At 42.2% G+C, this 72,089-nt stretch overlaps 1 protein-coding gene and 1 non-coding gene across 2 annotated transcripts; both read right to left on the bottom strand.

The window, feature by feature from the left end:
* Window positions 1-1,526: 1,526 nt before the first annotated feature.
* Window positions 1,527-36,487, bottom strand: ATP6V1C1 (ATPase H+ transporting V1 subunit C1). Its single transcript, XM_070391972.1, has 13 exons — window positions 36,337-36,487; window positions 18,425-18,595; window positions 17,630-17,697; window positions 15,004-15,089; window positions 13,394-13,488; window positions 11,434-11,525; window positions 10,304-10,402; window positions 9,060-9,128; window positions 5,180-5,272; window positions 4,996-5,089; window positions 4,190-4,287; window positions 3,249-3,375; window positions 1,527-2,140 (listed from the first exon to the last, which is right to left on the bottom strand). Exons 2-13 carry the CDS (start codon window positions 18,554-18,556, stop codon window positions 2,045-2,047), a joined length of 1,149 nt encoding a protein of 382 aa, XP_070248073.1. The 5' UTR covers window positions 18,557-18,595; window positions 36,337-36,487; the 3' UTR covers window positions 1,527-2,044.
* Window positions 36,488-50,024: 13,537 nt separating this feature from the next.
* LOC138993600 (U6 spliceosomal RNA) lies at window positions 50,025-50,131 on the bottom strand. Its single transcript, XR_011468315.1, has one exon. It is a non-coding gene; the product is annotated as a U6 spliceosomal RNA (small nuclear RNA).
* Window positions 50,132-72,089: the final 21,958 nt, after the last annotated feature.

Genomic DNA, 72,089 nt, shown 5'->3' on the forward strand with positions numbered 1-72,089 from the left:
TCCAGGTTTCAAGCACTTACCAGGCACCTTTCTAAGTTCTCGATGTGCGTTTGGGAATTTGCCTCCCCAGCACAGAAGCCCTGTGAGAGGGGGATCTCTAGGCCGTGAAGGAGGGACCGAGCGTGGAGACCACAGAGCTGTTCCGAGACAGAGCTGGGCTCTGGCTCCAGAGCTACACTCAGCCACTCTGCTGGACTGCGTCCCTGAGAAAAGTCATAGCGGAAGTCCCGTAGTTTCAGACCTACGCTGGGATTTTAGACTTGATACAATTCTACCTACTCCTATCAGAATAGTATCAAAGTCTAAATCAAACCTTAAATATTGCGTAGGCCTACAAATCTTTTAATCAGCAAAACACATTGCCCATGATAGAGATTATATTCCTTTTACAGATCCTAAGACTCAAAGAATACTCGTAAGAAACAGAACCAGAATTTTATATCAACAGCAAAACTTTTCAGCTTCCTCTTATCCGAAGGAAAACTGAAAATAAAATCTGCATTCCAAACAGGTTTTCAATGAACATTAATGGATGACCTGGCAGCATGTGTCAAAATGTACGCATACACACCTTCCAATCTGCTTCCAGGATCTCTTACAGAACTACTAATAAAAGGAAACAAAGACATCTGTGCCAGAAATTTACTAAAGCAGTAGCGAAAACTAATACAAGCTGACAGCCATCCCGTCAGCTGTATTATGGCACAAACACGAGGGAAAACCACGCAGCTGGTTAAAGAATGAGGTAGCTCTAGGTACACGGACACGTAAGGATATCTTGGGTATACCAGTAAGAAAAAAGGTGACAGAGTATGTGCAGTATGCTCTTATTTTTATTTAAAAATAAACTGTATGTGCGTGTGTGCATGTATCTGTGTGTGACATATGCTGTGGAGATATGAAAAGGCCTGGAAGAATACATACATAAACTCCCTTGGGAAGAAGCAACTGGCTGGGGGTGGGAAGGTGGGGAGAGCAGGGAGGGCAGTGGAGGGAGCAGGCATCATCTCTCATGTTTTACTTTTAGAAGTCTATATAGTTTGAAGTTAACAATTAATTTTGAAATACAAAGATCTTGGAGACTAATTTTCTAGAGAAAATAGCATAGTTTATAAATGCCCTTAAAATGAAATGTAAACTTCTTTCTCCCACTTAACTAGGCGGTGAGGGCACAGGAAGGGCAGCTCTGCCACAAATCCCTCGTTTAAAAGCTCTAACGATGCTAAACTAAGTCGTGCACTAAGGCTAGCAATACTTCTATCTTCAGACTATGTCATAAATGTCAAAATAAAGGCTTTTATAATTATAGAGCTTTAAAATGTGTAAAATACTTAGACAAATGACTAAAGCTGCAGTTTTGCTATACTTTATTCAAAACTGGCCCTACTTCCTAATGATTTGAGAACTATGAGTCGTGTCCAAATGTAAATGCCCATCCTGAAAGTGGCACAGCAAGTGAGCTCTGATCCCATTCATTAAACTCTCAAGCTGAACTGTAATCTGAAGGTACGCACACCACATACACCTTTGCACAGGTAATTTTATTCTCTCCTGTGGATGTCAACAAAGCTCCGAGATTTCATTTGAAACATTGAGAAAGCACATACCTGAATATTGTCACATTTCTTTACATCACGATTCAGTAACTATTAAACAGTTATGTCTACTAAATACAGTAAGCAAAATGGCATAAATGTTTACACCATTCCCTTGTAAACAAGGCTTCTGTGCACAACAGTAACAAATGGAATTATGCATATCACAACATCGTGAGGAAAGACCTCTTTAAATAAACTATTCTGTTTATAAATAGACTCTGATTTTTTTTAGTACACATTTACAGACCTGATCAATAAAAACAAACAAGACATACATTTTTCTTTTAAAAGAAAATGCTTGGAAATGGACCACGATGGGAGAATTCACCTAGGAAAAGGGTCAGAAGCAAGCAAGGGTAATAGAGCTAAAAGCACTGCCATACTTCAGCCTGTTTCTGTGAGCGTACACCAGCACAAGGGCGGGGCTGTCTGGGAGCAGCTCGTGTTCACTTGAATTCCAGCAAGTTGCAATCGATCTTGTAGTATACATAGGGGTAGTACTCCTGCTGACTCAGGTTTAAGCCTGGGATATCCATAGGCGCCTATGGAAATCAGACAAAGTGCTCGATTATGTACTTAAAGAAAGCAAACAAAGAAGTCAAGTATTACCATGTACCGTCCATTAAACACCTCCTCTGGACTAAGTTTATGCATTTCTGCTCATTTAACTTGAGGCAGGCATTATCATCTCCATTTTGCAAATGAGGAAACCACCTCAGAAAGGTTGACTTGCCGTAGGAAACACAGCGCAGTAAGGCCCAACGTCAAGCCTGTTGTGACTCCAAAGCCTGTGTGTCTACCTGGCCCTGCCACCCCTTTCTGTGCACACTGTAAAGAATTATTTTTACATCTCAGGCTTGGAGTATTGAGTTTCCAGGATAAAAGAAAATAAAGTATTGGTTAAAAATAAGTGAAGCTTTGTTTTAAAGATATCATATATTACATATGCATGTTATAAGAATTTACTGTTAGGAAATTATGTAGCAAATATTTAGACCTATTCTATAGACAATTCCATGAAAATGCAGACGGTCATTTCTTGCACTTTCTTCTATCAAAAAAACCTTGATTTTTCATAGGTTCTAACTAATACACATGTGAGATTTACCATCCTAAAGAGGGGGGAAAAATCAAGATATTTGAAATAAAAAATATAAAAGCCCACTACAATTTTAAACAATGACAAAAAACACATATGCTTTATTTTCTATTTAAAAGATGATATAAACACATACCATTTTAGAAAAAACAATTTGCTTTACAATGCTCATCTATTAACTCATTACTTCTACCAAATAAAGTTAAAATAACTACTAATTTTCTTCTCTGCAAGAAAAGAATTATAATTTTTGTAAATAACTAGTATCACTGGTTGGTTCTGTATTTCTCCAACTATGAACATCTGGTTTAAAGCAAGATAATGATTGGTTTTTAGCATTCCCAGCTCTAACTAGCATAAAACAGGGTAAACAAGGTAAATTACTGGCTATGTTTATCAAACAATTAACTGAGAATCTCAAAAGTACTTAGAAATAACTTTTAAAAAATGGGTATCATGATATTCACTATCCCTTTTCTGTCTATCTTTTCCAATTTTTCCTGAAATTCATTCCAGTTCTTATTCTCCAAGGCTATCTAATAAGTACTTACATCAATGATAGCTGCTGCACTGCTATCTAGATGTTTATACAATTCATATAATACTTCTCTTAGTTTCTTCATTGTTTTCTTATTGGGCTGAAGTAGCATTGCTTGGAAGTTCACTGGCAAGCCATACCTTGTAAGGAAGCAAAGATATATTATGTAACACAAACACACACATAGACTTTATTGTGAAAGCAAATATTTTCATACTCTTCTTTAATCACAGCTAATGGGGAGATGGTACCTCATTTTACAAGTTCAACTAATATACATAGAAACTCAAGCCTTCTCTGGTCCTCATTGTCCACTAGGTATTTTTCTCTAAAATGAGAGCCAATTATCTATTAGGAATTACTTTAATTACTCTTTAATTTTTAAGGAAATCTATGAATAAAATAGTGATAATGTGTAAACTTAGTAAATACTTTCAAGATAAACAATGAGATTACCCACATCTACTTTGAAAATTCCAAGTAATTTTAAAATAGCATAGCTGCAGGTACGTCTATAACAATTTCTAATAGGAGTAACATGTACACAAGATAACAAGATGATTTAGATTTTATGTCGAAATATTAAATATTATAGGTTAAATGAAACAATGATTTCATATAAGTCATTAGTATACTGTGTACATGTATATATCTGAAAGATCTTCTTTTAAACAAACATTGGCTAATATTGTATAATCTACGTTTGGCTTAAATACATGAGAAGAGACTCTGAGAGCACAGCAGCAGGGAGCTCTGGTCCTAAACCCAGTGTTAAGAGACACGACTAACACACATGCAATAGCTGGGTGACCCCGACAGCCTCTCCTCACAACTGGCCCTTTGGTTCCTACAAGTCCATTTCCTATTACTGGGCTGTGTGATATAATAAAGGGGTCCAATATAAAGGCATCTATAAGCTCTTCATACCCACGTTTCTCAATTAACTTTCTTTACCTTAAAACAGACTCTACAAAAACCCTCAATGCTTTCACATGAATCCACGCAATAAATGCTTCACTGAAATTCACTTTCAGCCACCGTACAAGTGGTCCCTATAAAAGAGGAAAAAAATTACCACAAATCTGGTCTTGAAAATGGCAAGTAGGAATTAGATGAACCAATTGGCTTTATTAGATATTACTTGGTTAGGGTTAGTTTTCTCCCAAATAAGATAATATGGTTTATAAAGTTCTTAGAAATAACTTTAAATGAAATTTGCTTTGCTTTTCTCTTTCATTACAAGAGAAACACCTTTTCACTAGTCACGTCTCCCCTTCCACACAATCTTTTGGTCTTCACAATAGTCCTGTATTTGAAGATGGCAAGAAAGTGGACACCAAATCCATTCCTGTTCCCATTTTGCCTAGAACATAACAATTCTCCAATGATTTCAATAAATTGCTTCAGTAAAATATTGTGGCATTAAAAACATTTGCCTCAAGAAAAGAAAGTCTTACTGGAAAGGAAAGCTACTACTTAAATAACGCTTCCACCACAGGGGTTCCAATCAAAACGCTGCATTTAAAATTAATTTCTGATATGGATTAAATGGGAGTAATTAATTTTAGGTATGTATTTTAAGATAACTACTCACAAATCTCAGCTTTAGAGAAAACTCATTCTGCTTATTTAATAGAAAAAATACTTAAAATCAAATGTCTTAAAAACAAATGGGGGTTTTGCTTTCTTAAATCAAATAAAAGCAACATCAGGTTTTCTTCTGTTTAACAAGGCTAATGCTAAATGTTAAGAATACATACAAATTGCTTCTTCTTGTCAGTAGAAAGCCTGTTCATTTCCTCTTTGTCTGCTTTCATCTCCTCTTCATTATACTGGAAATCACGAACAATGAATCTAAACATGGGGGGATAACAAAATTGTCCACACCGCTGTATAGGTGGTTTAACAAGATACAAAAACAAACAGAGAAAATAATGATCTTACTTGTTTTCCCTGGCTTTGTGTCTGAAGTCATCAACTGCCTTCCTAAACAAGGTGACATTACAAAGGTAACTGTCTTGGTCCTCTGAGAGCACACTAGGGAAAGAAGACAAAGTCTGGTTAAAACTTACATTGACTTCTTCTCTTTAATAGTGAAGACAGGATTCAGAAACACTGGGGGAGGAGGAGGAAGAGTAGGTGTGGCAGCCCTCCCAAACCATCTCAATGCTACCCATCTGTATTGCCTCAAACACTGGGTCTTGGATGTTTTTACTCACCGTAATAGCCCTGTCTTACATTTCCTGCATCCTGACCGATGATATTACACAGTAACTCAAGGAGAGCCCCCGAACTCTGAGAACCATGCTGTTCAATCCACATCAGTGCCGGGCTGGCCGAGGCAACCGTCCAGCAGCTGGGCTGTTTCCAGTCTCCTCGCGTCCTTGCTGCATCCTCTTCTCTTCTGGAAACCTCATTCTCTCTCCAGGCCAGCCCAACCCCCGGGGCCTGGCCCACCCGCTGCACTGCCAGAACCTCTCACCTCACCTGAGAGATCCTTCCTTTTCTCCCAGCACACCCTAGATCAAAACTAACACAGATGTCTAAATAACCTCTGAAAAAACACTCTTTTATGTATCTCAGGGCTCCATGTTAGGCTTTTTAAAAATATATATATATTTTTTATTGATTTCTAAGAGGAAGGGAGAGGGAGAGAGAGAATCATTGATGGGCTGCCTCCTGCATGCCCCCACTGAGGACTGAGCCAGCAACCTGAGCATGTGCCCTGACCTGGAATCGAACCGTGACCTCCTGGTTCATAGGTCCATGTTCAACCACTGAGCCATGTGGGTCGGGCCATGTTAGCCTTTATAACGGGATGGGGGACATATGGCCAGTGGGAATCATTTGGTCTGGCCCTGCCAAGACATTAGGGGTGAGTTAATTAAATGTTTGACCAAATACTAGTATAGCTAATCTTTAAGTTGATAATTTTGTATGGCCTGTGAATGATGTTATAAATATCCAAATGGGCCTTGGCAGAAAAAAGGTCCCCCACCCCTGCTTTAGAAGATCCCAGAGAGGTCGCATGTCCACCCAGTCACAGCTCTCAGGGACGTCACTGAAAAGACCTGCCATATGCACTGCTCCCAGTCAACCTACCTGCTTCATCGTCAAGACATCTTCCCTGATTTTCTTCATAAAAGTGAACTCTGCAGCCCTAACCAGTTTGGCTCAGTGGATAGAGCATTGGCCTGCGGACTCAAGGGTCCCAGGTTCGATTCCAGTCAAGGGCATTTACCTTGGTTACGGGCACATCCCCAGTAGGGGGTGTGCAGGAGGCAGCTGATCGATGTTTCTCACTCTCTATCCCTCTCCCTTTCTCTCTGTAAAAAATCAATAAAATACATATTTTTTAAAAAGTGATCTCTGCAACCTCTGTCCCAAAACAAGAGAAGGTGTCCTGTGCACAGTGGCTAGTGCGTCTTTTTCTAGATCTTCTTAGCGAGGCTCCTGTGCCTCATCTGGAGCTCTAGCTCCTTGAATTAAAACCTCCATGAAGCTGCAATGAGTTTGTTTCTGACAACAGAGGCAGAGGTGAACCAGTGACCTGACCCTTTCAAGTTACCTTAACAAGCAAAAGCAGACAGACAAAAAGGAAAGTGGTAATTCTGAAAGCATAAATGCCAAGTACCTCTTTCCAAACTGCTTTTTTTTTTTTTTTTTACAAAAGAAGCAGAACAGCAGCCCAGCCTCCACTTTCTTGGCTGTAATACTGACATGGCATTTATACACATCCATGCACGTAACACACAATAATGGCAATATTTCAAATTGTCCAATACTGGAAGACTTTAGGTAGAATATTTTGCAAATAGCTAGATTTTATGCATTTTTAAATATATTTTTATTGATTTCAGAGAGCAAGGGAGAGGGGGAGAGAGATAGAAACATCAATGATGAGAGAGAATCATTGATTGGCTGCCTCCTGCACCACCCCCCATCCCTACTGGGGATCAAGCACCCAAACCAGGCATGTGCCCTGACCAGGAATGGAACTGTGACCTCCTGGTTCCTAGGTTGACACTCAACCACTAAACCATGAGTCTAGATTTTATGCATTTTTAAATGAATGTTTCTTTCAGGTTTGAGATAGTATTTTTTCAATCTATTCTTCTACCTCAGAATTCCACTTTCATCTTCACTCCTCCCAAGTATCATGCCAAAAAGCCACAAGTATTATTACTGCTTATAACTGAGTTAAAAATAAAGCACTTAGAACAATGACCAGCACATAGTAATTACTCCAAAATGTTAGTTATTATGATAACCAAAACACCCAGCACCAAGCCACAGAGACCTTTCCTAACCAGCGGACAGGATTCCAGACTAACCCACTAGCCTGTCTCCCCACAGGCACTGACCTTCCACCCTCGTCCCGGTGCTGGCTGCACGGCTGCTCTGCTCTTGACTACATTTAGACAGTAAGTTTTCAAGTCAGTGATTCCAAATGACTTCTGAGCTGAGAAACAGAGTAGAACAGATGTCTTCACTGGGTGAGGAAGGGCTGGGACGCTCAGGTGGTCATGAGCACTTGTAGGTCGTTCAGAAGACTGGTACTGCCTGGGCTAACCTGTTACTGCCTGACACTTTTTCTTTGAAACTACTATAGTGACTTTAAAAGATGGACATCTCCAAAGTAAGATTATTTACTTAGTGTTTTGTTTGTTTTTATTTTTTTTTTTTATTGATTTCAGAGAAGAAGGGAGAGGGATAGAGAGAGAAACATTAATGATAAGAGAGAATGATTGGTAGGCTGCCTCCTGCACGCCCCACACTGGGGATCGAGCCCACAACCCAGGCATGTGCCCTGACTGGTAATCAAACCCGTGACCTCCTGGTTCATAGGTCAATGCTCAACCACTTAGCCATGCCAGCCGGGTTCTAAAGTAATATTTTAAAGTCCTTCCTTTAGAATAAATCAGGGCTTACTTATCTAGCCTACACACCACTCCCCTGGAACCCAGGTTTGGCATATGTACAACTTGTGGGGACATACCGTGTGCATGGGGTCCTTCTTCTCCTCCTCCCCTGCCTCCCAGACAAAGTCAGCCCCTATGGCTTTAATGCCCACAGAGGTATAAGAGGTGTGATCTGTCAGGATAAAGAGCTTCTGTGGGAAACTAGTGTCAAGACACATTAGTCTTCAATTTACCATGGGAAGGGCTGGTGTGAGTGAAAGGGATAGCCCCTGTCCCTCACCATGCTCCCTCCAAAAAAATATTTCATGATGGGCACTGGTTTGTGGTTTATGTTTCAAAAAAATCAGCATCTGGCCCAGCTGGTGTGGCTCAGTGGTTAAGTGTCAGCCTATGAACCAGGAGGTTACGGTTTGATTCCTGGTCAGCGCAAATGCCCAGGTTGCGAGCTCAATCCCCAGTGTGGGGCGTGCAGAAGGCAGCCTATCAATGATTCTCTCTCATCATTGATGTTTCTATTTCTTCCTCTCCCTTCCTCTCTAAAAGCAATAAAAATATATTTGTAAAAAGAATTTTCAGAAGGTAGCAGCAGGGAAAGTGCCACATGAGACCCGGGTTCTAGTACTGGCCCTGCATGAACAGATGTGTGACTCTGGACAAACCACCTCACTTCTGTGGCCTCAAATGTCTGTACCAGTCAACATGAGCGGGCCAACCAGACTGTGCAATCCCAGGTCTAAAAGTATGACAGCTGGAGTTAATATAACTCACTGATAAGGTGAAAAGATGATTTTAAAATATAAATTTACCACAAAGGAAAGACATAAAGGCATTTCCTATCCCAACATCCAGACTGTAAAAGGAATTCCAGGAAAGAAAGGGGTTTTACAAAGACTCCGACTTACTTGCTAGACCTGGGAACGACCATCTCGGCTAGTGTCTCATACTGCTTCATCCAGTCGTTGTGGTTTAACCTGCAAGAGAGGTGCAGTCAGTACTGGGGGGAAAAGTCCTACCTCCTGCCACACCCAGGTGGAGAAAAAGGATGGGACAAACAGGAAATGTGGCTATAGTAAGTATACGTCAAACCTATTTAACAAAATATTCAAGTGTCCTACTGAGAATGAATTTCAAACACACTTGTTGAGTGAAACAGGAACTACATTACATCCAGGAACTACTGCAAAGCAGACACAGCCCAGAATGAAGTTTAGAAAGGAAGTAAGGCAAAGTACAGATTCTCAACTACTTTCAAACTTTCGGGTTGAAGTATATTACCTCATTTTTTAAAAAGAAAGAAAAAGGCTATGCATGACAAACCATGACCATTTCTTTTCAGGGCCATTAAGAAAGGCTGGAAAGAACTATATTTACTGAAAGCACCAAGTACCAGGAAGTGTTCAGTAAATAAAGGGACAGCAAACTATGCTGCCACAGCGAATTGTGCAACACCCTTCTCTAAAGAACACTGGCTTTTGGGGGTGTGGAAAGTGACAATTATGTCTGTAATTTAAAATAAAGAACTTTAGTATTTGTAGACCAAGACAGAAAATAATTCATTGTTTAAGGTGCTTAGGTTCTATGTTTCAATTACTGTATACAGAAAACTGTGAAAAGTTCTGGTTTTAAACACAAATTTTAAATAAAGATTAAATGAGACCAATCTTTTATCTGGGCAAAGGTACTTTCCTATATATTATAAAAACACAAATACACAGAAATTGATGATAAAAAATCAGTGTTGCAGTACAGCAAGGCTGAGTTACATAACTCACACACGAAATACAACTTCTGGGGCCCTTAGTTTCTGTGTCGTGTGTTTTTTAAAACTAGGTAATTAGCCTTCCTTTTCTTTTATTTGAATTTTGTTGTTGTGGTTAACCCTCACTCGAGGATATTTTTTCCATTGCTATTCTGAGAGAGGGGAAAAGAGTGAGGGAAGGGGAGAGAGAGACACACACACCGATTGGTTGCCTCCCACATGAGCTCTGGAACCTGCAACTCTTGACCAGGGAATCGAACCTAGTACCCTTCAGTGCGAGTCCCTTTACACTTGGATTTTATGGAAAACTTCAAATTAAAATGTCAGATACAAACATTTTTCTTGTATTTTAACAGATAAAAAAATCTTTTTAATAAAAAAACATACTTGGGAACTACAACCAGTAACGTGACGAGATACTCTGAATCAAGAACAAAGTCATCCTTCTTCACAATTTCTGAGAGACTTCTAGTTAGCAAACTTCCTCTGAGGAAGAAGGAAAAAATCATTAGGCTGATAATTATGGGCTCCCATAACACAAGAAAGAAACAGCAAGCTAATTATATTCACACACTATAAAGACATCTCAAGAGAGGCATTAGTCTAGTTAACATTTTTACTTTATAAGTCTTCAAAATTTAGCTATTTCTCACCTCTGCAATGAAGGAAATGGCAACATTTATCAAAATCTGTCTCTAGTGTCTGCCTTTGTGTTTGCCTTAATTATTGGAAGATGGGTCTTCTGTTGATTACATTTATAATATCTTGACTGGGAAAGTGTTACTCATTAGATATCAACTAAAGTCTATTTCATCTTAATTATGAAATTATATCATCTATACCTTGGTTTTCCTCCCTCTCCCTCAGTATCTTTTGATACCAGGTAATTTTGGTTAGTTAACCCAATAATCAACTCTTCCAATCGGTCTTCATATAGTGTCCCAGTACTGATCCTTTCATAATAAAAATGTCTTGCCTGTTTGCACCACTGACAGTAAATATATCAACCACCTTTTCCTCTGGGATATAAATACTTAACTTCAACAGTTAAGTGCTTAAAGCTACATCTGTAGTAGTCATGCTACAAGGAGATCAACCAGAAGAAGTGTATTTGATTTTAAGAAAACCTAAGGTGTAAAACACCTAAACTTGGTAAACAAAAAAAAATATCGGATTATAAAAGAATTCTCCTATAGAATTCTTTTAAGCAGACTGTGCAATTAAACTATGATTTGATTTGAAACAATTAATTTTAGACATTTTCCTACCAAATGAATAAAGCAGGGCTGAGCGCCTGAGCAGCACTCACAGGTATTATTTATGAAACAAGTATAATAAATCAATCTCACATCTGTTTTGACTAGACTCAATTAATACACTTTTCTCCATGAAATGAAAAAATACCACTTTGATTATAGAAACAGCTGGAACTTTACTAAACCGAAACAATAACTCATTCAGTGTATGCTACAGTGCTTCTCTAATTCTTAACATTCACAAATACTTGATATGCTTACGCATTCTTTCGTTCCAAATTCTGAAGATTCCCTTTCAGGTTATTATATGCAGATGCTCGAGATTTCAGGTCATTGTCGATCTGAGTCACTCCCTTTAAAAATAAAATAGGCCCAGAGAAAAAGAAGCATGGAACAGACTGTCAAATATCAGAGGGAAGGTGGGGGTGGGTGGGTGGGTGGGAAGAGATGAACCAAAGAACTTGTATGCATATATGCATAACCCATGGACACAGACAACAGGGTGGTGGAGGCCTAAGGTATGGGGTGGGGGGCAGGGGTGGCTTATAAGGTGTCAATGGGAGAAAAAAGGGACATATGTAATACTTTCAACAATAAAGATTTAATAAAAAAATAAAATAAAATCAATAAAAAATAAATAAAATAAGCAAGATTTTCCTAAATCCACCTCTACTAATATAATTAAAGTAGCTGTACTTAAACACTAACTTTAAAGAATAACAACAATTAGTTCCTAATGTAAAAATATTTTAAAAGCACATCTTCATAAGGTCATTTTTTAAATAACCTACTTTATTTTTAATAACCATGGTAATTTCCATATGAATCTTTTCTACTAAAGATGTTTTAGTCCACATGTATTTTAATTATTTACTATATTACTTCTTAAACCTAAATGGAATCTAGGCCACCAGTTTAGAGATTACTAATTAAAAGGCCTCAATTTATACGGCTGAAGGATTAATTCCCAAAGGAACTAAATTAAAGTTGCATTGTTCACAACTCTATTATTACTATTACTACACAAAATGTTTTCTCAATATACTCTGAATTGTAGTTGAATTTATTTATAAATTTTACAAAAGCTGATTTTTCAAAAAGATGACTAAAACTACTAATACTTTAGGGAGAAAACGCAAAGCAGATTTCACATTTGAGCACCTTGAGTCTGAGGCCTTTGACCACTCAGAAATTCTGACAGCATCTGAAAAACTAGTTTCAACTCAGCTCTGCCATTATTAGCTTTGTGTACTGGTAAGTCCCTTGACTTTCTCTGAGCCTGTTTCCTCATCTATATAGTATCAGGAAGAAGAACACTAAATCCTTGATAAGAATAAAAAAATAAGGCTCAGTCATAGTAAGAACACCATTTTATATTATCAAACTACTCAAGTTCATTGAATTTTATGATTTTAGTTAAAATCCTTGATAATCTATTCAGTTCCATTTAACTATAGAGCATACTATACAAGTAAAATCACAGAGGGTTAAGCAAAGTCTGTCCAAGTAGTTTAAACCATACTTTCCACCCTAGCCAGGTCATAAAAATGTTGACAAATAGCTCTTTGTCTATTTGCCTCGTTATAATTTCAGGTAAGACTTTTACATTTCTTCTCAAGCTCCAGGACTTTGCAATATAAAAGGAGCTTTTAACTCAGCGAGTTCATGGATGGGCTTCAGGCTCTGTGTACTCTCTGAAACTGTACATAGATTCATGTGGTATATGAACATAGCGTCCTTCTGGGTAGAGAAGCAATAATGACTGTCAGAAGGCGTCAGAGAACACATAAAGTTTAACGTCTAAATCAGCACTGCACATAAAACATACTTAAGTGGCCATTGCATCTACATGGCTCATAAATCCTTAATAGACTCCATTTTCCTGTTCTACAACACCTCAGTTACCCTTAAAATGTGTATAAGCGATAATTACAGAATTTTAAAGATTCTTATTTTACCATTGTTGATGCAATATTTAAATGAACTATGTGAATAAGTAAACTATACAACTTGGATACTCTACACATGAAAGTGTTATACTTATTAACATCTTTTTTATTTTTAGTAAAGTTGTAGTTAGGGTAGCTCCTGTTTGTATCAACCATCTGTAATTAAGTTGCCTTGTCAAAACCTAAAGCGTATTTCCATAGCTAAATGCTTATAAAATGAAAAGAAGCCACTATAAATCGATGTGTCCTACCTGTGTTATTTTTTATCTTACCTTGGCAATTATTTCAGAAATATTTTTCAGAGACTGTTTGATTGGATATTTAGCCATGTCCCACTGAAATCTTGTTATGTAAGTAACCAAGTCAACTGAAATAAGGAAATAAATTAATTACTGAGGAGAAGCAATAGAATTTTTTGTAGTCTGCTACACAGTAAACATTCAGATATTTGAAATTGGCATTTGGAAAATCAGTCAAGATATATCATCATTTCTGAAATGTTCTGATTAAATAAATGTGGAACATATGTTAACATCAGTTAATCAAAATTTTATGTTGCAATTTGATTGAATCTTCTATACTTACTCAAAAATATTTTAAAATACATATCTTTATTGATTTCTCAGAGGAAAGGAGAGAGAGGTAGAAACATCAATGATTAGAATCATTGATCGGCTGCCTCCTGCACGCACTACACTGAGGGTTGGGCCCACAACCTCGGTATGTGCCCTGACCAGGAATTGAACCCAAGAACCTGTAACCTATTGGTGCATAGGTCAACACTCAACCACTGAGCCACACTGGCCAGGCAAAATACTGCTACTTTTGAGAGTCTGACCACACTACTCCATAATGCTGCCTTGGCAGTCCTTTTGTGTGGCCAAGTGGCCTGCAGGGACCTAGAAATTACACTCCCTCTCCCTCAACAAGAGCCGTAAAAACAGCCTCCAGAGTCACAACCAAGTGCAAGTGTCTGGTTGAACTCTCCCTGACCCCCCACTGCCCAGGGCCTTCCCCTGTGTACCCTTTAGAGAAGCCCTCTCCAAGTTACCAAAACCCTACTCTTTTTGGTCTCAACTGACCAATCAGGACTTAGCCTGGGAATCCCAAAGCACTCCACCCACAGACCCTATTAAAGGCATGTGTCCTGATGCTCTGGCCTGTACCCTGCCTTGACCTCTCCATGGGCCCTACCTCCTCCAGGACCTGAGAGTAATAAACTTCTCTATTTCACTTTCCCTTTTGTTGAACAGTGGCTCACCATCCCTGGGGCTCTACTTAACACCCTGGGGCTCTACTTAACAAATGTTAATTTAACAAAGTCACATTAGTGACCTTATAGTAGGCAATACAGAATAGAAGGAAATACAGAATAGAAGGTTATTTTGTATTGTAATGACATAAAACTAAAGATCAACCTAATTTAAAATAAAGCAAATGCTAAAGTGGTATTTCATAACAAACAACAAATGCAGTACAAATGACAACAGTGATGTCAAAGCCACCTTTATAAAGCTACTAGTAGCCTGCACACAAATCTGCACCAGTAGCTCGCTGCCGCCCTCCTGTCGCTCTCCGCCTGCTGCCCCGCCCTCCTGTAGCTCCCCTGCTCCCTTCCCGCTCCCTCCTGCCCCCTCCTCAGCTTGCTGCCCTGCCCCCTCCTGTAGCTCTCCGCCGCCCACTTGCCCACTTATAGCTGGCTGACCCACCCTCCTGCTGATCCCTGATCCGATTGTTATGTGGTCGGTCGTTATGTAACGACCATTTGCATATTACATCTTTATTATCTAGGATTATTTCATAAAGCAAACTCTTTTTTGTTTTTGTAGCTTGGTCATTCACTTTGTACAAGTCAACATCAAATCATGAGACATTAGCTTACCTCCATTTGCCAGCAGATTCTCCTGGACTTTATCTTTACTATCCTCCAATACGTCAGCCATATATTGGGCCACTTTCTTAACCACCCTTGGGAGAAAAGAAAATCAACAATAATTTTTAGGAGAAAGACCCAAATTCCATGTTATACAATGAACACACTACATAAAGACATGAAACTGACTATATATGTTCCCATTATACATCTATACTAATAAAAGAGAAACATGCAAATTGACCATCCCTGCGCTATGCCCACCAGCCAATCAGAGTGATATGCAAATTAACCCAACAAAGATGGCTGTTAATTTGCATACACAGGCATGGAGCGAAGACTGAAGACAGCGTAGAAGGAAGCCAAGTACTGCAGAAGGGAGCGAAGCAGTAGAGAAGGGAGGGAGCGAAGTGGCAGAGAAGAGAGGGAGCCGAGGCAGCGGAGACAGAGGGAGTGAGGCAGCGGAAAAGGGAGTGAAGCCTGCCTCGGCCGGCTTCGCTCCCTTCTCTGCTTCGCTCCGGCCTCAAGAAGCCCTATTCTTGCAGGAATAGGCCCAAGGAAGCCCAGTCTTGCAGGAATCTTCCTGCAACGGGCCTCTAGTATCTATATAATATAAAACAAATGGGTCCTAACTTCTTTAAATAATGTTTTAAGGATAAAATGGACCAAAATTTTGTTTTATGCAAAACTCAACTGAATAACCACAGAGTTTCAAAGAGACTACATGAAATATATTTATTAATCTGAAAAGGTAGTGAGAAACAGTTTGTAAATAGCCACATATTATAAACTGAAAAACTGGGCAATGGATCTGCAAGGACCAAGAACAACGGAGGAGGCAGAGAGCTAGTGAGCATTCACCAATTATATGCTTTCACTTAGGATGAAAGGGAGCTGGTAGGAAACAGAATACAAGCAACAGTAATGATTCAGCAACATTTGCAAGAAGCAATCATATACAAGAAACCTCAGTGCCAAACTTCTGAGGCACCTAGATATCACCCTGTCAATTTCTTCACTTTATAAGTAAAGACATCGAATTATAAAGAGAATAATTGACTTAATCACAAAACCAGTTAGTGGTGGATTTGTGACTAGAAATGTGGTGTTTTGACTCTGCTGTCTGGTGTTCTTTCCCTTATCCAGTTGTGCCACTAGGCTCTGGATGAAATTCAAATGTATACAAGACAAAATCACTAACTTCGCATTGCTTAAAGTTGAATTGGAGAGCTACCAAAATATACAAATGACTAAATACAAAGCAATCTGTGGTAAGTGCCAGCTAAGATTACCAAGCTATAGAAAGAGAAGCATAAAGGAAAAAGGGATCACTCCCAGCTACTGTAATCAAGCATATGGCTCCTGAACTGGGTAACGAAGGAAAGGAATGGTTTTGAAAGGATGACTAGACAGGAAGAAAGTATACTCTTGCCACAGGGCAGCACATGAGTCAAGACCAGGAGAGGTAGAAAAGCAACAGGCAATCAGAGAATGATGAGCAGTCCAGACGGCCTGGAATGTCATGCTGACGAGAAGGGGATGTTATGCTGGGAAGGTAGGCTGGGCCAGACGGCAGACAGATAGCCTCTGATGTCAGACTTTAGAGAGAGGGATAACATAGTCACAACAGGGCTCGGACAATCTGATGACTGTGTGCTCAATGGCAGGAAGGGTAAATTGAAAGACAAATTCAGAAACTCCTGCACAAGAACCAATAATAGGGACCAGAAAAATTGACAGAAGGGCTAAATTTGAATGACCTCAACCTAAGGAAGTGGAACAATTTCAGAAAAAAATATAAGCCATAAATCTTCAACATGTTTAACCTGGGATTTGTACATACACTTGGCTGTGTCTCCAAAATTCACCTATTCCTTCAAAGGAGACAAACTATTATTCCCCTATAAATTAACAAGTATCTTTTAAACAGAACCATTGCTATGAACATTAAAAAATGTGCATATGTTCATGGTTGATAAAAAATATACTAAGGTTGATTATGGTGATGGCTGCACAACTCTGTGAATATACTAAGAATCAATGCATTGTACATTTTAAATAGGTGAATTGCATGACATGTAAAGTATATCTCAATAAAAATGATAACATCACACTTTGAATGGGTGTATTTTATTGTATGGAAATTACCTATATATATATAGAAGCCTAAGCGACTGTTCAACTGTTCACTATGACATGCACTGACCACCAGGGGGAAGATGCTCAATGCACAGGCATGGAAACATGGAACAGGCTGATGAACCTCAGAGGGAAGGGGGAGAGGGGAGGGGGGAAGAAATTAACCAAAAATATTATATGCATACTAGAGGCCCGGTGCACCAGTGGGGTCCCTCAGCCTGGCCTGCGGGGATCAGGCCGAAACCAGCAGTCCAACATCCCCTGAGGGGTTCCAGATTGTGAGAGGGCACAGGCCAGGCCGAGGGACCCCACCAGTGCACGAATCCATGCACCGGGCCTCTAGTATCATCATAAAGTCGATTGCAAAAAAAAGAGCCAACATTTCTAAAATCATTCCAATAAGCACAGTATCTATGTGTGATAATAAACCAAATGTCTAGCAGCCTGGTAACAGTGACTTTCATTTTGCTCTAGTCTGTGCGTATAAGTACATTACCCTTCTACAAATGCATCCAGTTTAGCCAGTTCATCCGACAAACCAACCAAGACATCCAGTGTGCCAACCTAGAGGGGCAATACAGATTTTATTACTTAGGTTTCTCTCTCTTTTTTTTTTACAAGATGGTACAACATCTTAATTTGAAGGGCCCACAAACTTAAGTTCTCCTTTTTTTATTTCATAATGTGCAAGTGTGGTTAAAAAATGTTTGCCAGACATTTCAAAACTATTACATGTACAAGATAATCCTCTAATGCAGGGGTATAAGCACTGTTTAAGACATGACAATTCTGCAGAGGCAGGCCTATGCCTCTGCTTGTCCTGCCCAGTGACGGTGGATCGTCTGAAGCCATGGTTTACAATAGCAGCTCTTATCACAGATCCGTGACTGCATTAGAGGGTCTGTAGCTGAATTTATATGCAAAACTGTGTGTAAATGAGCATGTTTTGGAAGAAATGTTCATAGTCTATAGCAGTGCCTTGAAGGAATTCATAACTCCCAAAATATATATCAAATCTTTTTATAAGATTTCTCATTACAATTTAAATTACAACTTAGAAAAGCATAAATGTTTAGGAAAAAATGTTATTTTGTTTAGGTAGCTCACTTCTAAAATCTCAATTTACTTATTATCTAAAATCTGAAGATTGGAAAAAACAAGAACAGGTTTTAAATTATGCCAATGGCCAGAGAAGGAACCTGGGTATCTCATTTCTACCAAAAGGGAAGCAGAGATACACTGTCCTCCCTTTCATGATGAACTCATACACTGCTGCAGAGTGCAGTTTTACCTTTAAGTCAGGAATGTTGAACTTTGAACTAACAGCAAGATTATTGTTCTTTGTGGTTGCCGCATGCAATTTCTCCCATGTTTGTTGACATGTTTTCTCCCCAGGAGCCGAAATAAGCCAGAACTCAGTCATGTCTGTTACCGGGTATTTCTTCCAAAATCAACAGAAACTCTGAAATACAAAGTAAAACAAAAAATAAATTTAGTATCGTTTGCTTCTAAAGCACTTCAGAGTCACAGGATAAGTGATAAATATAACCTATTTCAAAACTAATCTACCACTGACATATGATCCCAAAGTCAAAATTACTTACTTGGAAGTAAATCCACATAAATGGTAAAAGGTGATATATTTATGATAATATAAAAGAGATGATAAAGACCTAATACATTAAGTATCTAATTTTTTTTAAATTTCAAAACATCCTAAAAGGGGAATTATTTAAGAAGATAGACTACCCAAAAACCAATCACCAGTAGTTACATTCCACAAAAGTCAGAGTGTCAAATATTTTTAAGTTTCTCTTAAACTTTAAAGCATGAAATAAAATTAAAAAAACATTCAGCCCTAGCCAGTGTGGCTCATTTGGTTGGAGCGTTGTCCCGTGCACTGAAAGGTGGTGGGTTCGATTCCCAGTCAGGGCACATACCCAGGTTGCAAGTTCCATCCCCAGTTGGCAGACGTACAGGAGGCAACTCATCGATGTTTCTCTCTCACATTGATATTTCTCTCCCCCTCTCCCTCTCTCTCTCTCTCGCAAAACAATAAAAACATATCCTCAGATGAGGATTCAAAAAAAAATAGTTTAATATGCATAAATTGAATCAAAGCATTTGAACAGTAGCCACCAAATATATCTGTCATACTTGCCTTAGCAAATTCTACATGGTTAGCCAAACTGGGGTTAATTTTAATCCATATTCAACCTAAGGAATTCTCCTAAAATCCCTGGCATATACTTAGCTGCCATAAAACATTTATACATTTGCAAAGAAAAAAAGAAAAGAAAGAAAGAAAAATCTTGACAATCAGCCCTGCATTTAAAAACATGACCTTAGGGTAGGGGTGGAGGATACAACACTATTGGATCTGAGTGAGAAAGAGGCGGTGGATCTCCTTTTTCAGCAGTTCCAGTCCCATTAAGACACAACCAACCCTCATCTTCAGTCTTTCTCCCTCCCCCTTTCCCTCTCTCTCTCTCCCCCTCTCTCATACACTCACACACACACATACACACACACAAACACTAAAAGTATAGAGCCAAATGTATTCAGAATCTGAGTAGTAAAGCACACAAACCAAAAAGAACTCATAAAAACGAAAATATAATAGTACCATTATTTCTACTTTAATATGCCTTCATTACAACCACTATCAGCTTTCTACTACCACTGCTTGTTTAACCTGTCCTGAAACTTGGAGGCTATCTTAGATAGAAGATAACTATCTTACAAAGTTGTCTTGGTAACAAAATCAGATAGTGAACTTTATAAAGAACTCGATAAATTTAAATTACCTTTAAAATGTAAATTATAGTTAATCATAATGAACTTTCATAATTTCAGAAGCCCACTACAATTAAAGTAATCCTACCTAGTCATTACACAATTGAAAGTGAACTTAACATAGATGCCATTCTATATGTTTGTGTGTTTTTGAACTTCAGTTTGTAGAGCACCTGCATTATACCAGGTACTGGTCTAAAGTTTTTGTGCATTATTATCCTAGTCATCCCAACACCTCTATGAAATACATATCGCCCTACCCACTTACAGGTAAGAAACTCAGAGAAGGTAAACTGGTATAAGTTTAGACAGTAAAGAATTGTACTCTAAGTGTCTTTTCCAACAATACTGATAAAGCTGCATAAAGAGCTACAATCGAATGGCCAACAAACTAAACACAGACTTGTTAGTGATGGCTAGACCAGACAAAGCACTTGGTCTGGCCAGAAAACAGTACAACTTAACTGGCTGTCCAAGGATGGAAGCTACTCAAAGCACCAGTTCTAAGGAGGCCATCCAAAGATAAGCTGCGATTTAAAACAAAAGCAAAACCAAAATCCTCACTAGCCTACACGAGAAACTTCAAATGTTAAACTTCAAGTTATTATATAAACACTAGAGGCCCAGTGCACGAGATTCATGCAAGAGTCCCTCAGCCCAGCCTGTGCCCTCTGGCAGTCCAGGAGCCCTCCTTAGCCCTCGGGGGATATCCCTCCACCACCACTGCGCTCGCCAGCCTTGAGCTGACCCGGCTTCTGGCTGAGCGGTGCTCGCCCGGTGGGAGCGCACTGACCACCAGGGGACAGCTCCTGCGTTAAGCATCTTCCCCCCTGGTGGTCAGTGCACATCATAGGAACCAGCTGTTCTGCTGTTCGGTTGATTTGCATGTTACCCTTTTATTATATAGGGTAAGTCTATCCATATTCTTTTCCAACCTGACTTTTTCACTCAAACTATTTTTAGAATTATTCATGGTGATTCATATAGACATAGTTCATTAATTTTAAATGCTATATGGTATTTTTTAAGCAAACTAAAATTTATCCATTTTCCTCTGAAAGATAGTGATATTGTTTTACTTTTTGGCTATTATAAACAAGTCTGCAGTGCACAACTTTGTACTTCATGTCTCTGTTTTGTAAGTTTCTCCAGGACAGAGAGGAGTAAAACAGCTGAATTGAAGGGTATGATAATGTGGTAGAATTTTCTCAAAAATGAAGGCTTGCTTTGACCAACAAAACACATGGAAGCCACACTAGTATAAGTTCAGGGCCCAGGCCATGAGAGACCTTGAAACTTCAACTTATGTTTACTGGATGGCTGCCCTTGGACCACCATGAAGGAGGCCAGTCTAGCCTATTGTGAGACAAGAGGCCACATGGCAGAGGAACAGCACTGTAGCTGACAACCAGCATAAACTGGCAAATATGTGAGTGAGGCCATCTTGAAGCTTTCAGCCCAGCCAGTGTCCCAGCTGAATGCAGGCCCATCGATGAGCACAGATGAAACAAACAGAAGAACCACCGAGACAACCCACAGAACCAGGAGAAATAAGAAATCACTGTGTCAGGCACTAAATTTTGGGGTGGTTTGTTATGTTTCATGAGATAACTGACAAAGACCAACATCAATTCTATTGGGTATTGCCAAACTGTTCTCCAAAGCAATTACCAACATACATTCCCATACAATGGTATACACTGTTCTTAACTATATGCTTACAGAAAGCACAAAAGCATGCATAAAAGGGGCTTTTTAGTTGTTTATATAAGACATTATTTCTTTAAAAAATATTTGGGGTAAATATGACAAAATGTAATACCTGTTAAAACTGGGTAGTGGGTACATGGATGTCTATTAATCTAAAATATTTCAACTTTTCCTGTATACTTGAAATATTTCAAAATTAAATACTTAAAATCTGTTATAAGAATTAATTTATGATAAATTAAAATAATACTTAGCAAATTTATAAAAAAATACAAGTTTCATGAAACTTCAAATGGAATAGCCAGAGAATAGTCTAGTTACCAGATTAATCCTCCAAGCACAACTTATCTGTGTTTTTTAACTTTTCTGTTTTAACCCTAGCAGATATGCTTTCTAAACTGTTTATATCCTCTTATAACCAAGTGTAATATATTGAACACAAACCTTTTTGATGTTTCAGAATTTTTTTAAGAAATATTTTCGAGCCCTGGCCAGCGTTGGTCAGTGGGTTGGGCGTCATCCCATGCACCAAAAGGCTGCCAGTTCGATTCCTGGTCAGGGCACATGCCTGGGTTGTGGGCTCGATCCCCAGTAGGGGGCATGCTGATCAGTGTTTCTTTTTTTCTCTCTATTCCCGTCCTCTCTCTCTCTAAAACAAAATTTTTAATTTAATTTAAAAATTAAATTCCTAGTGAAATGGTGTGGGTCTATCACCTGCTTTCCTGTCATCCCCTTTGTGCTCTCCTGCAACCTCCAGGCCACCTCACATCAGCTGCTCCAATACTTGTTACCTTTTCACTTTCCTCTGTCCTCTTTGGCCTTGGCTATCACCTTATCTCTGGTCTCCTGAATCTAATACTCTTGCACTTCACCAAAACACCAATTATAGGACTACCTTGGCCTTTTAAATTCTCAGTTGAATTCAATACAACTTTAAATTGATTTTAATAATCCCAATCTTCTAAGTCAGTGGTCGGCAAACTCATTAGTCAACAGAGCCAAATATCAACAGTACGATTGAAATTTCTTTTGAGAGCCAAATTTTTTCAACTTAAACTATATAGGTAGGTACATTGTTATTAACTTGATTAGGGTACTCCTAAGGCTTAGGAAGAGCCACACTCAAGGGGCCAAAGAGCTGCATGTGGCTCGCGAGCCGCGGTTTGCCGACCACTGTTCTAAGTGATAGTAGTTTTGGAAAATTGAGGTTTTATTGTAATTATTTATACAAGTGATTCTGCTAAACAAAGTATAGTTGATCACATATTTTTATACCTCCTTTCTCCCCCAAAATGGCAAGTTTTGATAAAGTCAATTGTTAAGTCCTTACTGATTTTACTGTTAAATTATCTAAACTGCAGCTTCTTAAAAGACTGTAATAATATAAGCTATTACTGTAGATGTCACTATCATACCATTAAGAATTCTAGGAAATCTTTTTCATCTAATAGGTTTTCAAAGGACTTCAAGAAATTAGAACCTCCTGGTTCATAGGTCAACCCTCAACCACAGAGCCACACTGGCCAGGCACATGCCCTGGTTTCGGGCTCCATACCTGGGGGGGGGGGGGGGGGGGGGGGGGCGTGTAAGTGGCAGCCAATCAATGATTCTCTCTCATTATTAATGTTTCTATCTCTCTCTCCTTTCCTCTCTGAAATCAATAAAAATATATTTTTGAAAATTATTCTCATAATTGATGTTTCTCTCTCCCTCTATGAATATTTTTAAATACTTAAATTTTTAAAAAATAAATTAGAAAAAGGATTCCATTTTCTCATCTATAAATACCTGCTCTATCCTACTTCACTGAGCTTTTATCAAGATCAAATAAAATGATTATCACGATAATTCTAAAAGAAACGAGTCCAAAAATGTTTAGGAAAATTATAGAATGTTCTCTAGTTCCATCTTTTAACTGAAGCTTTCTCTAGAGCCTGTTTGGAGATGAGGAGGCAAAGACCTCTTCCGTGCTTAATACTGTGTTATATACACTTCTCATTCATTATCTTAATGCTCACCTCATCCCTATACACTACTAGATAGTAATACTCAGAGAGGTTAGTCATTTACCAAGGTCACACAACTAGCAAATGGGGTTCAAATCTCGTTGTACTGCACTATTAAGACCATGTTATTTCTATTGTGTCATGCTAGGAGAAGAGAATGTGCTGCACCTAAGCCTACCTAAGCTCTCCTATTGGAAGAGTGATCCACACATAGCCTTAAACCCTTTCACCTCATATTTGATTCCAGGTCAGAAAACCCTGCAGGCCCAGTGAATTCTGCTACTAAATAAAGGGACCTGAGCTTCCCTTCCCTTTTGTTTTCATTCCTAAAACAGCAGCACCCAACCTTCAAAACTATCCTATCTCCTAGAACAGTGATTCCTCCAAATAGAAAAGCATTTTTTTTTTTTTAAATTAGAGATTCAAGAGACCTGGCGCTCAAGAGCACAAACTTTGGAGTCTCATAGTTAAAACCCTCACTCTCTCCTCTTACTAGTTTCCACATCTGTGAAGTGGAATATTACAAATCTCCTCCCAGAGCTGTTGGAAGGAATGAATAAAATGATGCATCTAGATCTTCCCCTTTCCATTCAACCTCCCTTCCTGGGGGTGACTGTATTTGCTCCTGCCCCAACCCGTTCTAATTCCAAAGCCTGTTCCCAGTATTCCAGATGGAAAAGATATTGTTTACTTAATATCTTACAAATGTCACTATTATGCATTTATCATACTATCCTCCCTCTTTTTTAATAACATACTTTTCCACTCCACCATACTGGGAAATCCTGAAGGGCCAAAATCATATCGTCCCTGAAGCCCTGAACACCAGCATACACAATTAATAAAGAGTTGTCTTATGAATAAATGAAGTGTAATTATAACTGACTCTGGATTAATCAAAACATCTAATTAGGGGGAAAAATAAGGACCAAGAAAAATATGTAATCATTTTTTATTTAGAGGCTTTCAGAAAACAAATCCTAATTTTAGTTTATAAATTAAAAATTGGTTAAGTTGCAGATTACTAAGCCTTTGTCTTTTGTTATTTTAAGGGTGAATCCAATCAAAATATAAAAGAGAGGGCTTGAGGAAAACAAACTTATCTGTGCTTTAGCAAAGCCATGGCTTCAGTCCTTTTATCTCCTAGTCCCGTGGTCGGCAAACTGCGGCTCTCGAGCCACATGCGGCTCTTTGGCCCCTTGAGTGTGGCTCTTCCTAAGCCTTAGAAGTACCTAATTAAGTTAATAACAATGTTACCTACCTATATAGTTTAAGTTTTAAAAATGTGGCTCTCAAAAGAAATTTCAATCGTTGTACTGTTGATATTTGGCTCTGTTGACTAATGAGTTTGCAGAAACACTGTCCTAGTCAAAGCAAACTGTAAAAAGAACCTGATGGGAAGGACAAGCTACTTCAATACCTAAGGATAAATGTAAGAACTGCCCATGAGGACAGCATCAGTAAGTCTTTTTGCAAAATCCCTGTTTTCTCTGTCTTTAAACAATGTTCACTTTTATCCTGTCTATGCAAGTCACATAAGAAAACTCTTCTTGAAATTTAAGAACAATTTAAGCTCAGTTCCAAACAAAAGTTTTCGTTGCTGATGAATGTATATGCTTTTTTTGGTCAGAAAATTAAATCCATGTTGCTAAACACATTTCCCTTCTCTCGGCTGCATGTAAGCAGAGTGAAAATTGGTGTCCATCTCACCAAGAACCTGGACTTCTGTTTTTATTCCTAATTATTTCCTTTTGTTTCAGCTTGTATTTTGGAAGACAGGAACAAATGCAGCAAATCATACTAAAGAGGAAATTATTAAAAAGGCATACTAATTAAATGCTGGAGTTCCTCAAGACTCAAATCTAGGTCTAAGTTCCTCTGTTATATGCATGTATGGATGTGTACGTAGTTCTTCTCTCTACAATCAAAGGAAATTTCAGTCTAGATTAGTGGTTCTCAACCTTCCTAATGCCACGACCCTTTAATACAGTTCCTCATGTTGTGGTGACCCCCTATTTCATTGTTACAAATTGAACATAATTAAAACATAGTGATTAATCACAAAAACAATATGTAATTATATATGTGTTTTCCGATGGTCTTAGCCAGGCGACCCCTCTGAAAGGGTTGTTCGACCCCCAAAGGGGTTGCGACCCACAGGTTGAGAACCGCTGGTCTAGATACTGAACACTCTCCCAAATTTATATCTCCAGCCCAGGCCCCTCCACTGCTTCTAGAGCTGTACCTAGCAAGTCCCCACAACTGCTTACAGAATACCTTCACTGGGGTGTCTCAAAAGCACCTAAAACCCAACATTTCTCATCAAACTCATAATCTCGTCCCCCAAACCTGGTCATACTCCAGTGTTTCCTGAGTCAGTCCAGGCGACAACTAGAACTGTCAAATGTCATCAAGAAAGCAGCCAATACTTCCCGGGCACTTGCTGTCTACTAGCACCAGTCAAAACACTTTACAGGTACTAAGTCACTTAGTATTTTTAAAACAACCCTATCAGATGGGTAGTAGTTGCAAATGAAGAAACCAAGGCACAGACCACATAATATGTATTCATGTCATATGTCACAAGAACATATATGCTAAAGATAAATGTTTTATATGCTCTCATAGCACCTTCCCGAGGGGCACTGTTTATTAATGTCTCTCTTTCAAATAAACTGCCCATTAGGGTAAGTGGAAACACTGATAGATTTTGCTCACAACTGTATCTGCAGTACCTGGCACAGAAAGCTGGTATGCAGAACCTCAAAAAGTTTATGCTGAATATTCTCGAATGAATAAATAATTGTAAGGGTTAAATGAGATAATATAAAGTACCTGGCTTATAATTGTATCTTCACTTAAAAGTGTCAAAAATCAACTTTACTGAAATATAATTTATATACAATAAAATATACTCATTATAAGAGTAGTTTCACGAGTTACTGACAAACACATATATCTGTATAACTAGCACTAAAACCAAATTTAAGAACATTTCTGTCATCCCAAAGCCTTCCCTCATACCCAGTCCCAATCAGTCCCTACCCCATGCCATCCCGGGCAGATGCTAATCCGCTTTGTGTCACACTATGGATGACTTCTGTTCTGCCTGATCTAGAATTTCATTGCAAATTCATGGACGCATACATTATGTACTCTTTTGTCCCTGGCTTCTTTCGCTCAGCATGTCTGACCTTTGTCCATGCTGAGTGTATCAGCAGTTCATTCTGTTTATTGCTTAGTATTCCATTACATAAATGTACTAGTTTGCTTATCTATTCATCTGTTGATGGAAATTTGGACTGTTACTGGTTTGGGGCCATTAACAACAAGGGTGCTATGAACATTCCTCTACGAAATTTTGTAAAAATATTTTTTCATTTCTTTCGGATAAACATCTTAAAATGAAATTTCTGAGTTGACTGATTAGCATATATTTAACTTTATAAGACGCTGCCAAACTGTTTTCCAAAATAGTTATAACATTTTATATTCCATTAGCTAGGTATACAAGTTCCAGTTGTTCCACATGCTTACCAACACTGAGTTCTGTGGAGTTTTCAATTCTGATGTCTAATATATCAGTTTATTTTATAATACAGAGTGGGGCAAAAGGAAGTTTACAGTTGTGAGTACCTGAAACAGTTGTTTATTACTGCATTATTATGTATTATTGCGTTGTTCTCCATATGAACTGTAAACCTACTTTGCCCAACCCTGAATATACTTTCTGAGCATAAGAAAAATGTGCCTACCCCAAGGTCACAAGGATTTATCTTGCTTGGATTTATCTTGCTTGGATTCTTTGAGCTTCTTGAATTTGTGTTTATAGTTTTCATCAAATTTGGAAATATTTCATCCATTATTTTCTTCAAAATTTTTTCTGCTTCCCTTTCACTTCTTTTGAGATAGAAATTACATGTTAAACTACCTGCTATTGTCCCACAGGTCAATGAGCTTCTATTCATTTTTTAGCTATTTTGTTCTCTGTGCTTCAGTTTGGATACTCTTGATATATCTTTTGTTTGCTGACCGTTTCTTTAGAATAATCTGCTATTCATCTCATGAAGTGAATTTTTCCCACTTTAGATGTATTTTTCAGCTTTATAAGTTCCACATTTTTACACTTTCCTTTCCTTTCCTTACTATGTTCATGTTTTCTGTTAAATCACTAAGCATATTTATAATTTATAATGTTATTAGTGTTGATCACTGGATTTTATCTTTTTTTTTTTTTTTTTTTTTTTTAGAAAGAAGGCAAGGGGGGAAAGTGAGGGAGAGAGAAGGAGAGAGAAACATTGATCAGATCGAACCCACAATCTAGGTAAGTGCCCTGACTGGGAATCAAACCCACAACCTTTCAGTGTATGGATGATGCTCCTACCACTGAGCCACACTGGCCAGGGCTTGTCTTCCTTTTTAAAGAATGTTGTATTTTGTTCTGACAAGTAGTCAAGACACTTGAGCATCAGCATGATCCATTCAAAGCTTGTTTTTAAACTGTTCAGATGTGTCTAGGGTGGCACTCTAGGACTACTCTAGCTCTGCTACCAAGAGCTGAGCTTCTGGGGATCCTACTGAATGCACCAGGTATTTAAGAAAGCATCCCAATGCCTCTCGGCCCCAGGAGCTCTGGAAATTATTCAGCTTAAAGCTCTCTAGGATTTTTGCTGGCCCCTGTGCAGAGATACCTGGACAGGTTTCTGTCTACCTCCCTCCTCCCTACCAATCTGATCTGCAAATTCCAGCCAGACAAGCCTCCCCCAACTCCAGTCTCCTCAACTCAGTACGACAACATGCTTTGCTTGGTTTCCCCTTCCCAAACCAGGGTCAAGAGAGTGGCTCCAGGCAGAAAGATGGAGGGATTATAGAGCTCGCTTCACCTGTTTCCTCTCAGTTCCTATACTACCTGTTATCCAAGATCTGGAAGCAGTTTTTTCATATATTTCATTGTTTTCTAGTTGTTTATGGAAAGAAAATATGTTGCCAGTTATTTCATTGTGGCCAAACATTAAAGTCTTATCTAGTTTTGTTGTATGAATTGTTGAGTTTTTGGTTTTGCTATCTAATTGCTGTTTGTTTCTATGTAAGGATTCAGCCACAACCTCCCAGCCTCTCTCAGTTCCATCTTTTAACATTTAACAAAAAACAGGAGTAACAACAACAGGACATGAAAAATGTAACACGTCTAGGCTGAAAGACTATAGTAATACTGTGTCTGTGAAGAATGAAGCACACCAATGAACATGTACTGCTTTGGTAATAAGGACGAAAAAATGTTCATTTTCGTTAAATATAAAAAGAACAGTTGCAGCTTGAACAAATATCCTGCACATGCACACATGTATCATTAATGTGCAAATGTATGGCAAGGTATCATAACTAATTGAATATAAATTCATTTAAAAGTGTTAATAAAGATTTAACTTGCCATCATTAATATATTCTTAATTTAAAATGTTATCACATGAGACCCCCCCCAAAAATGTTGTGATTAAAAAGGGAGGACAGCCCTAGCTGGTTTGGCTCAGTGGATAGAGCATCGGCCTGTGGGCTGAAGGGTCCCGGTTTGATTCCGGTCAAGGGCACATGCTTGGGTTGTGCTGGATCCCCAGTAGGTAGTAGGGGGTGTGTAGGAGGCAGCAGATCAATGATTCTCTCTCATCATCAATGTTTCTATCTCTGTCTCCTTCTCTCTTCCTCTCTGAAATCAATAAAAATATATTTTTTTTAAAAAAGGGAGGACAATTTCTGAAAGGCAGTTTGTCAATATTTATCGATAGCCAAATTATGTGTATACATATTAGCCCAACTTTAAGGAAACAAGGATATGTATAGGTATAAACATTAAATTTTTAAAGACTGTTAAATATTACCTCCTGGAAATGGATTAAAAATGTTTATTTACAATCTTTCTGTATATTTCTATTTCTTAATTTTTAAATAAATTACATGTAAACACACAAAAAAACAACAACAAAATACTTTTTAAAAAGTATTCTAACCTCACACTTGAAAACACTGAAAAGTTTAGAGACCACTCATTAAATGTTGTGGCAACAAAGAACTCCGGTGATAATACCAAAGAGGACAAAGCTGGTTAGCAGTAGCTATCTATGTCTGAAGCATGAGATCAAAGCTAGTTAACAGCCTATCTCACCAGGAATTACAGCCAGAGAAAACCCACAAGCGAACTTCAGGGAGCACACTGTTAATGCCAGAGAACTGCACTGAGACTATGAAGACTTGGAATCGAATCTCAGTTCTGTGTATCACTGTCTGCATAATTTTCATTTGAAAAATGAAAGGATTGGATTATGATATCCAGGATCTTCTTCTGTTCCTTTATACCATGAATCTATATTGGTTGAGATTTAAAACTTTTTTTTTCTATTTTCTTGTTATGTCCCTCAGGTCATTCAGATGATTGGTCCAGTTTCAGAACCACTGTAGTAAAACAGGCATTTCTGTGGTTATATAGTGATTAGTGAATGTTACAAGAAGTAGCAAATATTCTTTAATAAGATGACTGAAAGTCATATCACCATTACCAAGAATCACGCACTACTGTTAACCCTGTATTACAGAAATGATTTTTGTGCTATGGGGTTTAGAAACTTTATATATATCAACCGCCTTATTGCATGCTGTCTGTGGAAGCTTACAAACTTTAAAAAAGTGAAAGCAATCTATAATAATAAAAGCGTAATATGCTAATTAGACCGGATAGCTGAACGACCTTCCGGACGTCCTTCCCGACAAAGCTACGGTGGTGGGAGCTGAGGCAGAGGTGGTTGGGGCAGGCAGGCAGGCAGTCAAACAGTTAGGGGCGATCAGGCAGGCAGAGGGGTTAGGGGCCGTGGTCGGCAAACCGAGGCTCACAAGCCACATGCGGCTCTTTGGCCCCTTCTGTGTGGCTGTTCCACAAAATACCACATGCGGGCGCACACGTACAGAGCAAATGAAACTTCGTGGCCCATGCGCAGAAGTCGGTATTTTGTGGAAGAGCTGGTATTTTGTGGAAGAGCCACACTGAAGGGCCAAAGAGCCACATGTGGCTCAGGAGCCGCAGTTTGCTGATCACTGGGTTAGGGGCAATCCGGTCGTAGGCAGAGTGGTTAGGGGCGATCAGGCAGGCGAGCGGTTAGGAGCCAGCAGTCCCGGATTGCGAGAGGGTGCAGGTCAGGCTGAGGAACCCCCTCTACCCGCCCTCTCCCCCCCCCCCCCCCGCATGAATTTCATGCACCAGGCCTCTAGTATAATACATGAAATTGAGTACAGGGCAAAACAAAATCTGGTTAAACTCTTTTTTTACTCAAAAAATGCACAATTTTATTTATGGAGGACAGAATACAGGGGATTTTAAATGGCAGAAAATTTCTTGGAAGGCCAGAATAATTGGTAGGCATGGCAAAGGAGGGCACTGTACACCTATTACTGAAGTCATCATAGGAACCTTCTGAGTTCCCAGACACTTCCTCTCTGCCTCGGGCAACTCAGCAGTGACCCAGAGAGCAAACAATGCCTTCCATGCCAGGGGGTTCCCTGAGTCTACACTCACGGCTCCCAACATGTTACTTCCTTTTTTTACTGGTAATGGCAATCACTTATTGAATATGTACTATATAATAAGCACTTTATTACGCCAAGCAATTTTGTGCTTAATTCTTTCAAAGATGTTATCACCACCCCTACTTGCAAAGGAGAGAACAGTGAATGAAATTACTTGCCCAAGGTCACACTGCTAGCAACTGCATACATTTTACATGCTAGTTTATTAAAATACTACTCTTAACTTCTATATCCTCAACATCTAGGAGACTGCCTATCACTAACAAGCACTCAGGTATCTGTCCAACAAATATGATGGCACCACATATAGGGCTTTACAACCAAATGGTACCTCAATCATGAGGGTCAATATCAGCAATGAGTGGGTAAGGGCTAAATAAGGGTCTATCCAAATGCCAATAGCACCCACAGAAAAACACTAAACTATAGGCTGATTCATAAAAATAATAATCTTTCATGGTAAAGTTAACCCACCTGTTAATGAGCTTAATTTACAAGTAACTTCATATTCACTGATAGTTGCCTTAAAATACCTTAAAAGGTACATCAGTCTCATTTTATATAACACCATTTTTGCTGTTGTTAATCCTCACCAGAGGGTATTTTTTTTTCATTGATTTTTAGAGAGTGAAAGGAAGGGGGGTGGGGGAGGAGATGAGGGAGAAGGAAACAGGGAGAGGGAGAGAGACATCAATGTGAGAGAGGCACATCGATTGGTTGATTGATTGCCTCCCACAGCCACCCCAACTGGAGCCCGGGACTGAACCTGCAACCCAGTTACATGCCCTTGACCTGAAACAAACCCGAGATCCTTTGTTGAGCAGGATCTGGTCTCTAACCACCGAACACACCTGCAGGACTTAGCTGGCATTTTATTTTCAAACTAGAGGCCCAGTACACGAATTCGTGTACCAGTGGGGTCAGGCCAAAATGGCTCTGCGACATCCCCGGAGGGGTCCCAGTTGAGAGAGTGCAGGCCAGGCCAAGGGACCCCACCAGTGCACGGGACCAGGGAGGGACACGGGAGGTTGGCTAGCCAGGGAGGGCCTGCGGGAAGGCTCCAGGGCTTGTCCACCCGTCTCACTAAGTCCTGATCAGCTGGACCCCAGCAGCAAGCTAACCTACCAGTCAGAGCGTCTGCCCCTTGGTGGTCAGTGCACGTCATAGCGAGCAATTGAGCGACCTTAGCATATCATTAGCATATAACGCTTTGATTGGTTGAACAGCCGACTGGTCAACCAGACACTTAGCATATTAAGCTTTCATTATATAGGATACACATGCATCTCATTTCCTTTTATTTTTTTATTTTTTTTAAAATATATTTTATTGATTTTTTACAGAGAGGAAGGGAGAGAGATAGAGAGTTAGAAACATCGATCAGCTGCCTCCTGCACATCTCCTACTGGGGATGTGCCCGCAACCCAGGTACATGCCCTTGACCAGAATTGAACCTGGGACCCTTCAGTCCGCAGGCCGACGCTCTATCCACTGAGCCAAACCGGTTTCGGCTCCTTTTATTTTTTAATATATTTTTATTGATTTCAGAGAGGAAGGGATAGACAGAAACATCAATGATGAGAGAGAATTATTGATCAGCTGCCTCCTGCATGCCCCCTACTGAGGATTGAGCCTGCAACCTGGGCACGTGCCCTTGACAGGAATTGAACCTGGGACCTTTCAGTCCACAGGCCAACACTATCCATTGAGCCAAACCGGCTAGGGCGCATCTCATTTTAAATATAGAGCTAATGTTCCATTTTATATTCTCTGATGGAACCAAAGCACCTCTCCTCCAATGCCCACCTGCCTCCTTTCAGCAGATTTGCACAATGACATAGCATAGGAAGCAGACTTGCCTCTGGAAAATCATTTTGCTTCATTATCAAGAACAGAGTTTGAAATTTCTAGTCCCAAGGTCTACAGGAAATTTTAGATTGCCCTGGTTCATTGCCTGAGCTATCTTTCCAAGGGCATTATACTAATGGTTTGTACTATGTCTTAAAAGCATCATTGAAATGGGAATTTAATATGAATTAGCTTACAACTAAAATTGTATAAAAATCCACATGCAAAGAGTGAAAGAGATTTACTATTGCAGACAGATCAGAATATAGACAAGAACAAAACTTAACTAGGAATACTTAGTTACAAAACCTAGTTCCGCCTGAACAGACTTAAGTTCAAAAGACTGACTGTTTAGGGGCTGATGGACTATAAGGAGAGCCTTTTGCAAAGGTTTATTCTGGTATTCCAGTTTTGCTCTTTGGCCAATGGATTATTTCACAAGTTGGGGGCGGGGGGGTGTCAGAGAATGAGATTTCTGAAGCCACAAGTTTCTTTTTAGTTCTAAAAACAAATTTATATGAGGCTCCTAATATGCCAAAAAATAAAAATGAGCATATCCGGCACAGTTTTAAAAGCAGAATTACTTTAATCACCTAGCTCTCAGCATGTACTTTAGTCAGACCCCAAGTACCGTTTTTTTAGATTTTATCTAGGCTAGTCCCTGCAAGACATACCGAAAGAGAAAAAGATCTGGGAATTCTGAGACACCCTGAGGCTCAGTCTTCAGCAAAATGTGAGACTTGCTTATTGACAAAATAACCCTGACTGACAACCTGAGCACTTTCAGCTTGCTGTTTGTTATCACCTCCAACTGAACTGTAAGCTGAATAGCTTTACTCAAGCTTACAGAAAACAGCTTTTAACCAGCTGCCAATCCCCTGGAGCTATCCTACCAGAAAAAGTTCACCCAAAGTTCTGAACCAAAGATTACAGTGCAGTTTCAAGAAACTCACCCTTCTCTCTAGATGGCATTGTGGTAAGTACTGTGTAGGTAGTCAGCAGGAACAATAGGCCGGCTACTGTGGAAGTTATGCTAGACTTGGACTAATCACTATATCTGTTTCTTAGTTCCAAAGTCCAAGATAGGTTCCTATTTATACAGTGAATAGCATTTTCATCTACTTCCCTCAAAGACCTGTGAGAATAAACATGAAAGGTAACTGAGTCCTCCCCGTGACTGACTACTGTTCCATAGAAGATATTCTGGAAGATAACATTACCAAAGGATATATTTGGACAGCCTAAACAGATTTTTGCAAAGGAGTCAACCACAAAACGATCCAGCGCCCCCCCCCCCCGCCCCCCCCCCGCACCGTACTTCAGGGCTGCTTAGGGGTACAAGTAGTTATAACAACCCACAGTGAAGAATGCAAATAGAATCATCCTTTCCCTCCCCGAATCTTAGCCCCTAAATCTCTAAAAGTTTATACAGCAGTCTCCTTAACTACCTTTTGGAAGAGATAAGGTGTCTGGCCTTCCAGTCTTTCAGAGGAGGCTCTTCACTTCCTGCAGGGAAGTTTCAACTGCTTTGCCATCTCTTGGTGAAATTACAACGCCCTTCTGAGATGATCTCTCTTCATTCACTTTTGCATCCTCCACATTCTCAACAAAATTTTCTTTTCAAATCCATGTCGACTCACTTCACTGCCTATAACCTTCGCTGGCTTCCCTCTGCTTTTGGGAATAAAAGCCTTGCTGGGCCTGACCGCCGGCTTCCCCCACCTGCCTGCCTTACATGGCTCCCTCCAGATTCAGCCATGCTAGTCCTCCTACCACTTCTCACAAGCTTTATTCTTCCTCACATCTCAGGGCATTAACATTTGCTGTCCCCTCAGCCGGGAATGTTCCCACTTACGCCTTAAACGCCTTAACATCCTTGTCTGATGTTCAGTTCAAAAGTCATGGCCTCCAAAAAGCCTTCTTTGAACCTTCTATAAAGGCTATGTCCTTTACACACTCTTACACATCACCCTCTGTTATTCCCTCAAAGCAAATTTCAGATTCACATGGTCATTTATTAAAAGCATGTCCTCTGCTTGACTGTAAGCCCTATGAGACCCTGTGTGTTTTCTAAATCCTAGGACTAACACAGTGCCTGGTATATATAGCTGAGCATGTATTAGTTGAATGAATAAGTAAAGAAAGCATTGAAAAGTCTGCGTTACCTGACCCCCAACTTTACTTCCCACTTCTCCGCAATTCCAATCCACCCAACTGGGCTTTGGACGCTCCTAGATTCTAGGACCTAGAAGCACCCCTTCCCTCATCTTCAGGTCTTCAAATCCTGTGGCTTTCCCTGCCTAGCAAGTTCCCCACATGTCTCTCCACCTGTTCGAATCCCACGGGCTCGCCAGAACCTACCTCCAGTCACCTCTCCTCCGGGATATTTCGTGGTAGTGCCCGTCCATTCATTCGCCTGTCCCTGCTCCACCAGGCCCCAGCACTCAGCACTCTTTCTTCTAATTGCACGGAATCTCAACGCGCCATGTCCGTGACTTACCTCTCCCACACGGGTGCCAGCTCCTCAGGCTGCCCTGTTCACACCCCACTAAGGACCGCGCGCTCACTGAGGTCTTTCCCCCCCGGACACACCCCGTTTTTCCTCGGAAGAGAATATGCGCTTCCCCCAACGCCTGTTTCCCAGGTGATTCAATGTGCCTTATGTGACTCTCCCCTCCAGCTCCTTTCCAGGAGTCTCTTGCCCACCCTTCCCCCACCCTAATGAATGGTTTGAATTCTCTGGATTCTTGCTCTCCCCATGCCTGCAAGGACCCCGAGTCCTCGGTGAGGGCCCCCTGCCTACAGCGAGCGGCTCGCAACCCCTTCAAACTGCCATCAAACCACCCCCCACCCTTCACGCCCCTACACCCAGCGAGGGCTCTTTCGCTCGCCGTGACCTCACACACACCACCCTGGGTCCTCCTCTGGGCCACTCACCTTCATCCCCCTCAACCAAGGGGGCGTGGGTACCCTGGGACATCCCCTCCCTCCTCCAAGGGGAAATGTCCCAGGCCCGCAGCGTTTCTCCTTTTCGCCTCTGCCATTGAGTACCCCCCTCGCGTCCTTTCTTTTCCCCTCCTTCCTCTTCTTAAGGGGCAGAGCCTGGGCGTAAGGTGACGAAGAACCGGTGCCGAGGAACCAGTCACAGCCACCCAAGCCAGCGCCAAAGCCACAGCCCCGGGCCCCGCGCCCGCCCCCATCCATCCCAGCCGGCCACCGCCAGCTCCGGCCCGGCCGGGACGCCCACCCCGGGTCGCCATCGCTCACTGACCCAGGCAGGTGTCCAACGAGGACGTGGCGGCAGGAACAGGTGCGGAGGCGGACGGCCTGGCAGACGTTAAGGGCTCAGCGCTCCATCCCTTCCCGGACCTAAGCTCGGGCCTCACGGCTTCCAGGACCCCAGCGCCCGAGGAGCGAGTCACGTGCCAGCCGGGGCAGTCAGCTGACCGCGGCGCGCGCCGCCTCGCCCCCGCGCGCGCTCCTGCGCAGCCGCAGCTCCGGCCCGACCTCCGAAGGGGGCGAGGCTGGGAGACCCGGGAGAGGGGCGGGCCGATCTCCGAAGGGGGCGGGGCTGGGGGACCCGGGAGAGAGGGACGGGCCGATCTCCAAAGGGGGCGGGGCTGGGAGGCCGGGGAGAGACCGGGGGTACGGCCCTGCTCCGCCGGGGTGGAGTCTCCCGCTCAGCCCGGTGCGGGCGGAGTCGCGTTCGTCCCCCGCGAGTGTCAGCGCCACCATTGCTCATGCCTAACGTGATCCCACGTCTTCAGGTTTCTGCGGGTCGGTCCCGGTCTCCCCCTCTGCACGGCCTTCTCCCCTCGGGGCTTGGCTCGGGCAGCCCCGTTTTCTGAGTCATAGCCTTACGGGTTCATTGCAGCTGGTTCACATTTTCCTGCCCGTCCACTTGACGTTAATTCCATAAATGTTCACCGCGCCTTTACTGTGCACTAGGAATTGAGCTCTTTTTTTTTTTTTTTTTTTTTTTTTTAGGATGAGGTACCGGAGCGATTCGCTCCTTGAGCATGTTACCTAGTAATGTTATCTAGTTCACGCGTTTGTATGGTGCGTGGTAAACGTAACTAGTTGAAACCACTTGGGAAGGGGAAACCAAGGAAGGTGTGGGGACAAAGGCACGGACGGGAGGAAACATGACCTTTGCGGGGCGGACAACCCTTTGAGACGAGTATTAGTATTTACCCCATTTACATGTGCGCAAACTGAGACAGGTGATTATGTAATTGGGCCCGGGGGTGAGTGGCAGAACTGAGTTCTGACCCCAGGCTGTCTGGCTCAACCTCTGGAGCAGAAAGCCTCTTCTGATCTGTCTCTTAGACGCCCTCCTTTCATACCCTGCATGCTCATGCACTCACGGCATGTCGCTCACTTCACCTGCATTCGTCCTGACCTTACAAAGCCCACCTTTTCCTCCGAGTCTTACATAGGCATTGTACGTAGTACATCGTAAGCATTTAACCACATAGATTTCACAACTAAAGCGCGGGCGGGGTTTCCAAACATTTTATGATGGAGGGGAAGGAAAGAGGTTATCTGGGTAATTAAACTGTCAGTTCTTTTCTTCTGTTCCCTAAACTAATAGAAATTATCATCTTTGTCATTATCTTCTTGGAAATGTTATGAAACCTGGGCAGCAGCAAATGTTCATAGACATAGAAAAACACTTTTTAAAAGTAGTTCTGCCCTCCGACTTTCATTTCAAGATGTTGTCACCTTTATTATTAGTCAAATTTGCTCAATGGTTGCCCGTGAACAAAATCTATTTAATTTTCATCTTATTTACACAAATATCCTAAAATAGCACAGTAAGTTAGCATTCAGTACTTATAATGAACCAATCAGTTAACCAAAAAAAGCAAAAACATGCAAAAAAAAAAAAAAAAGCCCTAGTATTTAATAATTCTAAACATCTCTTTCATCTCCTATTTTATTGTTACACCTAATTTCTCAATTTGTAAACATCATTCCAAAAAATTGATTTACTGAAGGGAGAATGTGTTTAAAAATTATCAACAAAAATAATGAACACCCATTTTAAGCACCCTTTGAATATTACTATTTTATTGAGTGTGTTTATTTATGTGACTACTGTAGGAAAATAATTATTCATGGATCTGTCACATTTCTGTATATCTTATGAGTAGAGACACTAACTCCCTTCTTTCCAAACTATCTTTTCAAGGATGTTTGTATAGCAAACAGCATTGGAAGAGAAATAACATTCCCTCTGAAGAACTGAATAGCCACACTTACTGTATAGCCTAAAAGATTTGGGTTCTCTAAGCTCAGTTACTCTCCTGTAATGACTGTGTGTCCCCTCATCCATCTGGGCCCATCTGTGTCGCATTGTGGGAATTAGGGGCATGGGGAACTGATGCAGATATGCCTGTGCTCATACCGCTTGCTGTGCTGTGTGTAAAAATCCCGCCTCTGACCCAGGGATCTTGTGCCAGCTGCCAGTATCCATGACACTGTGACATGCCAGGCTAACTTATAGGGCAAAATCTTAGGCCTTCCTCAGTTCTCGAAAGTGTGGGTGACAGTGATGGAATACATCAAAGACAGGGCCTTCTGGAAGAGAAAGGATGAGGATCTCATGGGCCAATAATGGAATTTTCAAGAAGTCCATAGAAATTGATAGTGAGCCAAATTGTATTGAAACAGGAATTTTAGGGGAATGTAGGCAGGCTTAGGGAATTTTTAGAATGGAAAAACACAGGGCTATAGATTGGGAGAAGGTACATCTCCATAACACAAGGAAGCCAGGTGCAGTTACATCTCCATAAGACAAGGGAGTGGCAACAGGTACAGCTCCATAACACAAGTAAGCCAGATGCAGGGAGCAGCAACAGTTGTATTTACATAAGACAAGGGAGCTGGAAGTAGCCAAAAAGGTCTATATTTACAAAATAAAGAAGAAGGAAGAAAGCCAGAAAGAAAAGAACAATGCGAGAGGAGGGCATCACACGTCCCATGTGGTGTTTGACCTTTGAGTCCAGGAGTTACTATAGTAACCAGTCTAAGGGAATAGTGACCAATCAGAGGGGATATCAAGGCACCAGGATCTGCAGCCTTTATAAGCCATAGGGAAGAACTCAGTGGGACCCTTTTCCCCCCTCCCCACGTGGGAATCCATTCTGTGGGACTCTTTCCCTCTCTCCACGTGGGAGTCTGTCCTTGTTCTTCAATAAATTTCCACCTTTACTCTACTACCCTCTGTCCATGGATTCATTCTTTGACTCCGGTGGACAAAGAATCCGGGTTCCAGTCCAAAAATTCCATTTCAGTATGGTCCCTTGGAATCATAAATTGTATGGCCTGCTGAACAATAAATTGCCCTCTGCTTTATTGCCTGTTAATGCAGAAGAATTGGGGAAGTTGTTGCAGGCCATGTTGTTTCAAAGACTCAAAATGGGGCCATGGTTGCTATGCTACTAAAGTCCCTCCTCCAGACAGAGGCACTTCCTCAGCATATTGGCAATCAGCCTCAGGTTTGCCCCTTATAATGACTAGTATTGGTATTTGTCCTGCGTAGGCAGAAGGTCCCACCCTCTACTGAACAATAATTACAGGGATCATACGGATAATGACCACTTGGTTGAGTACATTACTTGCCAAGTCTCCCTACGGTGGCCCGTGTGGGCCAAAGTGGAGACATAAGTCTCTGTAATTTATAAAAATGCCTTGTCCCTCATGTATAACTCTTCTAGATGAAAGGTCTGGGTGAGAGTAGGGAATGATTGGGGAAATGTAAAGGTATAGCAGCTGATCAATGATTCTCTCTCATCATATACTGTAGCTACTGGAATGGGACAGACTGATTTTGTGATGGTAAAGGGAGAACAACAACCCACACCTGGGAAAGTAACACCTTAGACCTCAGCTGGAGTCGGGGAGGAAGGACCTCCAGTGTCTTTGTCTTTCAGAATCATCCCTGGAGGCTTTTTTTCAGGAAGGAAAACATCTTAGAGTGATTCTCCGAAACTGTTGAGCACCTTCTGTTTAATTCACTGTTGGGTCCACCATCCCCGGCCAGATGGCTCTGAGAACGAGTGGAGGTTTGATTGCCATTCCCTTTAACCTTAAAGGATGTCTATCTGAATAGCAAGGGATGGCCCCAGCTCCTAATCCTCCCCCACAAAATACCTGTCAACACCTCTGGATGCCTTCCCCAACCCCATTCCTATAGCCATTGCTCAGCCATTCCATGGGGTGGATAAATGCCACCTTCCTGGTGACATGGACAAAGAGCAATCTGACCGCCCTCGGGCAACTCCTCCATAAACAAGGACTGAACTCGATTATTCAAAAGCTGCCTGAAAACTATAAGATTTAACAGCTGGTGAAGAGGCCATGTTGGGGCTATTGTTAACCTATGCCCACTGAATGGTATAGTTCTGACTTGGGGGCCCCAACAGTTGTAAGTAATACTTTCTTTTCACGGTTACCATGTGCACCCCCAAAACTATATTGCTTGCATGGAAGCCAGGCATTATCTTGACTCGCTTTTAAAAGCATGGTATCTTGAACCTTAGGGAGTGATCATAAGATACCTTCAAGAATTTAAGGAAACACAACTAGTAAAGAACATAGCCCTTGAATGACTGTCGGGATTTCTCCAAAATGAAGCTTCCTTTGATTATGCAGTTATTATGCACAATCAGCAACCAGTTGTAGCCACAATGGAGGTCAATTAGAAAAAGCAGCGCAAAAATTGTCCGAGTTTAGTTGAAGTGATGACACCAACTCAACCCTGGAAGGCATTTACGTCAGCCTCAACTTATTGGCCAGAGAAATATTATAACACTAGAGGCCCAGTGTACAAAATTCATGCACAGGGTGTGGAGGGGTGTCCCTCAACCCGGCCTGTACCCTCTCCAATCTGGGACCCCTCAAGGGATGTCCGACTGCTGGTTTAGGCCCGATCCCACAGGGGGATCGGCCGTTGGACATCCCTCTCACAATCCAGGACTGCTGGCTCCTAACTGCTCGTCTGCCTGCCTGCCTGATTGCCCCTAACCGCTTCTGCCTGCCAGCCTGATCGCTCCCTAACCGCTCCCCTGCCGGCCCGATTGCCCCCAATTGCCTTCCCCTGCCAGCCCAATCGCCCCCAACTGCCCTTCCCTGCAGGCCCGATCACCCACAACTGCCCTCCCCTGCCGAGACCCGCCTCCTTCTCCAGGACCGGCCTCCTCTGCGCTATGCAGAGCCATGGGACCCCCCAGGCCTCACCTGCACAGAGCAGCCGCCAGGCCCTGCCTCTGTTGTGTGCGTGGCCATCTTGTGACGACGTCGCGCGAGGGCGTCGTGTGACACCACCTAAGTTTTTATTATATAGGATAGTAGAATTGTTTCAAACTCTTTCCTCACAGGCCAAGGACATCTATATTATTGATGATACTGTACATCCTGCTGAGCCTACATGAATGGCTTGGGCCAAGGGGAATGATCAGTACAGAAACTTCAGGAGAGGGTCCTGTGACTTTTCTTAAGTTAGACTGTGATGGTTTCTAGGATGTGTTCATGGATTGAGTCTGAGACCCCAGAAGACTTAGCTGAGGCCATGGCTGCAGGACGGCCTCTGGCTGCTGGGATGCCTGATCATAGTGGCCTCAATAAAGTCTATATGAGACAATGAGCAGATGTGGTCCCAGCCTGTCCGTTAGGTTAATCACAGGGGCCAGTGGAGTGGCCTCTTTATGGGAAAACTCACCAGAAGCCAAGACAGTGGAGAAACTGGGAAACAATGCCTCCTAAGGTTTCTTGCATTTCTGCCATTGTTCTGGGCTTGCTTTTCAAGGATGTCTCTATAACAAACAGTGTTGGGAGACAGAGATAGTATTTCCCTCCGGAGCAAGGGTTAGGTAAGCATTTATTACAACAAACACTTATTTTAGAATAGTTTTAGGTTTACAGAAAGGTTGTAAAGATAATAAAGTTTCCATAAACCCTACACTCCGTTTCCACAATTCTCTTACCTTGTATTAGTGTGGTGTATTTGTCTAGGGAAGCTTTTATACCATCTAGTCTGAAAGATTTGGTCCCCTCCGCTTAGGGTTTCTCTCCTGTAATGCAACCCACCATGTATCCAGGTGTCCAGCTGGGTCTGTCCACACAACCCATAGGACGCAGAGGCCAGGGGAGCTGACGTAAACATGACTATGCTCATGCCGATTACTGTGCCGTGAATAATAAGGTCCTTTCTCTCTGTCCCAAAAGCTTGTCTCTTATACGGTATCCGTTAAAATATGTCAGACTGACTGGATAGCTTACAAGCAGGATAAAATCCCCAATTCTTCACATTTTGAACAATACCCCCCTTCCCCTACCCACTCCCCACATGACTATAAGCTCCTTGCAGGCCTGAAACAGGTTCCTGTGTGATAGAGACATATTGAACTGAACTAAATGGGGTAATAGTTTATTTTTTCAATTGTGTAGAGTGAATTTGAGGTCAGAGGTCAGGCTGGTATCTGCATAGAATTGGGTCATATCACTCAGACTTTGCCTAGTAATTGAAAGGGAATGGAACACACTCTATGGGTCCATGGGAGTAAAGCGACCATCCGAGTGAAGGTGAGAGAAAGCAAAGTGTCGGGGAGTTGGACAAGTGAGGGCTATCTGCAAGGTGACAGAGAAGCCTAGGCCAGTTGGTAAGCCTGGTGTCTGAAGGATGCAGGAATAGACCCTCAGGTATTGCCGTCATGCGGCCATGAGGGTGCATGAGGAACACGGCAACACACCATAAGTCACGTCAGCGTAGCTCAGTGGCAGGAGGGTCCGGTGGATATTCAGCGAGGTCCATGAGCCTTTGGGCGGGCCCTGGCTCTTGGCCTGGAGTTCAGCAGTGGGAGTCCAGTCCTGAACTGTACAGCAGCAAAAGGGACCTGGATTCCAAAGTAGGGATCCTCCGACAGAGCGGGATGTACTCTGAAAAGTACAATTAATATCATAATATCACTTTATTTTTGGAGGGGAACACAGTGTATCTAATAGAAATTACAGACATTAACATCTGACAAAATACTCTTGGCATAACTGATTCTCTGGGGGCCTTGGGCAGTAGCCAAGTTACCAAAACAGTAGTTGGTCCGTTGGGCACAGGGTGACGATCGTGAATCTCGGCATGGTGAGCTAGAGGGTCTCCTGTTTCTGCTCTCTCATCCCTCAAGGTTGGCCTCAGAGACTGACACAGAGCCCTGAGCCTCCAGGAAAAAAGCTGAACACAAACGGAAAAACCATGTGAATAATCACAACCTGTTAACACACATGCCACACATTTGCTTTTTTTTAAATATATATTTTTATTGATTTCAGAGAGGAAGGGAGAGACAGAAACATCAATGATGAGAGAGAATCATTGATCAGCTACGTCCTGCATGCCCCTCATTGGGGATCGAGCCTGCAACCTGGGCATGCGCCCTGCACCTGACCTGCAATCGAACCTCCTGGTTCCTAGGTCGATGCTAAACCACTGAGCCATGCCAGCGGGGCCACACATTTACTTTTAAAGCTTTTTCACTTTTAAAAGTTAAAGCATCATTACACAATTGGATTATGACAAAACAATCCCTGACATGAATTAAACCCCCAAAGTAGCAATTTAGTTAGAAACCATCTAAATATAGCTACTAATGTATATTAGCATATGAGATGGCCTCTTAACTTTACAAAATAATCCTATAATAGTAAATCCAGTTTATATGACACCACCAAATCTACTGTGGCATATTTTTAAAAAAAAAACACTTTTTTTCTGGCTCCTTTATTTACTAGCTTTATGATCCTGGGAAAATATCACGTTCCTAACCTATTAAATGAGATTAATATTAGCACCTCATAAATTTTGAGATTTAAGATCATGGAAGTGGGAGTTCTTGAAATCATACTCACTATATACTTAAAAAATTAAATAATTAAAATAAAAAGCAAAACAGAGACAAATACTTCTTTTACATTAAATGGGTATAGGATAGTTAGCAATGAATGTTTACAGCGCACAGAGATGGTATTTGGGTAACAAAATATCGATGAAGGGAGCTGTAGTCTCTGCTCTGGTGGGAGATTGTGCCCTGAGGGGCTTTGGGAAAAGGGGGATCACCCTGAGATTCCAAAGGTATGTTATCCTAAATGCAAAAATAAACAAACAAACAAGCAGACAGGCTAAGTTAAGGTAAAGATTGACCTTTGTCAAGGAAGCCACAAGCATAGGATGCGACTACCCACTATGACTCGCTTTTAGTTGGAATTTTTTTTTAAAATATATTTTATTGATTTTTTACAGAGAGGAAGGGAGAGAAATAGAGAGTTAGAAACATCGATGAGAGAGAAACATCGATCAGCCGCCTCCTTCACCCCTCCTACTGGGGATATGCCCGCAACCCAGGTACATGCCCCTGACCTGAATCGAACCTGGGACCCTTTAGTCCGCAGGCCGACGCTCTAGCCTCTGAGCCAAACCGGTTTCGGCTAGTTGGAATTTTTATGTTCAGACCATCCCCTGTGGCTCTGCGTTTGGAAGGCCGGCCGCCATGCAGGCCTCCCCTGAGCCTGTCACGTTTAGCATGTAGCCCCTTCTTCATCCACAGTGTCTTTGTTCCGAATCACATATATTGTCTGGTGATGTGCTTGTTCTTTACATTTCTCTTACGTGTGTCTCTTACATACGCTTCCCTTCACTTCCCTGTTCCGGAGCCCAAATGCAGAACTCGGACAACACTGGGAAACACGAGGTTCTTTCCGACGTGATCAGAGACACAAAGTCATGTGGGAGGCTGAGGAGAAAGCTCTTTCATGGTCGGCAGAGGCTCTTCAAACATTTTCACTCCCTTTAAACTAAACGACAAAGTTCCCCCATCGTGCTGAACTGCTCTTGCTGCTTCCCAGACTGAAAAGCAACCGAAGAGACGGTTACTGCTTAGGAATGGTAAATGCATGTGTGGCTCTCCTGCTAAATCTGACAACCCTTCCTCACCAGCCCAGGCTGGGAAATTAGCGACGAAAATCTCTCTTTGAAACATGCAGTGGATTTACTCCTCAGAATTAAACACACACACACACACACACACACCAAAAAAACGCACTTCATTCAATTACACTAAGATTAGGATGTTGTGATTTACATAGTGTTTTTTGTTTTTTTTTTTATATTTTATTGATTTTTTACAGAGAGGAAGGGAGAGAGATAGAGAGCTAGAAACATCAATGAGAGAGAAACATCAATCAGCCACCTCCTGCACATCTCCCACCAGGGATGTGCCCGCAACCCAGGTACATGCCCTTGACCGGAATCGAACCTGGGACCTTTCAGTCCGCAGGCCGACGCTCTATCCACTGAGCCAAACCGGTTTCGGCTACATAGTGTTTTTAATAAGTAAATATTTCACTCTTTATAAAACTGAGATAGGAAGTATAGTTAGAATACAGACCTACTTTAAAAGATTTATCTCGTTCAAGGAAAGCCCAGACCTGGGGCTTTGAAAAACAGGGCGCCATACATTGTGAATGACACATGATTTAAAATTTCTGGCGGGTGGAAGGTCCAACTGCCTCAGTGGGAGGCTGGGTTATAACCTGCAAGATCGCAATCTCCGCTTCTTGGGAATTCAGGCACAAATTAGCATGACAAGAACAGCCCAGGCGTTCCCTGGAAAGCTACAGCATTTTCTTCCATCCCAGCATTCTTTTTCTTTTTTCTAAAATAAATTGTTATTCATTTCAGAGAGGAAGGGAGAAGGAGAGAGAGAAATAGAAACATCAATGATGAGAGAGAATCATTGATTGGCTGCCTCCTACACACCCCACACTGGCATGTGCCCTGCCTTGGAATTGAACCGTCACCTCCTGGTTCAGAGGTTGATGCTCAACCACTGAGCCACACCAGCTGGGCTTCAGAGAGTTCTTTAAAGGAATGGCATAGTCCTGCCTGGAGCCTCAGTCATGACGGGGCTCCTCCAGCAGACCCACTAGTTAGTGATGACAATAGGGAAGGGACAGCTCTCTCTGCCCCCCTGGGAGTGTCTCATAAGAATGCTTGTCACTCCCTGGCCAAACTAATTCAGAATAGTCTTCTTTTTTGGCAACATCCATCCCAACATTCTCACCTGGGCAAGACGCCGTACTTACGTTTTATCCCCAAATCAGCTGGGTGGTGCGTGTTAAAAATGCAAATGCTCACACAGAACCCTAGGCCTGGGAATTTGTATTTTTAACAAACAGCCCAGTGGTGTCGGACTCATCCTCAGTCCCCAGTTCCGTTTCAGAAAGAAGGATGTCTTTTGTCTTTGGTGCTGTGGTAACAGATCCCCTGCCTTCTCTTTGGGGAGCAGGTCCTTCCAGGGTGTGAAGAGCCCCCAGGTGTGGTGACCACACCCAACCCTGTCCTCCCAGCACGTCTTTCTCTTCTCTCTCCCCCATCAGACTTCTTCCTTTCCTCACAGGAGCTCCAGGCCCATCTTAGCGTTAAAGGAAAACAGCAACTATTCCTCATGTGAGCTTTTTTTTTTTTTTTTTTTTTTTTTTTATTCTGTGGCTTTCAATGCCTCAATTCTTTTTCTTCCAGGGACCCGTCTTCGGAATACTGGTTTTAAATGCATCAAATAAAATAAAACAAGAAACCAATGACATCAAAATGCTGCTTTCCTACTATGTTTTAAAATGTGATGTAGTCATACATGTTCGTCTTTATTAACACATTAGAAAACAAGATCTAGAGGCAGGCCTAGGACTTTTCTTAATTTCAAACCAGAAAGAGTATACGGTGTTTTGAAATATTCACAGCAACTGTAATGTTACCCAAAACTATGTGTGATTTCTCTGGTGACAAAGTCTTGGGTAGGTCTACGCCGGTTTGTGGACTACATTTGTTACCAAGGTTAAACATTAATAAGAAGGAAGCAAAAGGAATCAGACATTGTTGAGCCGAATGGGCTGGTACACTGAGCGTGTTCACTGCACCTGGAAGCTACAGTTACAACCATCCCTTCCCCCATGTAAGGAGCAGCCACCCCCCCCCATACAGGATGGGGGGGCAGGGGGACTACGATGTTATTAGGGAGTGTTCCCAGGAAAAATCACAAGGAGAAAAAGGAAGTGGGGCAGGAAAAAAAGGGGGACCAAAAAAGGGGTGACACCAAGCAGAGGAGACTTGGGGATGAGGTAGAGTCCATCTCAGAGCTGTCCAATGAACAAAAGGTTGAGAGCTTTTATATTCCCATGCGTGCTCCTGGTCCATGTGGAGGAGGCGTAATCACCAGGGAAACCTGGCTCCCCCGGGAGCACAGGTGAGGTAGGCTATGGCCGAGAAGGTGTGGCCGGTGGCGGAAAGCACGGGGCATGCTGACAGCATGGCTAAGGTGAGCTCGAAAACTGAGCAGCTAGGTAACACAGTACAGCTCCGATTTTGCAGTTTTATCTTCGTAGGGACACCAACATAGTGTTCAGTGCCGAAGAGAAAGCGATCTGAAGAGAGTAACAGCACAATCTTCCCTTTGGAAGGCCTAGGCCAGCCGTGGGCAAACTACGGCCCACGGGCCGGATCCGGCCCTTTTGAAATGAATAAAACTAAAAAAAAAAAAAAAAAAAAAAAAAAGACCGTACCCTTTTATGTAATGATGTTTACTTTGAATTTATATTAGTTCACACAAACACTCCATCCATGCTTTTGTTCCGGCCCTCCGGTCCAGTTTAAGAACCCATTGTGGCCCTCAAGTCAAAAAGTTTGCCCACCCCTGGCCTAGGCTCTGTTCCCAGTTTGTCAGCATCATGATCTCAGAGGAGTCATTATCTCCGAGGCCCTCAGCTTCCCCTCTGGACCACATGCAACCTTAGAGGCCACACTGAGGGCGCTAAGTAGACACTTTGTGATGGACTACAATTATTTTATTCCTTTAGCACCGTAGGAATTTGGGCTGTGACTGACCTACAAGCTCCCTTCCTGCTGGGTCTCTCAGCACAAGTTCCTCTCATTTTCCATGTTTCTGTTATTCTCCCAGGGGGTTTGCTTTTGGGTAGGTGATTCAGCTCTTCAGAGGGAACCCATGACTGTCATGTGAGCTGTGTTTAATTTTGCACAGTTCAATTGTCTATTAGTCAGGCTGTACGAGGTGACTCTACTTTTCCAATGATACCACACAGGAAAATCATTCAAGATTTTTTTTCTAGGGGGTTTAAAAGAGGGAAATATAAGTGACACATCTCTTTGTGAGGATCTATATTGTAATGAAGACATAGCATAGCCTGTTATATCCTTCAAACATGTGGGAATAAGTGACCTGTCTTCCAGTCTTGGGATGAGATTGATGCTGTTAGACTTGTACTGCAGTTTGACTAGTATGATATTCTAGATTGGTTAGCAACCGGAATGAACTTCGGTAATGCTGCTGGGTGTGAGGAATGTGACCCCATGGATGTGGTGGACACAAGGGATGTGGCCCCCAGATGCCCCAAGGTTGCAGGTTCGATCCCTGGTCAGGGCACATACAAGAAGCAACCAATGAATGCATAAATAAGTGGAACGACAAATCAATGTTTCTCTCTCCCTGCCCCCCTTCTTCTTTCTCTCTAAAATCAATCAATAAATTTTTTTAAAATATATATTTTATTGATTTTTTACAGAGAGGAAGGGAGAGGGATAGAGAGCTAGAAACATCGATGAGTGAGAAACATCTATCAGCTGCCTCCTGCACACTCCCTACTGGGGATGTGCCCGCAACCAGGTACATGCCCTTGACCGGAATCGAACCTGGGACCTTTGAGTCCACAGGCTGACGCTCTATCCACTGAACCAAACCGGTTAGGGCAATAAATTTTTTTAAAAGCCAAAATAGGCCTAAAACTAGGCCTCTTGCACCAAACAATTAGTGAATGCAAAAAAAAAAGTTATTGAAGAAAATAAATAAAATTCATGAAACACATTTTATTGCAATATTTGCTTTATTGTGGTGGTCTGAAACCAAACTGGCACCATCTCCAAAGTCTGCCTGTCCTGTGATATCATCTAGGTAAATGTTGAAATAATGTAAAAACAATGCTAAATTGTTAATACAGCTGTAGAACTTTTAAAGTGTCTTTAAATACCCTGATTAGACACATACTACACTCTCTTCAAGGACTCCAGTGGTGAGAATAAACGCAGGAAAGATTCTTTGCTTTGCAGGAATTTTTCTTTAAAAAATATATATATATATATATATATATATATTGATTTCAGAGAGGAAGGGAGAGGAAGAGAAAGATAAAAACATCATGATGAGAGATGCATCCCCCCCCCTCCCCCGCCCGGGTATAGAGTCTGCAACCCAGACATGTGCCCTGGCCGGAAATTGAACTGTAACATCCTGGTTCATAGGTCTACACTTAACCACTGAACACACCAGCAGGGTGGAATTTTTCTTTTTTTTAAAAAAAAAAATGTTTATTTTGTTATTCCCCACCCAAAGATATTTTTTTCCATTGATATTTAGAGAGAGTTGAAGGGAGGGGAGGAGAGGGAGAGAAAGAGAGAAAGAAAGAAACATTGATGTGAGAGAGACACATCAATTGGTTGCCTCCTGCACTAGAGATCAAACTTGCAACCCAGGTATGTGCCCTTGACTGGAAATTGAACCCATGACCCTTTGGTGTGCAGGCCAATGCTCTAACCACCGAGAAACACCGGCCAGGGCTTTAAAAAAATATGTTTTTATTGATTTGAGAGAGAGAGAAAGGAGGAGAGAGAGAAACTTTGATCCACTCCCCCTACTGGCATTGAGTCCCAAAACCCTGGCATGTTTCCTGACCAGGAATTGAACCAGCGACCTTTTGGTGCGTGGGCTGATGCTCATCCAACTGAGCCACACCGGCCTTGGCTGCAGGAATTTTTCTAGGATTTAAGGTACGTTTAAGGCTGCATTGGGAGCCAGCATTAGGAATCATGCTTGGTAAGTGAGCACAGCCTGATTTTTTTTTTTTTATATGGAAGGCTTCACGAATTTGCGTGTCATCCTTGCACAAGGGCCATGCTAATCTTCTCCGTACTGTTTCAGTTTCAGTGTATGTGCTGCCGAAGCGAGCACAGCACAGCCTGCTTTTGTAGCTTCCAGCCCTTTTCAGAGACTCCAGGGCTAGCCCACCTCTTCCCACGCTCAGATTTCTGCTTCTGGAATACAACATGTGCTCTGTGGAAGTCCCCGAGAAAGGAATGCCCCTCATAACCTAACCCATCTATCCCCTCAGCGCCCCAACACAATTAGATTTAGTTCTGGGGCTCAGTCCAGTGGCAGTGAGAGCTAGGACCCAGCCTTCCCCTGTGCACCGGGGGCAGTTTTAGGGACCCTCTGTCTGAAGAGAACAGCTGGGTGGAGACCCACTGAATCTGGCTTATTGAAAGGCACTTAGTCAGAACAGGAGGTTCCCTGAAAACCAAACCAGTGAGCACATGTTCATGGCTCTCCCTAGCGCCCAACATCTGGGTTGCTGCTGCTACTCCTTCTGTTCAATGTGGGCTGAGCAGGGAACTCACGCAGGCACAAGAGGGTATAAGAACTTCATCTGTTCCTGTCTGGGCAAGGCAAGAAAAAACTGCCTCAATGCCCCCTTGAGAAACCAACCCCCCACCCCCCCCACCCCCCCCCACCCCGCATAAACTGCCAAGGCATGCAGCACTGCAGGAGTACTCAGAATGCACTTCAAATGCTCCAAGATTTGGCTCAATCTGGTGTATCATTCCCAAATTCCACTTTGTAGTATGTATGTCTTTCTTGCCGTTTTTATTTTATTTCACCCCTGCCCTAAGCGCAGTGCTTTTGAGTTGCCTCTCTTTCTCGTTGGTCGAAATTATCAAGGCAACTGAGATCACCCCAGCTATGAGTTTGCAACCCAGGAAACAAAGAGAGCGAAGAAATATGATGTCAAAATATTTTACATATTAAAATTCAAAAAGCGATTATTTGAAGTTTTTAAGACACAAATGGATTCTTTACACCAGCGCCAACCAAAGGGGTCACAGAGAGCAGAGAAGATTATTTCAATTATTTAGAATAAAAGGCCAGCTCTGGGACATCTGAGAATCAATAGGACAGAGTTTGCAAAGCACTGGGTAGTTCGCCTGGCTCATAGTAGGTGCTTAATAAACTCTGTTACCATTCCATTTCGTGTGCATCATAGTAACTCCTCAGGGCATTTTCAGAAGAATCAAGCTCTCTAAAACAGCTCTTCTCACAGGTGATGTGCAAATAAGTTACCTGGGGATTTGGTGAAATTGCAGATTCTGACTCCACGAGTGTGGAGTGAGGACTGACAGTCCGAATTTCTAACCAGCTCCCGGGATTGCGGACACTGCTAGAATGAGATCCATACTCTGAGTATCAAGGGGTTGAAATTATCATTCCTACTCCCCCGACTGTACTCACAGTCATCCCTTGGTATCCACAGGGGATTGGTTTCAGTGCCCCCTGCAAATATCAAAATTTGAGGATGTTCAAGTCCCTTATAGAAATAGCATAGTATTTGCATAGAGCCTCCACACATCTTCTTGAATACTTTAAGCCAGGGGTCCTCAAACTACGGCCCTCGGGCCACATGCAAATACAAATATTGTATTTGTTTCCATTTTGTTTTTTTACTTCAAAATAAGATATGTGCAGTGTGCATAGGAATTTGTTCACAGTTTGTTTTTTTTAAACTATAGTCCGGCCCTCCAATGGTCTGAGGGACAGTGAACTGGCCCCCTGTTTAAAAAGTTTGAGGACCCCTGCTTTAAGCCATCTCTAGATTACTGATAATACCTAATGCAATGCAAATGCTATGTAAATGTGTCTTACACTGTATTGTTTAGGGAATGTTGACAAGAAAACAAATGTTGTACATGTTCAGTACAGATGCAACCATCATAGGCCCAATCCCATTGGACACATCAGCAACAGCGTAATTGTTTTCTGAATATTTTCCATCAGCGCTGGTTGAATCCTCAGATGCAGAACCCCTGGGTAGGGAGGGGCAGGGTGGGCCACTGTACGTCGTTTATTTTGCGCCTTTGTGCCTTCCTTGACCCCCAATCACCTGTTTGGAGCCTACGTAACTTTCAAGGTGTAGTTTAAGCCCCACTCATTTGATTAAACTTTCTTCCCAAATTTCTTCAGCCAAAAATGGTTAATATTGTCTCTGAAACCCTGAATCAAATTTAATAGGATCCCTTTTATTAAAACAGATGAGAGATTGCTTAGGTTCTCTAAAAGGTTGGTGAAAGCGGAAATATGGGAATTTAACACACCTATGTTAAGCTTTTAATAAGAACATTTAAATGCACATTTGTTCCGCAATTTTTTGGACTTCTGACCCCCCAGACCTGTAAGCTGTGGGGAACTAGCACAGGCCCAAGCGCAACGCTCCAGGGAAGCACTCAGTGCTGCCGGCAGACTAGTTCTGCAAGGATGTGTGGTTGGTCTGGCAAGTGCAGTAAGTAGAGAGTAATTAAACGCATTTCTACTGTAATTAATGCAGAACTGCATTTCGTTCACTAATTCTTTCATATGTCTTGCCAGACAGATGGCGAGGGCCTCAACATGTTCTTTTGCTGGCCTTTGCATCTTAGAGATAGCATTTTAAGTCAGCGGCTAATCGCTTTATTTATAATTTAAAAAGAGTCTATGTGGAATTGGGGGGGGGGGCATAAACCTTAGATAGCATATTTAAAATTTGTTTTCCCTCTCAAGAAAATTGAATTCTCTATTGTGCTAAGAACCTTTAATATAGGAAGCATGAGATGGAGAAAACATCACAAAGGTTTGGAGTCCCACTGGCTTGCTTCCTGCTGTTACCAACTCTGTGGCCTTGAACTGTTGGGGAGCACATGACACTTGGTTGGAAAGCTGTAAGGAGGATATTCCGAGGAAAAGGAGGTGTGTGGACGGCCGCCTGCCCTGTTTATGGGAATTTCGACTTAGGGGAGACTTAGGAGAGTGTTGAAGGCGGCACCCCTAATTATTCCTTGACCTTTCCAAACAAGTCCGTGCATGTGCAGACCCCCATGTGTTTACTGGAATCCTTATGCTTAATCCCTGAATGCCTTTGCCTAGGACAATGTAAACACGTGTGTCCTCCCAAGATCACTCAACCTACTGATTGTATCTAAAATATAAACTTTATCTCAAACTGTAATAAAAGCCTAACTAGGCAGGCAATCAGGGCTGCTTGGTGCCTTGAGCCAGGCAACCCCTTAGTCCTCTCTTTCACAGTGAAACTGTGTCGGAGTAATCTGTTCATCCATTGTTCAGGGGCTGCTGGTCAGCCCTGGCATTGGACCTGTTAAGGAACCTCTCTCAACTTAGTTCCTTCTTATGTAAAATGGCGATTATGATAGTATCCACCTAATAGTCTTGCTGGGAGGAATAAATAAAGTACACACACACACACGTGCTGGGTTCACGCATACACAGATAAGTGGGTGGTAGTAATTCTTCCCACTGTATTGCTGGTAGAGAGAATGCTCCAGAATGATGTGAAGGAGTAAAAGGACACTGATAACACCATGTAAATTTTCAGACCGCTTCTATTTTAAAGCCAGAAGGACTCCCCAGGACCATTGAGAATAGGGGTTGGCAAACTGTGGCGCACAGGCCAAACTGGCCTGCTTCCTATTTTCCTAGATGACTTTTACTGGAACAGCCATGCCCATTCGGTTACCTGTTATCCTTGGTTGCTTTTGCACTACAACGGTAAAGTTGAGCAGTTGCGACTTTATGTGGCCGGCAGCGTCTAAAATACTTACTGTCTGGCCTTAAAAAATAAAATAAAATAAAATACTTACTATCTGGCCTTTTCAGAAAAAGTTGGACAACCCTGATCTATAACACCTAATTTTCCAGATAAGGAAAAAGGCACAAATAAGAGTAGTAGCTTTGTCTGCAGTCACATGGCTAGTTAGGGACAAAACCAGGACTAAAATTTAGATGTCCCGACTCTCACTTCTAAGCCCGAATGAGGCAGAGAAAATGACAGTTCTCTGAGTCCAGCTCCAAAGGGAGTCATTGGTGGGGCTTGGCTCAGATCTAGGCTTCTCTGAAACGACGGCCAAGTGCCTCCCACAGGTGCCTCCCGGTAATCTGTTCATCCATTGTTCAGGGGCTGAACGCCCAAGTCCTGACACGTGCAACTTGTAGACCTGCCCAATGAGAAATGCTAAAAGGAGTCCTTCCGGCGAAAAGGAAAGGATGCTGGACAAGAACTAGAAGCAATGTGAAGAAATAGAGAGCAATGGTATATACATAGGTATATACAAAGCATTATTATATTTTTCTCCTAGTGATTTAAAGTACAAAGACATAAACAATAATTATAGATCCATGTTAATGGACATAGACTGTGTAAACATGTAATTTATGATGACAATAGCCACATAAAAAGGGAGATGGAGTTGTATAAAAGCAGAAGTGTTTTATACTATTGAAGCTAAAGTGGTGATAATTCAAAGCAGATCCTTCTATGTCTAAGAGTTGAGTATAATCTCTAGAGTAACCACTAAGGATAGAACTAAAAAACACAGGAAAGGAAATAAGCCAGGAATCAAAACAGCACACTGCAGAAGAAATCAAACACAGGAGAAAGCATACATGGAAGAACTGAGCGCTGGCTTCTCTCCCAGTCCTCCTCTCGATGTAACCTGGGTTATATGAAGACTGCAAAATAAGCCTGGCCAGCGTGGCTCAGTGGTTGAGCATCGACCTATGAACCAGGAGGTTACAGTTAAATTCCCAGCCCAGGAGCCCATATGGGGCATGCAGGAGGCAGCTGATCAATAATTCTCTTTCATCATTGATGTTCCTATCTCTCTCTCCCTCTCCTTTCCTCTCTGAATCAATAAAAATATTTTTTAAATTCTTAAAAAAAGACTGCAAAATAAAATAAAAATGAAATGCGGCCTATATAAGATTATTTTGAAATGCTTCTCTAGCAATTGAGTGTCACAAACAGAACTCGTCCTTCCTTGTTGCCTTTCAATAGTTGCCTACTTACTGTAAATTCTCCTTTCAGTGTGCTGGCTTGCTGGCTTCATACCAGTACGTCTGTAGAGCAACACTGACACTGTCTTAATTCATTTCTTTAGGTTTTATTATGCTGTTTGATTTTTTAGGTACCTTTATTGTATTATTTTTGACCATGGTCTTATGTATACTTTGCGTAAAAAATACCTGAAGATGTCCAGATAGACAGTGAATGAAGGGAAACTGCCTTATGTCAGGATAGAATAACCGATGTCCACATTTGAAACTATCAAGTGCTTTGAAATGAAATTGGGTGCCAATAAAGCAAGATTTGGAAAAGTTAGGATTCTTTCTGCATAGGACAGAAAGCTGAATGTAGGTTAGGCCAAGAAGAAAGGCTGTTGGTTCAAGGAACTGAAAAGCCCAAGGCTTCAGGCACTTGAACTATGTCATCAGGACCTCTGACGCCTCTCTGACTCTTGGCTCTCCTGCTTCTACGTTGGCTTTTTTCTGGGACAGATGGTGCTGATGATAAGATGGCCACAGCACTGCCAACTTTACATCCTTCCAGGTTCAGGGAGAAAGACAGAAGGCCGGAGGTCTATTCTGATTGGACTGGTCATGGGTCCTGAGGGATTTGGGGCACTGATGTCCTGGGGCCAGGCCGAGCCCCACTCAGAGCACATGGACAGGAAGTGGGGGTGAAGTGGGAGAGAATGGCCAGAAGGGAGTCAGAGTCCCAGGATGTTAGAGGTAGCTGCATCCAAAGAAACTGAAACCAGGGAAACTAATGACTTCCACAAGGTTACAATATTTTCATAGCATGGGGGTGAGGAGAATGGGTGGGAAGGTAAGTCCAGGTACTCTGACCCCTAATGTAGACAACTCCCCTCTGCAACCCTAGGAGAAGAGATTAATTAGTGTCTTAGGACAAAAATATTTCTCAGAAGTAGGCAAAAATCATGACTTATATTTTCTCTATTCTCCACATACTCAATAAGATGTTGAAATAGATATCTGTATATGTATACATATGTCTATATAGAGATTTTATAATGGTATTATGTATAGTAGATAGATATATGTATAGATATAGATTGACATATGTATGTCTATGTATGTATACAGGGTGGGGCAAAAGTAGGTTTATAGTTTGTATGGAAAATAATACAATAATAAGTAAATAGTAATATGAGAATATACTGTTTCACATACTCACAACTGTAAACCTACTTTTGCCCCATCCGGTATATGGCAAGAGAGAGAGATTGATTGCATTTTAGACTCATGCGTGACTAGAAATACATTTCTAAGTGTTTTTTTCCCCTTCAAAGGAAGAGTTACAGGGTAATTATTGTTCAACACCAGGGAGAAGGAACTGATGATCTCAAAGTTTTCCCGCAGCTTGTGGTGTTTTTATTGATTTTTCTAAAGCTTATTTGCAAACATCTGAGTAAATATACAAAGTCAATAGTCTCCTTAAGTCATTGCTATTGATGCTGGGGCCAGGCCCTTGCATCTGCCCCCTTCCCACAAGCATCGGTAAAGTGCCAAATGCACAGACGGGCTGTGTGCTCTGTGAAACATCTGGCAAGCGTGGGCTGTGTTTGGCTACAGAGTCACACACGTGGCCGGTGCTGCATAGCACCAGAGGCTCATCTAAGTGTAGCTTGTTTGAGCTATTATACAGGAAGCAAAAGGCCGTGAACCAAGGACATGAATATGGAAATCTCACACTTGCAACAGGAGTGTTTTTGCCCTATGATTTAGAGACACAAGTAAATTAATCAAACGTTGGCCCTAAATCCAATCTTTGACACTTTTTTCCCCTACATGCAAGAGATCCCACCAAAAATAAGCCTTATTAAGGCTCTCTTTTGTAAGTTGGCTGCTCATTTGGCCTTTTCACTGTGGCCACTATGGTTGACTACAGTTCTTAGTGGTGGTTCGCATGCTAGGTATCTAAAGGAGCCCTCTGACTCACAGCTTTATAAATGTACGTCATCCAATGAACTTGGTACAGCCACTTTGGAAGTCAGTTTGGCAGTTTCTTACAAATTAAACATACTTTAGGCATATGAGCCAGCAATTGTGCTCCTTGGTCCTTACGCAAAGGAGTTGAAAATTTATGTCCATACAAAAACCTGTATGTTAATTGCAGCTTTATTCCTAACTGTCAAAACTTGAAAGCAACCAAGATGCCCTTCAGTAGGTGAAGAGATAAATGAGCTATGATCTATCTAGACGAGGGGTGGGGAACGTTCAGTCTGAAGGCCCTATAAGGCCTGCGAAATCATTTGGTCTGGCCCTGCCGAAGGTTTAGGGGTGAGTTAATTACATGTTTGACCAGATACGGCAGGCTAATTTTTAAGTTGATAAGTTTATATGACCCACAAGTGATGTTATAAGTATCCAAATGGCCCTTGGCAGGAAAAAGGTTCCCCACCCCTGAACTAGACAATGGAATGTTATTCAGTAAAAAAAAAAATGAACTACAAGCCATGAAACGACATGGAGGAACCTTAAATGGATATTACCAAGTGAAAGAAGCCAATCTGAAAAGACCACATACTATAGTATTCCAACTATATGAAATTCTGGAAAAGGCAAAATTATGGAGACAATGAAAAGATCAGTGGTTTCCAGGTGGGGAGAGACGAATAGGAAGAGCAAAGAGGATTTTTAGGGTAGTGAAAATACAACATTTAGGATATCATACTTATACTATAATCATTATATATTTGTCTAAACCCATGGAATGTACAACACCAAGAACCCTAAAATAAACTGTAGACTTTGGGTGACATAATGCGTCAATGTAGATTCATTAATTGGTACAAATGTACCACTATGGTGGGAGCTGTTGGTAATGGGGGAGGTTATGCATGTCTAGGGGAATGGGGTATGTGGGAAATCTCTGTATTTTCTCCTCAATTTTTCCTGTGAACCTAAAACCACCCTAAAGAAATAAAGTCTTGATAATATAAACAAACATTGAACTCCCTGCAATAGCCACCAGTTAATTTAAGCTACTTATGTTTATTTGTTTATTAATTCTAAAATATGTTGTAGTGCTGCCTATATTCTAGGCCCTGAGCTACTGAGAGAAGGGCAGGAAGCAAAACTATAAGTGATATACAATGTTTGTTTTTTATATAAACCCATCCTTCCTCTATAGTGAATTGGTAAATATCCTTAGAGAGTCTCATCCAGAGTCTCTTTATAGGGTTCAGCTTAGCTCCTTTTTTCTTATTGTTCATCTTTTCCGCCTCTCTCCCTTCAAGAGTTTGTGCTGTTGATGGTAATTAATCCCAATGATAGAAAATTCTAAGCTTGTTCATTCATTCACACACAAATTCATTCTCTAAGTTCAGCCATCATTTTTGTCATTAATTTGGCAGGAATCCACAGAATGCTGGAATTTATGAAATGTCTTCTTTTTCAGTGTATATTTTTCATTGCCCTGTCAGCCCCTTTGCCTGAAAACTCTGCTCTCATTGTCCGTCTGAACTTGGGTAAAGTATTGAGAGGGGTTTCACAATCACTCATTTGTTGAAGGAAGTGGAAAGCTTCCAAACTGAAAACAAATTCCAGGTAGTTTAATTACTTGGAAGAGTTTCCTCTATTCCTCAGAAGTTCTTGAACTCTGTGATACTTCCTGTTCAACACCATTAGAAGTTTCCTCTGAAGCTGGCATTCCTCTTAACTCCACCAAATTGCCATGATCTCTTCCACAGTCACTACTAGAATTAAGGGATTGCTAATGTTAAATAACCTGTCTAGTGTGCAACACGGGAAGTGAATGGTTTCAGTCCCTATTCTAGCAAATTAGCGGAAGGCTGCTTCTTCTGAATTTACTTCGTCATTACTAGGACTTAATCAGGTCGCTAAAATCAACCAGGTTATTTACTTACTTAATAGAAGAAAACTGTTCAAATGATTTATCCAGTAGATGTCATTATTCTCTGTTCTCATCTCAAGATCCCTGATGCCACTAAACTTGGTGTGCATGAGTGGAGGATGGGTGAGTAAAGCGAGTGGGCTGCCTACTGTGGAATCTGTGCAGCAGATAAAAACAAGTGAAATGAATAGACAACAACATCCTTAGCTCTTTGAAACATAGTGCTGGGTGAGCACAAAATAGTCAGAAAAAAATAAAATATACAGCACAGACACACAAAACAAAATGCTTTCTCTTATAAGATAAGTGCATATTTAAAGAGGTATCAGAAACACATGAAAGTGAGTACTCAAGTTGAGGTATTGGGGCTAGGAATGAAAAGAGAAAAATCAAATCAAACAAGAGAAGCCCAGCTGAAAATGTGATCATAAGGCAGTGAGAAGTAAGATGAACTCTTTTTAAAAAATATATTTTTATTGATTTCAGAGAGGAAGGGAGAAGGAGAGAGATAGAAACATCAATGATGAGAGAGAATCATTGATCGGCTGCCTGCTGCATGCCCACACTGGGGATCAAGCCCACAACCCCAGCATATGGCCTTGACCAGGAATTAAACCGTGACCTCCTGGTTCATAGGTGAGTCACACCAGTCGGGCAAGAAGAACTCTTTTGAGGCCTAAAAAAAAGGCACACATAAATAATAGTTTCAGAAACATCATCTGAAAGATATATATTCCCCAAAAGCAGGTTCTATAATCAAACACATTTGGGAAACTTAAGTTAAATAAAGCTAATCAGGTTTATTTGCTTCAGGTGATCTCAGATTATATAATAACTGTCTAACCTTAGACCTCAGCCAAGATATTTCCCAAACTTCTTTGCTCTTCCAATCTCTATGCCAAGTGCTGTTTTGCAAAATGCAGAGCAGGCAATGCTGCTCTAAACATCTCCTCAGTTACTGTCTTCCCTCAGGATATCCTTCAGGATCCATCCCTGCTTGTATTGCAGGTCTCGTCTCTCTCCATGAAGCTCCCTTGGCAGCCCAATAATCTCCATTCTGACCTTATCAATGTGGCTCTCTGAGGGCAAGAAGCAATAAGATCAAACTACTTTACTGTAGCAATAAGATCAAAATACTTATTTCTGCAGCAGTAAGATCAGAATACAGCAGGCAGACTTTACTGTTGCTTCTGCATAGACTATTTGTTTTCTTAAGGATGAATGTGACATGATTTTTCATCTTCATCCTAGCTTTTGGTTAAGTTGACTTGAATAAATTACATGGAAGGTCCTTTCAGCCAATCATTTCACAGCATCTAATCAATTGAGGTTAAAGTAATATTTACTGTCTGCCTCTCTGACTGGGAGGTGAGGGTGGACGGGACAGAGTATCCCAACAGTCCCAGAAAACAGCTTCCTATGGAATATGTTGATGCTTCAATACATTTAAGGAAAAGTGAGGAGGAGAAACAAGGGAAACGACAGGCTTCCAAACACAGCTACAAGTCAGTTGGTTTCTCAGCTTTGCCTCGCCCTATTCAGCACTGGTATGCTATGGTGGTGATGGTGATGATGATAATGATGGTGGTGATGGTGATGATGATGATGATGATGATGATGACAATGGAGAAGGAAAAGAAGACTATGGATGTGGTGGTGTAGTGGTTACCCTATAAAGTCCATATTTCAGGCCAGGTGCCATGCTAGGCACCTCCTCCACCCTCCCGGGTTTAACAAGAGTGGTCACTAAAAAGCCCCTCTGACCAACAATGCCTTCCCCACCTACCTCCCATAGACACAAATTTTCCATTTTATATGCCAGTTCCCAGAGCCCTTCCTACATCTATAAACATGCTGCCAGTATTACACCGGTGATGTCTTTGTATAAATTCATGTACCATAGGTTTTTTAAGTACCCAACAGAAAACCCTGGTAAAAATATTCAGCATTGCTGTAATGCGTGGGGGTATTCTCTGGAAGAACAGAGCGATGAAACAAGGCAATGCACTTTTTCCTCCTAGTTTTTACTTACTTAAATACTTGACATTCACGAAGAACCCACCATTTATAAAAGATACTCTTAAGGTCCCTGGGGTTGCAATCTTTGCTCTTAGCACGTATCAGGGAGGCAATCATAAACAAACACATGATATGATACAACTGCTTTACTCAGGCATGAGAATTATGTATGCAAAGTGCCCAGCCCACAGGCTCAGCACAGAGGAGCTGCTTTCTTCTCCCTGTTCCTCTGTGGGAGTCAAAGGAAGCTGCACAGAGCAGCACTCTGTCCTGGAGGATGCGTAGGACTCTTCCAGGCAGAGTGGGAGGCCACAGTGTGTGCTGGTGAATGTTGAACAATCCCTGATGTGTAGCATTTGTTCATTTCCCTGGTGTACATTCTTCTATGCGGCAGATTTCAAGGTATCTATGTGATGTCACTGAAGAGAGTTGGGACTAGACGTGCGTGAGCTGGAAAGAGCCAGCTCCAGCACACCGCTGGAGGGACCAGAGGAAAGGAACGGCACACGCAAAGGCACGGAGGTCTGAAAACATCTGGTGGTTGGTGGGCTCTTGTCCTGCGGAGGGTGAGGCAGGGGCTGGAAAAGAGAAGGAAACGGGGAAGCATGCTTGGTCTGAACCAGTGAATCCACAAAGAGAAGACAGGAGAAGCAAGTGGTGAGAGACGAGTTTGGCAAACAGTTTGGGACGAGATTGCAAAAGGCATTGAATTTGCGCAATTGTCTCTTTTATGCAATTGATAGTGATCTGAGCCATCCAGGTTTTAGAGGAATACCCGGAGGATAGGGAGATTGGAAGTAGGGTAACTGGTTAATAAATGTTCCAAATAGTCTTGAAAGGAGATATGACCTGCCGATGCTTAATATCCTTGGGCCGCAGCTCAGCCATTTTAGTACGACTCACATGTTTTCTACCTCAGTGGGTTCTTTAACTCAGGCCTCTGGGAAACAACAAAAGGAACAAGATAAAACTAAATTTAAAAGCACTACTAAATATAAACTATACAACACAGCACTTGGCTTTATCGAACATAAATGTGCTTGTTTTTATACACAGCGAATTCTTTTATGAATCCCTGTCCCCCCACAACTGGGGATAGCTTATCTGCTTCTGCTTATCTCCTATTGCTCATTCTTATGGCCTCTTCCTGAGTATCACACTGGTCCCATTAAGCTCGCCGATTGGTTCTATATTTGCTTGATGTTCAGTTATACAAGCGCTCACCCCCCTTTAACGCCAGGAGAGTTTGTTTCTGCAGCTGCAGCGCCCCTGGCGCTCAGGAAGCTGAGCCAGATTTCCTTGGCACTCAGCGTTGGACCTGAACTCCACATCCACCCTGGAGACGGCACACTTTCCCAGCCTCCTGGCCTAAGCAACACTCTATCCACCTGCCAGAACGATGGCCCTGGGTCTCTGTCAGCTGCCTGGGTGGACAGCACCCAGCAGAGTCCTAGCACCCTGGTCAATAGTTTTCCATAAGAGGGTTAGGTAACTGCTTCCTCTGTGGCTTTGCCACAGGCCTGTGAATGCTTTCTAGGCACACGCATTTACCCTCAGAGGTGGGCCTGCACTTTATAAAGGGAAGTGGGAGTTTGTTTGCTGTCGAGTAGTATGAGTTCTTTGTAAATGTCTGCAGACTCCCATACTAACTTTCTCTCACATGCCTTCATTTCTTCCTGTTTTTCTTTTCCTTCTCTATCTGGCATCAGAACCAAGCGTTGGCTCCACGTTGGCCAGCTCTTTTAATTCTTGTGTCACCAGCAGGTGGGGATAGCAGCAGCAGCAGCAGCAGCAGAGCAGGGAGGTGAGCTGAGCGAGGGTGGAAAAGTCCACTGCAGCTTCTCACCCCTTCAATCTAACCTCGGAGCCAAGAGGACAAGTCTGCTCACTTCTTCCCAAGCATGCCGGTATTCATGCCAAGCCACGTCTCCAGCTACACTGGAATGCCGTGGTTAAGAACATGGGCCTGAGTCTGATCACCTGCTTTAAACCTTGCTTATCAACTGCCAGCACAGTGACCTCGGTAGGATGGCCAGATTTAGCAAAAACAAACAAACGCAAACAGGACGCCTATTTAAATTGTCAGATCAATGATAAATAGTTTTTAGTATACGTATGTCCCATGCAATATTTATATTAACCTATTACTTGCTATATATCAAATTCGACTGGGCGTCCTGTATTTTACCTGGCAAGTTACTTCATTTCTTTAGGTAGGCAAGTTACTTCATTTCTGTGTCCAAGTTTCCTTATCCAGATCTTGAGAATAATGGGGTTCTCTGCCAGAAAGGCTTGTCTTGAGGATTAAATGAGATGATATATGTAAAATGTTAGGAACTGCCTCCTGGCTCACACTGATAAGTGTTACGTGGGTATTCACTATAGTAAAGTGCATGGACTTGGGAGTCATTCAGACCAGGTTATAAGATGACCTTGGGCAAGTTATTTAACTTCTCTGTGCCACAGTCTCATCTTCTACAGAATGGGATAATTCTAGGTCTCCCCTTATGCTGTTGAGAAGAGCAAATAAGGCAACATATGGCAATCATTTAGCACAAAGCCAGGCTCAAAGTGAATATGACAAACGGTATCATAAACCATCATGGGAACACCTTCCTGGCCTCCCTCCATGGGCCATTTTGGCTGTGCATCATCTCCACACTATTCCCGTGGGCACTGGCATCTCTGCCTCTGAATCTCTGCAGTCCTCATTGATTTCACTAATTTTGTTCTTTAGATTCCACATGTAAGTGAAACCATATGGTATTTGTCTTTCTCTGACTTATTTCACGGAGCATCATAACCTCTAGGCCCATCGTGCTATTGCACATGGTAAGATTTCATTCTTCTTTATGGCTGAGTAATATTCCATTGTTTATATGTATTACCACTTTTTTATCCACTCATCTGTTGATGGGCCCTTGGGTTGTTTCCATATACTGGCTATCTACACTAATAAAAGGGAAACATGCAGATTGACCATCCCTCCGCTATGCCCACCAGCCAATCAGGGTGAGTATGCAAATTAACCCAGCAAAGATGATGGTTAAGTTGCATACACAGGCACCAAGTGAAGACTGAATATGACTGAAGATTGAAGACTGAAAAGGCCCATAATAAACTTTTGAACAAAAATATATACAGAGGCAGAGCTGCCTCGAACAGACTGTCGAACTACAGCGGGAAGGCCAGGGAGGGTAGGGGGGCTGGGGGGGGGCGGTAAGAGATCAACCGAAGGACTTGTATGCATGCATATAAGCATAACCAATGGACATAAGACACTGGGGGGTAGGGGAGGCCAGGGGATTGTCAAGGGTGGGGAAAAAAAAAAAGGAGACATATGTAATACTCTTTGTAATACTTGAAGCAATAAAAAAAATGCAAAAAAAAAAAAAAAAGAAACATTGATCTGTTAGTTCTACATATTTATGCATTAATGGGTTGATTTTGTATGTCCCTGTCAGGGAATCAAACCCACAACCTTGGTGTATGAGGACCATGCTCTAACCAAATGAGTTACATGGCCAGGGCCTACAATTCTTTCTAAATGTAAAATATGTCTTATCAAATATGCAATACCACTACAATGAAATAAAATATCAGTAAGAATACACCAAAATATCCAAGTATTTGAAAATTAATAACATAAGTCTGAACAATAGGAGTAAAAAAAAATCACAAAAAAAAAAAAGACTGAAGAGGCGTGGCTTCTCCGCTGTGGCCGGACCAAAGGCCTGGGTCCCGGGTGCCGGAGGAAAACCGGTACCGGCAGCCAGGGGAGGGAAGGCCTAGTGCGCGAATCTTCGTGCAACGGGCCTCTAGTTGCAAATAATACTGCAGTGGACGTAGGGGTGCTTATATTCCTTCAAATGAGTGCTTTGGATTTCTTCAAATAAATGCCCAGAAGTGGAGTTGCTGGGTCATAAGGCAGTTCCATTTTTAATTTTTTGAGAAACCTCGTCATGTTTTCCCATAGTGGCTGCACCAGTCTGTATTCCCCGCAACAGTGTCCTTTTCTCCACATCCTCACCAGCACTTGCCATTTGTGGACTTGTTGGCAGTAGCCATTCTGACAGGTATGAGTAGTATCTTACGGTGGTTTTAATCTGCATTTCTATGACAATTAGTGATGCTGAGCATCTCCTCATGTCTATTGGCCATTGTACGTCCTCTTTGGAGAAGTATCTATTCAGGTCCTCTGCCTTTTTAAATTGGATTGCTTATTTGTTTGCTGTCGAGTGGTATGAGTTCTTTATAAATGTTGGATGTTAACCCCTTATTGAATGTTGCTCCCATTCCATAGGTTGCTTTTTCGTTTTGTTGGTGGTTTCTTTTACTGTGCAAAAACTTTTTAGTTTGATGTAGTCCCACTTGTTCATTTTTTCTTGTTTCCCTTGCCCAAGGAGATATATTAGAAAAAAATCATCGCTAAGAGAAGCATCAGAAATTTTACTGCCTATCTTTTCTTCCAGGAGTAAAGGCTCTCCAGGTGATTCTATTGGTCAGCGGTGACGGAAGAACTCTGCTTATATTGCTTTACATGGGAGTGCCTGCCTGACCTGTGATTTTCCAAAGTACAGAATACTTTTAAATTGGCTACAGGTGTAACCAAACAGAAGGAACATTTATCCCTCTCAGCACACAGCAGAGCCAAACACTGAACGCGGAGGGTTGCAGTGGAGAAATGAGAGTCGCTGTATTGCTACACCATGCCAAGAGAACAGGAAAGCTATTGCTCAAGAGCCCCAATTCCCTGATGGCTTCCTATGGGAGGGTCTTCAGGAGCTGGGCGGGGGGGGGGGGGGGGGGGGGGAGGGGGGGGTGCGGGGGGGGGGCGGGGAAGAGTAGACACTTATGGGGAGGGCTGGAGCGCCAGATCTTCCTGGGCAACCTACGCTCTGTTTCTGAAAGGGTTCCAGTGTCCCGGTTCCAGTCATGTCCTGATCCCTTGGTGGGGAGAGGCGAGACTTTATTTCCCAGTGCAGCTGGGGGACACGGTGGCATGCGCACGCGCAGTGCTGTCTCTGTAAAATAACGCAAGGATTGTGCTGATCGCCAACCTGTTTTAGGGCTCAGAACCAGGTGTAAGCTGGTCAACGTGATTTGTGTGCTGTTTCACAGGTTGAGACCCAAATGCCCCTTTCCCCGCCCCTTCTGCTTCTGGACAGTGGATAAAGGAAGTCTAAAGTGACTTGATGTTCTTCCAAATGACTGTGTAATTAACTATCACTGAACAAACTTCATGTAACGCTTTGCCCGTGGCATATTCCCATATCCTGTTCAGCCAGCAACCTGGAAGCCAATTTTCCAGTGTGGGGTAAACGCTGGTTTGTGGGAACCGATTACGAAAATCACCTGGTGGCCCCAAAGGCAGGAACAGGGATCACAAAACTGCAGACTGTGAGAGCTGGAGGGGACGTCGGAGCAGAGCTTTCCAAACTTTCAAGCGCGCACGAGTCACCTGGGGTCTTGTTAATGCCCAGATGCGGAGTCGGTGGGACTGGAGAGGAGCCTGCAAGTTCACATGTCTAACGAGCTTCCAACTGGTCCCGGGGCCACATAGCAAGGCCTTGGAATAAGCCTGCCTTACAGAGCTTTTAAAAATCCCCAGTGTCTAAGCCCCACTAGAGGTCTAGTGAATTAGAATCTCAAGGGGGTGGGGCCAGATCACCAGGATGTTCTCAGTTTCCCCGACTGAATCTAATGTGAGCCAAGACTGAGAACCACCCATCTGGCAGCTGAGGAAACTGAGGCCCAGAGCGACGAAGGAGTATAAGAGCCAGCGATGGTCCCACATTTTGAAACCTGCATCCAAGACCCTGGCTATAAAAACCCTTCTTCCTTAATTACGTAGACACGGAAAGTAGATTAGTGGTTGCCGGGGACTAGAGAGAGGAAAGGAGGTGGGGAAAGGCTGCTTCATAGGTAACAGGACAGGATTTGGCCCTCCAGTCTTGGTTTGCCTATTCTTGAACAAAGTCACTTTCTTACCAAAGGGGTGGGGGAAATCCCTGAAGATTTCCACTTTAATTTAGGCTGAGGCATAAGACTTACTCCAAGCCAGCCACCAAACACCGATCAGCATTCTAGCGCCGGGCGCTTGACTGGCGGAGGACAGCGTTGCGCTCCCAGGATGACTCCTGGCGAATAAAGAGAACCTCAGTGGGATCAACCGCCATCTTCCACTTAGTTTGGAAGACTTGGGTCATCACGACTCAGTGTCACTCTAGAGACTCATTGCCCTCAGGACGTTTCACAGGTCACTTCAAGGATCTTCAAAGGAACTGGAGAAAGCTGACCTCCTGCCCATGAGGATTTTGAAAGGTAATGGGTGACAAGCCAAAGGAAACGATAGGGAACTGGACATAAATTGATCCATCATGCCTGCTTATTTTCTTCTGGCTGGCATTTTCTCATTCTACACAGGGAAACGGTGGTGTGAGCACCTGCGCCATGTCCTTCAGCGGTTCTCAACCTGTGGGTCGAGACCCCTTTGGCGGTCGAATGACCCTTTCACAGGGGTCGCCTAAGACCATCCTGCATATCAGATATTTACATGACGATTCATAACAGTAGCAACATTACAGTTATGAAGTAGCAACGAACATAATTTTATGGTTGGGTCACAACATGAGGAACTGTATTTAAAGGGCCAGAAGGTTGAGAACCGCTGCTCTACCAGATTAGCAATGTGCTTTAATTGGATATATTCATGCCTGTTTTCTAAAGAAGTGATTCATAGAGCTACAGGCAGTCCAGGGAAATAAGGCTCATTTAATTTTCCTCTTTCCATCAGCCTTGGTGCTGAGGCTGGGAGAAGTAGCTGACTCCAGCTGACAGCTAGCACATAGTAGAACAGAACTGAGGCCCTGATCTGAATATTGACCCTGGCCACTCTGGGCAGTTGAAGCAGCCACCCATCTTATTTGCATAAAAGGCCCTGTGTCCCCAGAGAGGAAGACTGAAGAAGGGCTCATACTTGATGCTGCTGAGGTTAAAAGAGTTGAGGGGAGGGAGGGGAAGAGTTGAGGGAGATGAAGGTGCCCTAACCCCTCAGGAGACTAATCAGGGACTTTACCTTGAAAAGTATTTTAACACCTATAAAAGTTTGGCTGAAAGAGCATCTAACAACATCACTATGGGGCGTGGGTACAGTGTTTTGGCCAGGTTCAAGCCTCGGACTAATGAAAGGACAGGGTCCTCTCATTGCCACGTGCAAGTCCCAGCTGGAGGGCAGGGCCCTCCCAGCACAATCATAGCCAACGGCTGTGGTTGTAAGCTTGAACCTATGGTCCGAACACGTAGCCCCACGTGCCTTGTGATAGAGTTCGGGTGCATGTAGTTGAGTGAGGTTGAAACGCACAAGAATGCTGTAAACAACGTGATCACGCCCCTACTTTGCCTCGTGGCATCTGCTATAAAATAAAGACACGGCTGGTGGGTGCTGGTGCTGTCTCTTCATCAGGGAGGCAGCGTCCCACCGAGACCCAGCTATCATTCTCTTGTTTGTCTTTCCTTAATCCTTTCACCCCCCCGCCCCCCTCCCCCCCCACTCGGGATCACCCTTGGTCGTGCTGGCGTGGCACACATCACCTTCCATTTGGGACAGAAAAGCGATGCCTCTTTACAGCTTTGTGGGAAACAATGGTGTGGTTAGGGTCTGCTGGGTGGCATGGCCAGGACTCCAGCCAGGATCAACTACCTGCTATCTCTGAACGAAGGCATCAAGCTCTTTCATGCCTTTGTCAAAGGCACATGCTGTTCCCTCTGGAGTCTAGAGGGAAGGGGGCAGGGGGTGAGGTTCCTTCCCAACCCTTTACCTTGGGGTGACACCTTCTTCGCCTTTAGGACTTACTCTAAAATTAGCCCCTTTGGACAGTCCCCTCCGGTTCCCCAGGCAGCGTTAGTCACCTCTGTGCTCCGTTGAGGCATGTGCTACGGACTTAACCGTCTCCATTTGGCAGGTGGGAAAAACCCGAACCTATACAGGCACTGAACAGGGGGAAAGGTGAAGGGCTGGGAGTAAACACTAGACAATTCTGTATCACCTGAGCTGAACGGGGCAACACAGTTCCCAGATGAGCCCTCTAGGCCTGACTGGGTGAGGATAGAGATCCAGGAATGACGGCAGTGAAGGTAGAATAAGGGAAGGCCCATCTGAGAGGCAATAACCTTGGTTATTTTAGTCTACTTCGTAAACCTTTTCCACTGAGGTTCACAGTAGTAATTATTCCTGGATATGTCTTTTCTCTGGAACTTCTGAGAGACGCTGGGGCCCTAAGGCCGTTGTCTGCCTTATTCGAGAAGATGCCCAGTGTGGCTCTTCACTAAGTGTCCTGAGCTCATCCTGTTTGCACACGGCACTGTGCAAAGCCAATGAAAGAGAACTAGCCCCATTTTATATCAATTGCTGAGTTCCTACTAAAGCTTGCAATTCAAAAACTACCATATTGTTTCATTTTAAAGGTTACACAGAATCAGGGTGATTCTGCTGTAAATCCAGGGTGATACTGATGAAGAAATGGAGGTCCCAACAGGAAGCGGCAGGCAGGACTAGAACCCAGGTGCCCCCATTGGGTAGTACAGTACGCACCTAAGGAACCACCAACAGATCTCCCCGGGGAAAGGCCTTGTTTCATCTCTCCTCAAAGCTTTAGACAATTTTAATTGCTTGACCTTCAGAACTCAGGAAGACCTTTCAGACTGTGGTTTGTGTCCTGGCCAACAAAAGCATTATTACAGGGACTTGCAAGAACAGCGGCAGTTTGCAGCATGCCCCAGCCCAACCAGGAAGAGCTCCATCACAGGTTGACAAATAGCGCCACTTCCATAAAAGAGAAATGAGTCCAGAAAAAACAAACTTACAGCAAATTGCTCCTTGTAGTAGGAATATTCCAGTTGCGGGTATAATAAGAAGCAATTTACAAGGAAGGAACAGAATAACGTTGAGGGATAGGAATAGGAGGTGTTGTGAAAAAGAACTGAGAAGGAGCACGGCTGGTGTGGCTCAGTGGTTGAGCGTTGATCCAGGTCACATGACCTGGTTTCAGGCTTGGTCCCCAGTAGGGGTGTGCAGGAGGCAGCTGATCAGTGATTCTCTCTCATCATTGATGTGCCTATCTCTCTGCCCCTCTCTCGTCCTCTCTGAAATCTATAATAAACAATCAAATAAGTAAATAAATAAAACAAATCACTACACATAATAAACTTAGAGATTTCGCAACCAAATCTTACTTTCACCTGTAGAAAAAAACCTTAAAGAAAGAAAGAACTGAGAATACCAAAGAACAAAAATTCAGAAAGAACCACTGAGGAGAGGAGGGGTGGAGGGACAATAACCATAGAATGTGGCCCACGAAATGTTAAAGTTAAACATTTGTTTAACAATCCAAAAGTAAAAAGAAAAGAAATTTGAGGTTCTGGGTTGAATCAATGTGTATCAAATCCTATAGGGCGATTATGCCATGGGAGACATCAATGACAAAAGAAGGAAGTGTCATAATAGCTGTGTTTATTGAGTTCTTGCTATGTGCCAGGTGCTGTCCTAGGGCTTTAAAGATATAATGTATTTAATGGGCACAACGACCCTCATCATTTTGCAGACTGTGTAGGTGGGAAGCTAAGGCACAGACAGTGTAAGTCCCTTACCCAAGGTCACTTAGCTAGTTGGTGATGAAGGTAGGATATGAAACCAAGACTCTTGAACCAATGCACTTAAACCCTATGCCGTCACCTCATGTAGGTGGCCTGCCTTGACAACTCCAAGTTTATAAGGTAGGGTTCAGACTAATGTTTAAATATATTGAAGTCTACACAGGGATTCTAGCAAATGTGTATGTGGGAGAGAGGACTTTGTATAGGAACTTAAACTAGCTGAAGTTAAAAAGAAGATTTTTGGCAACAGGTTGAGGTGGCTACCACAATGAAAGATGAATTTGACAGTTAAGCCTTGGGAGTTCAGAAGACAGAATTTCTCAGAATCCAGCTCCTGGAATCAGGGATTTGAAAGCTCTCAGGTCTCTCCCACCTCTCATCCTGTTTATCTCCTTAGGTTGAACTCATTTTCTCCTATTGCAGGAGGATTGCTTTATGGGGTAGAAAATGGCCTCTGGTAGCCCTGTGTTCCCAGTCTAGCAAGCTACTCCACAAGAAGAGAGAGGAAAAGCCCTCTTCTTTCCAAGCTTCTTTTCCTCTCCCCCCCCCCCCTCCCCCTCAGGTAAAAGAAAAGTTCCCAGGGAAGAACTATGATTGGTCCAGCTTGGGTCATGTGCTCAACCATGGACCAATCATCATGGCCCTGAGGGCAGGGTTCTATAGTTGTCAGCCCCCACCTACAAGGGTCACTTGGGTTTTGACAGAGCTTGTCACAGAAGAGGAGAGCTGCTGTTCCAGAGAGTAAAAACAATAAATGTTCATGAGAAATTGGACTACTGGCAAGAAAATTACAAAACATCAGAAGAGATGCAAAGACAGACAAGATCAAACAGTTTGATAGCAGGGATAAAATGCTTAATAAACTTTGGAAACACTATATAATGAAAATAGCATTTAGTCATGATGAGAGAAGATTTATCTAACAAAGCAGAGGTCTAAAAAACAACTTAAGAGATGAATTAGGATTCCAGCTCTGACACCTTTAAACAGTTCTATTATTAAGGCAGATGTGTTCTTGGAGAGTTGACTAATGCAGGGTCATGCTCATAGTTTGTGCCCACTAAATATTAATTCATTTTGATGACAGGTTTTATTAGAAATTATTGCTCGCAGCACTTACATATTTATAACATATTTTTAGCAGAATAATTTGCATATATAAAATTCTATATAAATGCAACCAATAATAATTTATTACAGAGTCATTTGGCTTATGTTTACTTTTTAATGCATGTGTTTATTCATTCATCTGTTAGTTATTAATTGAGTAGATACTCTATTTCAAGTATTCTGTTAGCCACACCTGGTTTCTGCACTCAGGAGAGAGGGAGTTTCAAGGTACTATTTGGGTGAGTGGTAGATGCTGTTTTAGAAAGAAGCACAAAAATGATCGCCGGAAACTTTGCCACTACTGAGAGTTATATAAACAGGGTAAGCATGGTTCAAACAAACGGTGCAGAATAATGAGAGTTAAAACCT

Source organism: Myotis yumanensis, unplaced genomic scaffold, assembly GCF_028538775.1.
Source record: "Myotis yumanensis isolate MYYU_CA2020_CCGP unplaced genomic scaffold, mMyoYum1.0.hap1 SCAF_15, whole genome shotgun sequence".
NCBI lineage: Eukaryota > Metazoa > Chordata > Mammalia > Chiroptera > Vespertilionidae > Myotis > Myotis yumanensis.

What these genes read in the sequence shown, in the direction of transcription:
- ATP6V1C1 (XM_070391972.1), bottom strand. Translation starts at nt 18,556, where the DNA reads ATGACTGAGTTCTGGCTTATTTCGGCTCCTGGGGAGAAAACATGTCAA. An exon ending in CTGGATGCATTTGTAGAAGG is followed by an intron (nt 15,090 to 17,629) that starts GTAATGTACTTA and finishes TTTTCTCCCAAG; the next exon opens with GGTGGTTAAGAAAGTGGCCC. An exon ending in GTCGTTCCCAGGTCTAGCAA is followed by an intron (nt 5,273 to 9,059) that starts GTAAGTCGGAGT and finishes TTCTTTCCCTAG; the next exon opens with TGTGCTCTCAGAGGACCAAG.